The sequence below is a fragment of the Lathyrus oleraceus genome, chromosome 4, assembly GCF_024323335.1.
Source record: "Lathyrus oleraceus cultivar Zhongwan6 chromosome 4, CAAS_Psat_ZW6_1.0, whole genome shotgun sequence".
NCBI classification, from domain to species: domain Eukaryota; kingdom Viridiplantae; phylum Streptophyta; class Magnoliopsida; order Fabales; family Fabaceae; genus Lathyrus; species Lathyrus oleraceus.
Window position 1 is genome coordinate 296,547,297 of NC_066582.1, and position 72,089 is coordinate 296,619,385.

Consider the following 72,089-nt stretch of genomic DNA (forward strand, 5'->3'; position numbering starts at 1 on the left):
CCCCAAAGGTATGTATTGTCAATGTGGTCTAAGGTGGTGGATTTTTTTTATAGCAAAGTTGTAGCCAACATATATGTTATTTGATTTTGATGATGACAACATCAGACATCAAACATCTAGTGTAGTCATTATCTATTGAAGATAACTCAAGCGGTCGAAGATGCTCAAGATTTTTATTCAGATATTATTTTAAATCAAGTTATCCTTTTGAAGATGATCTTGAATATCAAGTCATCTCTTTAAAGTCAATACTGTAGTCAAACGACATTCAACAAAAGACTTTTGTTTCAAGGTTATCGGTGGTTTGCTCTGTCAATTCTTCGAAGATGGTAATCAACTTGAAGATATTTAAAGCTTCATCAAGGTAGAAGACTCGAGGTTATTATGTGATGCTAAATTCAAATATAATGATGTCAAGACTTGAAGCTTCAAAGTTGTGAAAGAGAATAAGTGTGAAAGTTCCTTTGGTCGTGTCCGTATGAGTGACTAGTGTCTTGTAAAGGCACAAGGGTACTTCTGGAAAAACTAGGACAAAATCATACACACACTAAAAACCTTTGAGAAGTTTTTCTTATTTTAGTAAATCACTTGAAAATATTTTCAAGACCTAGCTAACTGATTAGGGGATAGTCTGATCAACAAGAGAACTTTTTACAACTGAATAATCGATTAGCCATAATCATTTAATCAATTGTTTTTACTTAGTTGAGTCTAAAATCAATTGGGATAGACTCTTAATGATTGTTAACGACTAAATATTAAAACATTTCATTTGTGGCTTGAACAATCGGTTATTAAATGTCAATAATTGATTTGTCTAATCAATTATGGAATTCATTTCGCTCATGGATTGTTTTAAATTTTAAACCATAATCTGGTGTATAAATAGAGAGTTTCTCTATCATTTCATTTCATACAAAAAATGGGTATTGATCACACTTTCTCACTCTCTCTTATTTTCTATAAATATCTTGGTTTCTCACACATATTTTGTCATAATGCTTCGAGAGTGCTTTTATGTCTAAGTGAGGATTATTGTTCTAGGTGGGAGCTTAATTATAAGTTACCAAGAGTGTATCCTTTCTTGAGAAAAATATCTTTTTATAAGAAGTTGTTTGGTTGCGAGATAAACCACTAAAGGCTCTTTTTTAGGGGATTGTCTTAGGAAGTCTTTATTTGGTTCGTAAGTTTCGCCATGAAGAAAAACTTTTTTTGGTTCGTAAAGATCAGCTCCATATCGGTTCTTGAGCTCATCTTATTTAAAAGCTATGTCAGTTTGAGATTATCCTGTGTAAAATTTCATCTCAGTTTAAGGTTAGCCTATGTAAAACCCCAGTATCGGAAGATAGCCAACATAAAACGCCACCTCAATTCGAAGGATAGCCATAGTAAAAATCCATTTTGATTCTAGATTAGTCAGTGGAAAATCTCTATTTGGTTTGGAGGATAACAACTCTAAATTATGCTCGTTGTTTGGTATGAAGTTTTAAACTCCATATCCTTGTAAAAGGAAGTTCATGGGCATATCGTATTAAAAGCTCTCAAGTTAGTGGATACTCTTAAGAAGAAGTCTTGGGGACATTAGTAGGTCAATTTAGGTTGAACATGTATAAATCTCTAGTGTTTCTCTATTTCCCTTATCATTTTACTTCATTGTCTTTACGTTGGTTTTCTAATGTCTATTTACTTGTTTAGTTTTTAAAAATGTTTTCAAACTCTGAGTTTCAAATGATTTTATTTTCAACCAACATTTTTAAAACCTCCACAATTCACCCAATCCCCCTCTTAAGTATATAATGGTAAGTATCTCCAAGTAATATGGGTACTGGGTTACCAATTAAGAAGATTCGTACAACATTAACATCCATAAAGTCATCAATGTTTGGGAAGAGCACAATTCCATAAATGAGTAGAGAAAAAATGGCTTCAAAGTCATCTCTATTATCTACTTCTGCAAAGATAAAGGCTTTCTCCATCAGGAATCTGGAGGTTAGACCTAGAATCCCTCCTTTTTAATGAAGTTGGCCTTCACAACAGACGTTTCTAGGTGAAATGCTTCTGCAATAGCTGCTGGTGTAGGGGTCTTCTCTGAACCACTAAATGGTAATTTTTCAAAGACTGGCAAACCAAACCAATAAGAGTATTCTTCTAGAGTAGGCATAAGCTGGTAGTCTGGAAATGTGAAGCAATGGTAGAGCGGGTCGTAAAACTGTACCAGGGTGTTGAAAACTCCATCTTTAACCTTGGTCTTCAAGATACCCACAAGTCTTAGATACTGAGCTCTGAAATCCTTTGGACTAACTATCATAGAACCAAGCTTCTTCAACTCTATTAAGTCAGGACTTTTGAAAGTGTATTTCTTGGTATTCCTCCTTCTAAGTTCCATTTTACCTATCGATATTTGCAAAAGAAAACTATTAAGAGTCTTGATTTTTATGGATGCATGAATGCATGTTTCACAAATACGGGTTTAGGGTTTTGACATTAAGCATGGAGCCAAGGTCGAACCATCCCATAATGTATGAACTAATGGGTTTATTTTATACCTGTAGAAAAAGGTTCTAAGTGGTCCCTAGAGTCATAGATCCATCTTTCGGATATTATCAGTTTAACGACTTGCTCACAGACCAATAATATTCTCAAGAGAAACTCGTCTGAGTGTAGCATCGCGTAACAATTACCTCAGATCTTACACCTGGATAATCTCCGCACTACATCCTAAAAAGGCTTAGAGGGGTTGAAAGGGTTCTAAAGGTCCTCAGTTTCTTAGACTCCTAGGTCGAAGATAATAATGCCACTACGATTTACTCGTAACAACAAATATTACCATCAAAGGGGTCTCCACTAAGAGGGGTTATATCATATGTTAATCATGCTTAGGATTACTCCAGACATGTAACTTTGATTATACCACCATCCCATCTTATTTGTATTCTCTAATCCGGGTTAGGATTTCCTCACCACTTATGGATCTTCGTAATGAAACCTAAGAAAACATAGCAACAAATAATAATAAACACATATAAACAAGTTAGGTATCACCCATTTAATATTCTTTCCCTAATGAAGTCACCATTTCTGTCTCGGTGAAGAATAGATGACCAAGTTATTGATTAGACTTGACTCATGAATCAAAATATCACCACCGAACTTTAATTTATCCAAGGGAATGGGAAAAGATTCAAAAATAACCTAATATGTAAATACAAATCTAGAAGATTAAACTTAAGCTAAGCAAAAAAGGGGGAGATTTTAAGGCATAAGGGTGTGTTATGAAAAAGGAAGGTATTAGCACCCTAATTAATCATCTGTAGTACTCTACAGGAACCTTTTAAATATATGTGTTTGGTTTAAAATTGTTTGCTATTTGATTGGGGAGATTAGAAAAAGAACATCTTTTTATTTTTTGATGATTTGGAAAGACATTGAGTCTTATGCCTACCTACCCGTGAAGGATCAAAACCTCCTAGTTCGGGTTCAAAAGTAAGAAGGGATTTGTTGGGGTTGATTTTATGAGAAAGAGACAAATTGTCATATTAAGGAGAAAACTCACTTTTAAACCACCACAAACATGTGGAAGATAAATCTTTGCATCAAATTGAAAGAAGGACTCTCACTTGCATATAGAATCAACAAGTATGTCACATACCTCTTCGAAATGGAAAAGAATCAATATCAATCTCAACAATGTTATGGGGTGGGAGATTTAAATCTCAACAAGGGATGGCTCATGTCTAATCCTTTTATGAAAAGGTTTTAAACATTGAAGTAGTGCGAGTGGCAAAAGGGTTTAAATTAAGTTTATGTTTTTTAGATCTTATGAAAAGATCTTTGAATATGCTTAAGTGTTTGAATCATTTAATTAAGAAATAAAAGGGAAAATAATGACCCAAGTCAAAGTTTATAATGAAAGTGGTTATAAGAAGGAGATGGAGAGATAAAATCCTAAGGTTTACATTGAGGGGAACCTAAGATTGTATATAGAAGTTTTGGATTAAGGGGAAGCAAAGTTGTATAGAATGCGGATGAACACACACATGTAAAATGACAAGAATGTCATGATTTCTTTCCCTTGGATATAAACAATAACAAGTTTGAACATGCATTAACATTAAGGCACAAAATATGTCTAAATACAATGGCAATCACAAGATGAGTGAGGTATGAATGACAATACTTATCATGGTTTTTAGGCATTGAGATAAACATAAACAAGACATGACGAAGTTTCACATAACATCACAAGACACAACACATTGATGGTGAAGACAAAATCATATTTAACATGTTAAAGGAATTCATTGATAATATGGTAAACATAACATGAATCAATTTAGGTCAAACATGCATCACATTATAAGTCTTCACAAAATAAACATTAAACTTGAATCAAAGTTCATGATAAGACCAAGCTTAAGTGGAAAACCTAATCACCTCCTAACCATTCACTCAAACATGTTTTCAAGGTGAATCAATTGATACATTGTATGAAGATAATCAAGTTCAAACATGTTAAGGATAACAATCAACATTTAAAAGAGTGTACTTTAATCATACAAGCTTTCAACATCAAGAACAAACAAGACATAAGCCAAAAGAATCAATTAAGAGCCTTAAAAAAACACTTAAAGCACATGTTTCCATCTAATCAAAAGTGGTGAAATAAATAACATTTTTGGGATTTTTTGGTGTCATCATAAAATAGACATTCTCATGAGCACATGGCAAAAAGAATGAGTCAAAAATGTTAAGTGATAACGAAGTTATGAAGAAAAATGAACATTTAACAAGTGAAAATAAATAAATATTACACTGGTCAAGTTCGAATCCACGTCCTTGGGGTTCCATGCACTATTTGGAAAAATAAACATTACACTGGTGAAGGGGATAAACAATAAGTTTATGTTTTTTAGGTCTTATGAAAAGATCTTTGAATATGCTTAAGTGTTTTGAATAATTTAATTAAGAAATAAAAGAGAAAAAAATGACCTAAGTCAAAGTTTATTATGAAAGTGTTTATAAGAAGGAGAGGGAGAGATAAAATCCTAAGGTTTACATTGAGGAGAACCTAAGATTGTATCTATAAGTTTTAGATTAAGGGGAAGCAAAGTTGTATAGAATGCGGATGAACACACACATGCAAAATGACAAGAATGTCGTGATTCCCTTCCCTTGGATATAAATAATAACTAGTTCGAACATGCATTAACATTAAGGCACAAAATATGGCTAAATACAATGGCAATCACAAGGTGAGTGAGGTATGAATGACAATACTTATCATGGTTTTTAGGCATTGAGATAAACATAAACAAGACATGACGAAGTTTCACATAACATCACAAGACATAACACATTGATGGTGAAGACAAAATCATATTTGACATGGTAAAGGAATTCATTGATACATGGTAAACACGACATGAATCAATTTAGGTCAAACATGCATCACATTATAAGTCTCAACAAAATCAACATTAAACTTGAATCAAAGTTCATGATAAGACCAAACTTAAGTGGAAAATCTAATCACCTCCTAACCATTCATTCAAACATGTTTTCAAGGTGAATCAATTGATACATTGTATGAAGATAATCAAGTTCAAACATGTTAAGGATAACAATCAACATTTAAAAGAGTGTGCTTTAATCATACAAGCTTTCAACATCAAGAACAAATAAGACATAAGCCAAAAGAATCAATTAAGAGCCTTAAAAAAACACTTAAAGCACATGTTTCCATCTAATCAAAAGTGGTGAAATAAATAACATTTTTGGGATTTTTTGGTGTCATCATAAAATAGACATTCTCATGAACACATGGCAAAAAGAATGAGTCAAAAATGTTAAGTGATAACGAATGTCGCACCTCGAAAATAATGGGGATACGACTTCAAAGCGAAGCGCGATCGCACGCCCGCAATGATGGACTGAACAGAGTCGCCACCGAACTTTATTTATTCCTAAAAAGGAAAGGGGAAATATCGATAAAACCCAAGACAAATGAAAGGATAAGATATGGTCATCGCAACCAATATCAGGGTTCGGGAGTCGATTACGCAAGGGGAAGGTATTAGCACCCCTCACGTCCGTTGTACTCAACGGGAACCATTAGGTCAGTTGTGTGCGTTAATGTTAGTTAGAAATGTTAGGCTTTTCGAATTATTAGGTGGGAAAGAAAGGAAGGATGAGAAGAGATGTTTTTGGATTTTTTAACGAAGGACTAAACCTAAGTTTTTTATTAGTGGGCCTGACAAGATTTAAAAATCCTGCTCCTACGTATCTCAAAAGAGAAATCAAGGCTTACGTAGTTCTGGGTAGAAAAATGTTTGTTTGTTGGTCGATTTTAGCGAAAGCTATATTGTATTAATCGACGAAAACATCGTTTTACCCAAAACAGATGAGGAGTGAACGCATACCACACATCGAACGGATTTATAAATCTACATTCGGAAAAGCGTTATTTATCTCTACTCAACAATCGTGGCCGAAACATTGTTTTGTATCTCTTAAGACAATATATCTTTCATTTTAAAAGGTTTTTGATTAGTCGCACGACGGCGAGAAAAGAGTTTGATCGGTTGGATGTATTTTGAGTGATGGCGAGAACTTGGATGAGCGAGATATACATCTCGAATCCTAGCCTCAGGAGTGCACGGTATACACCATGTTCCATTTCCATCTTTATTGAAAAAGTATTAAGGTATGAATTAGGTATTTTGAAGTTTGAAAGACGAGTACTTGTGACCTACAAGCTCTTACAGCTTGGGTCTAATACTCGGGACTACGTCTGGACATTCCACCCAGGCAGTCTGTTTCTTTCCAATATTGCTAATGATTCGAATATTTATGAATGTTTTGGAGGGAAGACGAATATTTATGGCTTGCAAGCTCTTACAGCTTGAGCCTAATATTCGGGATTACGATTGGACATTCCATCCAGGTAATCTTTTTCTTCCAACTTTATTAAGAAAATGGTTTAGATATTCATAACTATTTTGGAGAGAAGACGAATATTTATGGCTTGCAAGCTCTTACAGCTTGAGCCTAATATTCGGGATTACGACTGGACATTCCATCCAGGTAACCTTTTTCTTCCAACTTTTATTTAGAAAATGATTTTGAATATTGGAGTGTTAAAGAGAAGACGAATATTAACGGCTTGCAAGCTCTTACAGCTTGAGCCTAATATTCGGGATTACGACTGGACATTCCATCCAGGTAACCTTTTTCTTCCAATTTTAATAAGAAAATGAATGGAATATTTGAGTGTGGAAGGGAAGACGAATATTAACGGCTTGCAAGCTCTTACAACTTGAGCCTAATATTCGGGATTACGACTGGACATTCCATCCAGGTAACCTTTTTCTTCCAATTTTAATAAGAAAATGAATGGAATATTTGAGTGTGGAAGGGAAGACGAATATTAATGGCTTGCAAGCTCTTACAACTTGAGCCTAATATTCGGGATTATGACTGGACATTCCATCCAGGTAACCTTTTTCTTCCAATTTTAATAAGAAAATGAATGGAATATTTGAGTGTTAAAGAGAAGACGAATATTAACGGCTTGCAAGCTCTTACAGCTTGAGCCTAATATTCGGGATTACGACTGGATATTACATCCAGGTAATCTTTTTCTTCACGCTTTATTAAGAAAATGTCTTGAATAATTCACTTGGTTTAAGAAAGGTCAATTGAAACCTGGCCAAGATTTAATTCAAATAAATTGAGACAAGATTTAAATTGAAATTGGAGTAGTTTAAAATGAATTGAATTTAGACATGGTTTAAATTGAAATTGAAATGGTTTTAGAATGAATTGAATTTAGAAATGATTTAAATTGAAATTGAAATGGTTTTTTTTAATGAATTGAATTTAGACATGATTTAAATTGAAATTGAAATGGTTTTAGAATGAATTGAATTTAGACATGATTTAAATTGAAATTGAAATGGTTTTTTAATGAATTGAATTTTAAATAAATCAAAATTGAAAAAAAAATGATTTAATTTTATGATCAAAATGAAACAATGACCCTAATTACTTATCTTAACGATTAGGAATTAGTCATATGAATTGAATAACCTAACTGAAACTTTTTATAAATTGGAATTTGGAATGGTTTAAAAGGTTGATTTTTAGAAATTAAAAGAAAAGATTTGATTCATCAAACTATGAAAAGGTTTCAAGCAAAACTAGATTTCAATTTGAATAATCAAACAGAAACAACATAAAAACTTGACATCCAAACCACGACACAAAACAGACTTAACAAAATTTAATATATCAAAATAGGGCAGATTCAAAAGGCTCCTTTGCAAATTAGCAGCACCCTTAGGCAAACGCCTAGCAATTTCCTTGTTAGCACTTCCAACAGCACCGCTTCCATGAATAACAATTCTGCCAATTTCAAAAGCAAAGCCACGACCCAAACACTCCAATGTGCACGCCGGCGCCGATACCAATCCTAAACTGCAACGAACCTGCATAACTGATCTGCATAGCAAGCAACATTCCCAAAACATACGTGTAACTATAAACAAGATAAAGTCTCAAAGAGTAACTCCCAGTTAACAACACCAACACCTGATGCGGAAACAAATAGAAATACAAACTTTAAGCTAAGGCAAATGCCAAAGACCACGACGAGGCCAGCACCAAAATCAGGCACAGTATCCTGAAACAAGTTATTAGTCAAATTCAAATCTTTAAGCAACTTCAAGCTAACCAATGAAACTGGGAACAACACCAGTGAAAGGGTCATCCCTTAAACTCAAAACCTCCAAATCCTTCAAAACCAGGTAAAGGACCGTTAACAGCACTAGAAGGAAAACTAAACTCAGTCAAAGAAATCATAAGCAAAACAACAAATATCAATACGAACTGAAAGGAGAAACATGCTTTACGAACTCGAAACCGACAAAACAAAGTTCAGTTGCAACAACACCAAATTAGATTACAGTGGTCATAAAGTTACGAAAACGAAATCAAACCGATATATCATGGCAACAACAACTCTACAGAACCCCAAAACAACTACAAGTCCAAATACGATTCCAATCCTAATGAGCCATGAGCAAGGAAATTCCACATTTCTAAGCCAATAACCTGCATAAATGAGACAGAGAAATCAAATAAATAAAAATAAAAAATCAGTGCTCAATCAACTTTGCTTTGCATATTGCAGCGGTGAAAGTTAATGTCGTCGCCAAGGTTGATTCTGAGCCTCTTCGTCGTTGACGGTTGGGTTCGTAGTGTCCGAGGTCCCTCCATCCGCACTTATATCTTTCTTCGTGAATCTTCGTCGGGTGTGGTTCCACCTGTAAAAACAACAGTTTCCAACAACAACAAACATTACTAATAACTAGTCATAAGCCTCTTCTTCTGTAGATCCAAGGTGAATAAGCTTCCATTCCAAATTATCATTGAGAGTGTCTAAACACTCGTCAGAAATCTTGAACTGGAACGGAATGAGAATGGAAGTTGGGTTATCGAGGATGGTGGTGTTAGTGGTGGCTGGGGCGGTGAATCCCAAATGTGTAAGGTTTGTGGATCTGTGGAGATGGTTTTGATGTCGGAGACGAGCGGTTCAATGGTGGTTCAGAGTACGAATCGTGGGTTTCAGGCGGTGTGAAGACGAAGGAGGCGGAGACGTAAGGTGAATCGTGGACGGAATGTTGTTGATATTCACGGAGGAAGAAGAAGGAGATGGGCGGAGGAGATAGTGGTGAAGACGAAGGTTTGTGAGAAGGATCAAGGGTGGCGGCGGATTAGGGTTTTTGTGGAGTGAAGAGGGTGAAGCGGCTAGGTTTTTACGAATGAAGCCAGTTGGAGAGAGTGAGCGGCTAGGGTTTTCTTGTGAGTGAAGAAGAGGAAAGGTCTTTTTTAGAGGATTCCGAGAGAAGCCCCCAGGGTCACGTGGGTTGTTCACATATTTATTTATTTTTATTTTTTTTTGTCTTTTTTTTGAAAAGTGAGGGATCTCTTAATGAGATCCTCAAGAGAGACGTTGAGAGTCCCTCTTTTGGAAGGAGAGATTTTTATTTTTTTTCTTTTTGTCCTCTTTTGAAAAGTGAGAGAGAGGAGAGAGATATCCTTCTATTCCTTTTCTTATTTTTTAATTTATTCCTATTTTTTTGATTGGTTGAAACAAAAATTACATGGATTGCAAGCATGAACCATTGATCAATTAAATCTAATGGTCAATATGAAAGCAAAGAAACACAACTAATTTAAATAATAAAAATACCCCTTCTAGATGCTCTAATTTAAAACCAAATTAAATTAATCAAAGGAAATAAAAAAATCACACCTTTAAAAATAACCATAATAAAATAAAAAAAAGACATGAACAATCCTATTTAACTTTTCTGAATCTTTTAACAAAAGGATAAAAAATGGGTTTAAAATAAATAAAAATTTGGGCGCAAAGAATGCTCGAAAAATTAAAATGAATGCACCAAAATAATCAGTGTGAAATAAATTTATTGGAAAAAATACAGCGTTTCTTTTAATTTTGAAATAAATTTTGACCGATTAAATAGGCTTGAGCTGATCAAAAAGGTGGCCAAGAAAATTAGCTGAAAAATAAATCAAGCATACTGGATTAAACTACGGGAAACGTAGATTAATAAAATTGATGTCTAGAAGCTTGATTTTAAAATTTTTCATTCACTGATTTGACGCACATCCGTTGATTAATTCAATCGGTTTGTCTGTAATTTCAAAAAAAATTATTTCGACTGATATTTTAGGCACTATGCGGTATGGAATGCATGGTATGATATGTAGGCATGCAATAGCTATGATTAATGTGTTGAATCAGCGATTCAGGGTCAAAATTGGGGTATGACAGTTGCCCCTATTTAAACATCTTCAACTAGAGAATATGAAGCAGGACACTCTTCATATGATCATAGTGGGAGATGGTTAAATACTAAGAAGACCCGGATTTTGATCCTGAATCCCCATGACATGATGTGATATAATATGACCTGATATGATATGCATGGATGCATGATTCTTTTTTTGTAATTTTTATCTGCTAGGGATATGGTGGACCCTTAACAAGAGATGCCACTAGACAGACCAATCTGTGGGGAATGCTGATGACCCACAGGGAGACAGACAAATGGTAAAAAAACAACTTTGCTGGGGAAAACAGTCCTGCTGGAGAATCAGACACACACTGGGGAGTACTCAAAGTGAAATTTGATAAACGATACTTAGAATACAAGAGATTTCGGTAGTAAGTTCATATATGACTTACTAAAACCCGAATAAGAAGAAAAATGCTACAACAGGTTCATATATGACCTGGCAATACTGGAATAAAACACAACAACAGGTTCATATATGACCTGACAATGCTGGGGAATATCAAGAAGTTCTGACAGCAAGTTCAGATATGACCTAACAAACTCAGAATAATACAAGAAGAGTGTATCAACAGGTTCATATATGACCTGGTAATACAGGAATGAAAACTCAAAAGCAGGTTCATATATGACTTGACAACACTGAAACAATCGTAGAGAAAGGCTCTTCAGAACAGGTTCATATATGACTTGACACTGGAATAAAGTTCAACAACAGGTTCATACATGACCTGAATAGCACTGAACAAACAGGTTCATACATGACCTGATAAAGGAAAAAAAAGCTCAACAACAGGTTCACATATGACCTGAATAGTTTTGAACAAAAATTGGAAAAACTCTTCAGAGCAAGTTCAAGTATGACCTGACCCCGGAATAAAAGCTCAACAACAGGTTCATATATGACCTGAATAGTATTGAACAAAAATTGGAAAAACTCTTCAGAGCAGGTTCAAGTATGACCTGACCCCGGAATAAAAGCTCAACAACAGGTTCATATATGACCTGAATAATATTGAACAAAAAGAAAGAATCTTCAGAACAGGTTCAAGTATGACCTGATACCGGAATAAGGGTTCAACAACAAGTTCATACATGACCTGAATAGTATTGAACAAACAGAGAAAAAAATCTTCAGTACAGGTTCATGTATGACCTGATACCGGAATAAGGGTTCAACAACAGGTTCATACATGACCTGAATAGTATTGAACAAACATAGGAAAAAAATCTTCAGAGCAGGTTCAAGTATGACCTGACCCCGGAATAAAAGCTCAACAACAGGTTCATATATGACCTGAATGGTATTGAACAAAAATTGGAAAAACTCTTCAGAGCAGGTTCAAGTATGACCTGACCCCGGAATGAGGGTTCAACAACAGGTTCATACATGACCTGAATAGTATTGAACAAACAGGGAAAGAATCTTCAGAACAGGTTCAAGTATGACCTGACACCGGAAAAAAGCTCAACAACAGGTTCATACATGACCTGAATAGGATTGAACAAACAGAGAAAAAAATCTTCAGTACAGGTTCATGTATGACCTGACACCGGAATAAAGCTCAACAACAGGTTCATACATGACCTGAATGGTATTGAACAAAAGGACAAACTCTTCAGAGCAGGTTCAAGTATGACCTGACCCCGGAATAAAAGCTCAACAACAGGTTCATATATGACCTGAATAGTATTGAACAAAAATTGGAAAAACTCTTCAGAGCAGGTTCAAGTATGACCTGACCCCGGAATAAAAGCTCAACAACAGGTTCATATATGACCTGAATAGTATTGAACAAAAATTGGAAAAACTCTTCAGAGCAGGTTTAAGTATGACCTGACCCCGGAATAAAAGCTCAACAACAGGTTCATATATGACCTGAATAGTATTGAACAAAACTTGGATTTGAAAATGACTGCGAAAACCGGATATGGGTTTAAGGGCACCAAATACAAACTGGAATCAAAGGTCAAAGGATCTAGGATCGACAACGAGACCTGGGTCAATGCAAAATGAGCACGGAGTACATTTTGAATATGCATGATTTGAATTTCCTTATATGCATGATATATGAATGATCATGATTATGAGAATGCTGACACTGGGCAGACTGGGAGTTTGTAAAGGCTTTTATGGAAGCTCATGATTCCTCAACACCGAGAACTCAACCGAATATTTTATGATAGATGTTGTCAAAGGAGAATTCTATCCAGTTTGATGGCCACAGCTTAGCCAATGGATCCTTTTGGAGGATTAATGAATCGTGCTAGCATAATTTTCGGGCACTCGTCTTAAACTCGATAGTTGTTGACGTATGGCAGAATTTGTTTGAGCAGTTTGAAAGCACGAAGAAAGAGGTTCTGCCCCTCTGTGGCTCATCTTGCCCCAGTTTGTTGGGTCTTTGGAAATGTTCACCTTGAAAGTGGGTTTGGAAACAAATTGCCATGAGACTACCTCGAGATGGCTTGCCCCAAGTGTTTGAAACTTGCAATGGTTTGAACTTGACTAACCAAATGTTGGAATGGTAGACTCTTGATTGATTGTCCTTTGGATAGCTGGACTCACTGAGCTCTGAGGTGGCTTGCCCCGGTCTAAGTCTTGAAGCAAATTACTCTTGGATAACTGAACCTTGGAGTGATTGGATTTACTGAGCTCTGAGGTGGCTTGCCCCAGTCTGATTCTTGAAGCAAATTACTCTTGGCTAGATGACCCTTAGGGTGACTAGCTCGAATTAACTGATGCTCAAAGTGATTTGCCCCTGACTAGACTTCTTTCACTCCATCAAGTTCCTCAACTGTGTATTGAATTTCTTTGATGCTAAGTGTTGAATCGCAAATAAGATTGTTCACTTGAAAATGGTAATTTTAATTCAATGCTTATGCAAAAATTTGAAATCAAAATTTATTGATATGAACGGGTGAAATACAGTGAGCGGGTCAATGATAAGAACACAATGATGATCTAGTCACTCACAGTACGCAAGTTGGTGCCATCAAATGATTAACAAAAATCGTTCGGAGTCAGGTTAACACAACCTTGTTGTAGTATGCTTTCAAAATAAAACCCTGCCTCAATTAGGTCTTTTAAGGGTTATAACGTGGTCTGGTTCGCGGTTTCTTGAAACAAAAGGATATAAGGCTCAAAATTTGTTTTTACCCACCCCTTCTTCTTGATGATCTCCAGTTCCTATGTTCAGTTAATTTAATACACGCATTCGACTTCCAAGAGGGTTCGAAGGTGTGATGAGGATTCAAGACGAATTTCCTTGAAATGGCAGTCACCTTATTATTATTTTTTTGTTGAGGATTTTGGTGACCTCTTTTGATTGATTTTCTTTATCCCTAATTTTGCCTGGACCGCTTCTTTGAAGCTTTTGGTCCATCGGGATGCCCTAACTTTTGCCTAAGTCATTTTGTGGTTTTTGACTTAGCGGGCTTTTTATTTTATTTTTTAAAGGTATTGACTGCCACATTATTGGTGGATAAGGATCAACCAACACTAATTTTAGCTTTTCTCAACTTCTTCGACATTTCAACATGTGTGCGAAGGATAACATGTGGTTGAACCTAATTGGAGGATGTATATATGGACGATTTTTTTTTTTTGAAAGATCGACTGCGTGATCAAACTATCTGAACATAACTACCCTGCCCCAGGTTAAGATTAAGGGTTTTAGATCCGAAATAAATACCAACTTCTAGGCTCAAAGTGGTTGTCTAGGGATTAACTCCTTATCACTCCAGTGTTTGGGGATTTGAAACAATGCCTTACATCATCGACAAGGTTTTACTCAAAAGCATACCACAACAATTTCAGGTGTTTTATTTTCATCATCCTCCTTCCAATCTTTGTTAACACAACAGTTTGATAAACAAAAGTGAATGAGAGGAGTATTTTTGTTTTTTAACATAAATGAAAAACGAGTGAATACGATGGATTAATTCAAAAGATGCATAAACATTTCATTAATCCTACCAATTCAAAGAAAACAACAATGCTTAAAAGCAATTAACAGTCAACATGCAAAGAAACTACAAAAGAAATGCTGAAACAGCCAAATGATTGCCAGCTTTAGGGAATGACTTCTTCAATCTTGATCCATTAACTTAGGGGGACACCCCTTGAGATCTTCGCACTGGTCCGGTCGATGGGTTAACATTTACCAACAAGCTTCCTTCTTGAAAGGCTATGTACCTGTTGTCAATCAGCTGCTGTACTTTGGCTTTGAAAGCGTCACAGTCTTCAGTTGAGTGCCCTTCTGATCCGGCATGATATCCACATTTCTCATTTGGGTTATACCCGGGTGGGTAAGGTTGTGGAACCGACTTAAGAGACTTGGGAACCACCAACGAGTTTTGAATCAGAGGTTGTAGGAGTTGGCTATATGTCATGAGGACTGGATGTCGAGGATCATTTCTTCTTTCCAATCCATTTTGAAACCTATGCTGATTTTGATATCTCGGGCCTTGGGCTTGTTGATTTGGATGAGGAGCAAACCAGGATTGTTGGCAATGAAGACCTGAAGGTGGTGGTTGCTGATACAACACTTTGGGCATTGCTAACTGCTCATTTTCAGCCACTTGAAGGTTGGGATCAACAAGCTTTTTGACATTGGCAGGATGATCTTCAAATTCTTTTCCTTCAGTCTCATCGTTGAACGCAACCCTCTTGGATCCACTACTCACTTCTCCTTTTCTTTCATTGGTATGGGTCGTGATATTGGAAATCCAAGGCGGTATCTCAATGCTCTTACCAGGAAATAATGATAGTTCATTAGCCACATCCCTGACATCTTCCTTGTGGTACAAAACCTTAAGGGGTCTCAAGGGTCCTTTCCCTTTCTCATTGCCTGGCCTAGAAATCAAGGTATATGTAACTGAGCCCTCCTCCTTGAGTGTTGGTGACCTTATGTCAATCAATCCTTGCAGCTTGAGCTTAAAACTCTTGCATTCCTCGATGGAGTGCCCCATTGTTCCAGTATGGTATCCGCACTTGATCTTCGGGTGATCTTCTTCGAAGACTAAACTCTTTTTGTTAATGAGTTCCCGTACCAAGGCTTTTTAGCGCTAAGCAAGAATCCAGGTCATGTCCCAATGCCCCTTTATGGAATTCACATGTTGCATTTGGATTGTACCATGGCAGGTCTGGTGACACAGGTGTGAGAGCTCGAGGGGTCACCACAGCATTTTGGATCAGTTGCGGGTAGAGCTTGCTATACGGCACCGGAATCGAGTCATTGTGATCCTTGTTCCTCTTGTTCTGATTCTGATTTTTGTTCTGAACTTGGCTTCGGTGATTTTGAGGAGGAATAGCCAGAGGATGTTGATGATGACGTCTTAAGGGAGGGTCATATGCCGGTAGATGAAGAGCTTCCACATGGAATTTCCCTGGACTTGAGGTAACACTAGATGGATGTGGAGTAGTAGCTCTCTTGGTTGCAGCAGTGTATATTGGGTGACCCTCTTTTCCCAACAGGACTTGCAGGGTTTCCAAGACCCATCTCATTTGGCTCTTCAAAAGATTAAGTTCCTCCTTCAGTGCTTCTTGGCTTTTCCTTAGCTCGTCCATCATATCTCGAGACATGGTTCTTTGTTCTAAACGCGTGTTGAGAATCACTTTGTTGATGAAGGACAAAGGATGGATGAGTTTTTTTTGTACTTTGTCTGGAAAATGACATGCGTTATGATGAGATGCAGATGCAATGAAATGTGAATGAATGCAATGCAAGCCATGCATATTTGTGTTTTTTTTTCAATACACGGGTTCAAAAGTCCGAGGTACTGATAAATTTGATTGCTTTTCCAAAACGGGTTCTCACCAGGTATGGTCTAAGGTTTTTGAAAAAGTTCCTAGAGTCATGGATCCATTAGACTGTTTGCTACCTGCGGCAACTTACTTGTCGGGCATCAACTCCATCTAAAGAATCTACTCTAAGTGAGGTTCTCGCATCGATCCAACGAGAAATACATCTCGCAGACCCACACTACGCAACCATCTTTCCTAGTTGGGCAAAGAACTAAGGTTCTACAAATGGTTCTCAGAGTCATGGATCCTAAAGAAAATATCGAAGCTTACGGCAACTTACTTGCCGAGCGACAACATCCTCTCAAGAATCTACTCTAAGTGAGGTTCTCGTACCGACCCAACGAGAAATACATCTCGCGGACCCGCACTACTCAACCTCGTCCTATCTTATGTTTTTACTCGAGACTCGGGTAAAAAGTCTTTCCCACATGGTTTGCAATCAGAGTATCCAAGTACCAAACCATAATCGAACCAATACGACATATTCATATCAATATGACAATAGAGATAGTAAAAACAATAAACAAAAGCCACATAGGTAAACACACAAAGGCACACAAACGACCTAACTAGGCTTGACTCACTTAGGGATGTTCGATCACTCCCCAGCAGAGTCGCCATCTGTCGCACCTCGAAAATAATAGGGATACGACTTCAAAGCGAAGCGCGATCGCACGCCCGCAATGATGGACTGAACAGAGTCGCCACCGAACTTTATTTATTCCTAAAAAGGAAAGGGGAAATATCGATAAAACCTAAGACAAATGAAAGGATAAGATATGGTCATCGCAACCAATATCAGGGTTCGGGAGTCGATTACGCAAGGGGAAGGTATTAGCACCCCTCACGTCCGTTGTACTCAACGGGAACCATTAGGTCAGTTGTGTGCGTTAATGTTAGTTAGAAATGTTAGGCTTTTCGAATTATTAGGTGGGAAAGAAAGGAAGGATGAGAAGAGATGTTTTTGGATTTTTTAACGAAGGACTAAACCTAAGTTTTTTATTAGTGGGCCTGACAAGATTTAAAAATCCTGCTCCTACGTATCTCAAAAGAGAAATCAAGGCTTACGTAGTTCTGGGTAGAAAAATGTTTGTTTGTTGGTCGATTTTAGCGAAAGCTATATTGTATTAATCGACGAAAACATCGTTTTACCCAAAACAGATGAGGAGTGAACGCATACCACACATCGAACGGATTTATAAATCTACATTCGGAAAAGCGTTATTTATCTCTACTCAACAATCGTGGCCGAAACATTGTTTTGTATCTCTTAAGACAATATATCTTTCATTTTAAAAGGTTTTTGATTAGTCGCACGACGGCGAGAAAAGAGTTTGATCGGTTGGATGTATTTTGAGTGATGGCGAGAACTTGGATGAGCGAGATATACATCTCGAATCCTAGCCTCAGGAGTGCACGGTATACACCATGTTCCATTTCCATCTTTATTGAAAAAGTATTAAGGTATGAATTAGGTATTTTGAAGTTTGAAAGACGAGTACTTGTGACCTACAAGCTCTTACAGCTTGGGTCTAATACTCGGGACTACGTCTGGACATTCCACCCAGGCAGTCTGTTTCTTTCCAATATTGCTAATGATTCGAATATTTATGAATGTTTTGGAGGGAAGACGAATATTTATGGCTTGCAAGCTCTTACAGCTTGAGCCTAATATTCGGGATTACGATTGGACATTCCATCCAGGTAATCTTTTTCTTCCAACTTTATTAAGAAAATGGTTTAGATATTCATAACTATTTTGGAGAGAAGACGAATATTTATGGCTTGCAAGCTCTTACAGCTTGAGCCTAATATTCGGGATTACGACTGGACATTCCATCCAGGTAACCTTTTTCTTCCAACTTTTATTTAGAAAATGATTTTGAATATTGGAGTGTTAAAGAGAAGACGAATATTAACGGCTTGCAAGCTCTTACAGCTTGAGCCTAATATTCGGGATTACGACTGGACATTCCATCCAGGTAACCTTTTTCTTCCAATTTTAATAAGAAAATGAATGGAATATTTGAGTGTGGAAGGGAAGACGAATATTAACGGCTTGCAAGCTCTTACAACTTGAGCCTAATATTCGGGATTACGACTGGACATTCCATCCAGGTAACCTTTTTCTTCCAATTTTAATAAGAAAATGAATGGAATATTTGAGTGTGGAAGGGAAGACGAATATTAACGGCTTGCAAGCTCTTACAACTTGAGCCTAATATTCGGGATTACGACTGGACATTCCATCCAGGTAACCTTTTTCTTCCAATTTTAATAAGAAAATGAATGGAATATTTGAGTGTTAAAGAGAAGACGAATATTAACGGCTTGCAAGCTCTTACAGCTTGAGCCTAATATTCGGGATTACGACTGGATATTACATCCAGGTAATCTTTTTCTTCACGCTTTATTAAGAAAATGTCTTGAATAATTCACTTGGTTTAAGAGAGGTCAATTGAAACCTGGCCAAGATTTAATTCAAATAAATTGAGACAAGATTTAAATTGAAATTGGAGTAGTTTAAAATGAATTGAATTTAGACATGGTTTAAATTGAAATTGAAATGGTTTTAGAATGAATTGAATTTAGAAATGATTTAAATTGAAATTGAAATGGTTTTTTTTTAATGAATTGAATTTAGACATGATTTAAATTGAAATTGAAATGGTTTTAGAATGAATTGAATTTAGACATGATTTAAATTGAAATTGAAATGGTTTTTTAATGAATTGAATTTTAAATAAATCAAAATTGAAAAAAAAATGATTTAATTTTATGATCAAAATGAAACAATGACCCTAATTACTTATCTTAACGATTAGGAATTAGTCATATGAATTGAATAACCTAACTGAAACTTTTTATAAATTGGAATTTGGAATGGTTTAAAAGGTTGATTTTTAGAAATTAAAAGAAAAGATTTGATTCATCAAACTATGAAAAGGTTTCAAGCAAAACTAGATTTCAATTTGAATAATCAAACAGAAACAACATAAAAACTTGACATCCAAACCACGACACAAAACAGACTTAACAAAATTTAATATATCAAAATAGGGCAGATTCAAAAGGCTCCTTTGCAAATTAGCAGCACCCTTAGGCAAACGCCTAGCAATTTCCTTGTTAGCACTTCCAACAGCACCGCTTCCATGAATAACAATTCTGCCAATTTCAAAAGCAAAGCCACGACCCAAACACTCCAATGTGCACGCCGGCGCCGATACCAATCCTAAACTGCAACGAACCTGCATAACTGATCTGCATAGCAAGCAACATTCCCAAAACATACGTGTAACTATAAACAAGATAAAGTCTCAAAGAGTAACTCCCAGTTAACAACACCAACACCTGATGCGGAAACAAATAGAAATACAAACTTTAAGCTAAGGCAAATGCCAAAGACCACGACGAGGCCAGCACCAAAATCAGGCACAGTATCCTGAAACAAGTTATTAGTCAAATTCAAATCTTTAAGCAACTTCAAGCTAACCAATGAAACTGGGAACAACACCAGTGAAAGGGTCATCCCTTAAACTCAAAACCTCCAAATCCTTCAAAACCAGGTAAAGGACCGTTAACAGCACTAGAAGGAAAACTAAACTCAGTCAAAGAAATCATAAGCAAAACAACAAATATCAATACGAACTGAAAGGAGAAACATGCTTTACGAACTCGAAACCGACAAAACAAAGTTCAGTTGCAACAACACCAAATTAGATTACAGTGGTCATAAAGTTACGAAAACGAAATCAAACCGATATATCATGGCAACAACAACTCTACAGAACCCCAAAACAACTACAAGTCCAAATACGATTCCAATCCTAATGAGCCATGAGCAAGGAAATTCCACATTTCTAAGCCAATAACCTGCATAAATGAGACAGAGAAATCAAATAAATAAAAATAAAAAATCAGTGCTCAATCAACTTTGCTTTGCATATTGCAGCGGTGAAAGTTAATGTCGTCGCCAAGGTTGATTCTGAGCCTCTTCGTCGTTGACGGTTGGGTTCGTAGTGTCCGAGGTCCCTCCATCCGCACTTATATCTTTCTTCGTGAATCTTCGTCGGGTGTGGTTCCACCTGTAAAAACAACAGTTTCCAACAACAACAAACATTACTAATAACTAGTCATAAGCCTCTTCTTCTGTAGATCCAAGGTGAATAAGCTTCCATTCCAAATTATCATTGAGAGTGTCTAAACACTCGTCAGAAATCTTGAACTGGAACGGAATGAGAATGGAAGTTGGGTTATCGAGGATGGTGGTGTTAGTGGTGGCTGGGGCGGTGAATCCCAAATGTGTAAGGTTTGTGGATCTGTGGAGATGGTTTTGATGTCGGAGACGAGCGGTTCAATGGTGGTTCAGAGTACGAATCGTGGGTTTCAGGCGGTGTGAAGACGAAGGAGGCGGAGACGTAAGGTGAATCGTGGACGGAATGTTGTTGATATTCACGGAGGAAGAAGAAGGAGATGGGCGGAGGAGATAGTGGTGAGGACGAAGGTTTGTGAGAAGGATCAAGGGTGGCGGCGGATTAGGGTTTTTGTGGAGTGAAGAGGGTGAAGCGGCTAGGTTTTTACGAATGAAGCCAGTTGGAGAGAGTGAGCGGCTAGGGTTTTCTTGTGAGTGAAGAAGAGGAAAGGTCTTTTTTAGAGGATTCCGAGAGAAGCCCCCAGGGTCACGTGGGTTGTTCACATATTTATTTTTTTTTATTTTTTTTTGTCTTTTTTTTGAAAAGTGAGGGATCTCTTAATGAGATCCTCAAGAGAGACGTTGAGAGTCCCTCTTTTGGAAGGAGAGATTTTTATTTTTTTTCTTTTTGTCCTCTTTTGAAAAGTGAGAGAGAGGAGAGAGATATCCTTCTATTCCTTTTCTTATTTTTTAATTTATTCCTATTTTTTTGATTGGTTGAAACAAAAATTACATGGATTGCAAGCATGAACCATTGATCAATTGAATCTAATGGTCAATATGAAAGCAAAGAAACACAACTAATTTAAATAATAAAAATACCCCTTCTAGATGCTCTAATTTAAAACCAAATTAAATTAATAAAAGGAAATAAAAAAATCACACCTTTAAAAATAACCATAATAAAATAAAAAAAAGACATGAACAATCCTATTTAACTTTTCTGAATCTTTTAACAAAAGGATAAAAAATGGGTTTAAAATAAATAAAAATTTGGGCGCAAAGAATGCTCGAAAAATTAAAATGAATGCACCAAAATAATCAGTGTGAAATAAATTTATTGGAAAAAATACAGCGTTTCTTTTAATTTTGAAATAAATTTTGACCGATTAAATAGGCTTGAGCTGATCAAAAAGGTGGCCAAGAAAATTAGCTGAAAAATAAATCAAGCATACTGGATTAAACTACGGGAAACGTAGATTAATAAAATTGATGTCTAGAAGCTTGATTTTAAAATTTTTCATTCACTGATTTGACGCACATCCGTTGATTAATTCAATCGGTTTGTCTGTAATTTCAAAAAAAATTATTTCGACTGATATTTTAGGCACTATGCGGTATGGAATGCATGGTATGATATGTAGGCATGCAATAGCTATGATTAATGTGTTGAATCAGCGATTCAGGGTCAAAATTGGGGTATGACAACGAAGTTATGAAGAAAAATGAACATTTAACAAGTGAAAATAAATAAATATTACACTGGTCAGGTTCGAATCCACGTCCTTGGGGTTCCATGCACTATTTGTAAAAATAAACATTACATTGGTGAGGGGGATAAACAATAAGTTTATGTCTTTTAGGTCTTATGAAAAGATCTTTGAATATGCTTAAGTGTTTTGAATCATTTAATTAAGAAATAAAAGGGAAAACAATGACCTAAGTCAAAGTGTATTATGAAAGTGGTTATAAGAAGGAGAGGGAGAGATAAAATCCTAAGGTTTACATTGAGGGGAACCTAAGATTGTATCTAGAAGTTTTAGATTAAGGGGAAGCAAAGTTGTATAGAATGCGGATGAACACACACATGCAAAATGACAAGAATGTCGTGATTCCTTTACCTTGGATATAAACAATAACTAGTTTGAACATGTATTAACATTAAAGCACAAAATATGGCTAAATACAATGGCAATCACAAGGTGAGTGAGGTATGAATGACAATACTTATCATGGTTTTTAGGCATTGAGATAAACATAAACAAGACATGACGAAGTTTCACACAACATCACAAGACACAACACATTGATGGTGAAGACAAAATCATATTTGACATGGTAAAGGAATTCATTGATACATGGTAAACACGACATGAATCAATTTAGGTCAAACATGCATCACATTATAAGTCTTCACAAAATAAACATTAAACTTGAATCAAAGTTCATGATAAGACCAAGCTTAAGTGGAAAATCTAATCACCTCCTAACCATTCATTCAAACATGTTTTCAAGGTGAATCAATTGATACATTGTATGAAGATAATCAAGTTCAAACATGTTAAGGATAACAATCAACATTTAAAAGAGTGTGCTTTAATCATACAAGCTTTCAACATCAAGAACAAACAAGACATAAGCCAAAAGAATCAATTAAGAGCCTTAAAAAAACACTTAAAGCACATGTTTCCATCTAATCAAAAGTGGTGAAATAAATAACATTTTTGGGATTTTTTGGTGTCATTGTAAAATAGACATTCTCATGAACACATGGCAAAAAGAATGAGTCAAAAATGTTAAGTGATAACGAAGTTATGAAGAAAAATAAACATTTAACAAGTAAAAAAAAAAATATTACACTGGTCAGGTTCGAATCCACGTCCTTGGGGTTCCATGCACTATTTGGAAAAATAAACATTACACTGGTGAGGGGGATTCGAACCCTAGTTTATTTTATATAGTTTTTATGATTAATTAGTAGGACTAATATTTGGATCTTATTAGGGTCAATTAGAGTTTAATTGAAAAATGATACACTACGCCAAAAATGACTTTTAACAGCGCATCTTAGACAACGCTTTTAAAAGAAAGCGCTGTCTAAGGTTAAAATTAAAATAAAACACGGAAAATGTTCCAAGAAAATAATGAAAGCGCTGTCTAAGGGGGGGTCTTAGACAGCGCTTTCTAAAAGCGCTGTCTAAGACCCCCCCCTTAGACAGCGCTTTTAGAAAGCGCTTTTAAATATAGACCTTAGTCAGCGCTTTTGATAAAGCGCTGTCTAAAGTCTTTAAATTAAAAAAAAAAATTAAAACCAAAAGCGCTGTCTAAGGGGGGGTTTAGAAAGCGCTTTTGGAAAGCGCTGTCTAAGGCATACCTTAGAAAGCGCTTTCCACAAAAGCGCTGTCTAAGGTCTAATTAAAATAAAATTTCAGACCACAAAAGCGCTTTCGTTCTCTGTTCTTTTGTTTTCCCTCTTCTTCACTCACCTCACAAACTTCCGCCATTTCCTCTTCCCCTCAATCTCCATCAGCCATAACCTTCTTCTCAACTCACACAACATCACGCAGACACTCCAAAACACGACATCCCCATATCACCCTATTTTCCTTCAACTTCCGAAAATCCTATTTTCCGCCTTCGAGGGTCCCTCCGCCGTCACCCAAACAATCGACCGCCGCACTCGCCTCTCACCTCCGAACCTCCGCCGTCACCCAAACAATCGAAGGTTGCAGCGCAAGGAGATCACTTGAATACGGTACGTTCTGCTCTAATGCTCTTCCTCTTCTTCCATCTTTTGAAGTTGAATACGGTACGTTCTGCTCTAATGCTAACATAATGCTAACTTGTTAGATGTTAGTCAATATGGTTAAATAATTAGCTTGGCTTAGAATAGAGTTAGTTTAGTTATGCTTATGATGTTATCACAGTCGATTTCCATTGTCAATTACAATAAGAAAAATTAATGAACTCAGTGGGATTTCTGTCATAGAATGAAGTTAGAATGTTGGAGTGTTCTTGGATTTGTCAATGATGCTAACTGAGCTATTGTGTTAGTTAGCTAGCTTACTAGTTATGCAATGCCACAACGCCTGCTTGTTTGACTTTGGCTTGAACTGAAATGTTGGTGTTAAAAATGTGCTTGTTTGATTGTAATGCCATGAGTTCAAATAACTTGGATTGTTACTGCAATAGTTTCTTTCTTTTATACTTGTTGCACTTGTATGTTTTGCCTATGTTAATTGCTCTGCTTGAATGGACCCGTTGTTGTTTATTATAGCCTTGTATGTGTGCAATTAGATCCATGGCTGAACGTATGTGTATGGGTTGGTGTTAGCATATGGCTGCCCTGTTTGAATCTACACTCAATGCTTGTGGTTTGTCCATTGCCCTGTTGCAATCTTGATCAAATTTTTACTATCCACCACAACTGTCATTGTTAAGATGATTAATAGGGTTGTTACTGTAGGAAATGATTGTTAGCAATGCATTCATGCCCCCTTTTGAAATGGTGTTAATGGATTGCACGTGAATTGATGTATGCTAGTTGAAAAATATGTATTGCTTGGTCTTGTTATGTAAATTTGGTCTGCAACTGTCATAGAAGTAAAAGTATGTTATGTTAATGTGCACGAAGTTTGCCATGTAATGCTATGTACTAATGCTTTGGTGTACATGTTTCTTCATTGAAATTTATAATTATGATAATTATGGTTAACTGTTTGTTGAAAATGTTATGCTAATCGGTTAGTTGCTGGTGTTACAAATGCAATGTTTAATGATAGTTGGTGATTTGGGAGTTGTTAGTTTGTGTATGTATGTATATTGAATTGTGTATGTATATGTGTATGCAATTTGATTTTCTTTATACTTGCTTGGTATGCATGATGAATTTTGAAATGCATTGCATGTTGGGGCTGTCATGACTAGGCTTGGATTTAGATGTTCAATATTGTTCAAACTTCATGTTTCCTTAGTGATTATACTTGAAGATTGAATAGGTAGTTTTTTTTCTTTTTAACTGTGAAAGTGTTGTTCATCTCACTTTCATTCTAAAGGAACAAGATTTCTCCCATAAAATGATTGAACGAACTCTAATATAGTTATAGGTATAGTTATAGGTATATTGTAATAGAAAAAGTTTATATTAACATTGGTTATGTATAGGTTTTTGAAGTTTAAAATGTCGGGAACTTTATAATTGTTAGGATATTCAAAGATACTACCTTAGTTATGTATTTTCGTCTGGATTAATTGTTTACTTTAATAAGTAGGAAAACCATGGATAAAACATGGATCTGTGCCGATCGAATGACCAAAGAGTACGAGAGTGGGGTTGCGGAATTCGTTAAGTATGCTGTTCAACACGCTGAAAACCCCAGACGAATGCATTGTCCTTGCTTGCGTTGTTGTTATATTGGTAAGGTTGACGCACATGGATTGAAATCGCATTTGCTGAGGCATGGAATTGATCAAAGTTATCAGTGTTGGATATTTCATGGTGAGAAAATTAACGAGAATGTTGAATCGAGTGGAAAAAGTAATACGACCTATGCTTCATACGACAAAGACACGGAAACATACGATTGTGATCGAGTTGAAGAGATTGTAGAAGCACTGGAAGAAGATCTTCATGATTGTCCTGAAATGTTTGAGAGGATGGTAAGCGATGCAGAGAAACCGTTGTACAAAGGTTGCACTAAATTCTCAAGACTTTCTGCTGTATTAAAGTTGTACAACTTAAAGGCGGGCAATGGATGGTCAGATAAAAGTTTCACAGAGTTGTTAGCCCTTATGAGAGAAATGCTACCGGATGATAATGTTCTTCCTAATCGAACCTATGAGGCAAAAAAAATGTTGTGCTCTATTGGCATGAGCTATGATAAGATACATGCTTGTCCTAACGATTGCATTTTGTTTCGTAACGAATATGCAATGTTAACTGAGTACCCTAAATGCGGTTTGTCTCGATATAAGAAAAGATTATCTCCCGCAAAAGTCTTATGGTATTTTCCGATAATTCCGAGATTTAGGCGCATGTTTCGTAGTGAAACCGATGCAAGACATCTTACTTGGCATGCAGATGAAAGAATTATTGATGGAAAGTATCGGCATCCGGCTGATTCACCACAGTGGTCGAAGATTGATAATGATTATCCTGAGTTTGGATCAGAAGCAAGAAACCTTCGATTGGCATTATCTACTGATGGAATGAACCCACATGGTCTTCAAAGTATCTCACATACCACATGGCCTGTGATTCTTATGATTTATAACCTACCTCTGTGGCTATGTATGAAGCGTAAGTACATGATGTTATCTATGTTAATCTCTGGGCCTAAACAACCAGGGAATGACATAGACGTATACTTGACACCTCTGATCGAAGATTTAAAGATTTTGTGGGAGAACGGTGTGGAGGTTTATGATGGATATAGGAAAGAAAGTTTCAATTTGAGGGCGATGTTGTTTGGCACAATTAATGATTTTCCAGCATACGGGAATCTATCTGGGTATAGCATTAAAGGTCAACGTACGTGTCCTGTTTGTGAAGACGGAACCGATACGATTCGATTGGAACTTTGCCAGAAGAATGTGTTTCTCGGTCATCGTAGATTCTTACATTCTAAACATCACTACCGTGGGTGGAGAAAAGCATTCAATGGAGACACCGAACATCGTAGAGCTCCACCCGCATTGTCAGGTGAACAAGTTTTTGAAAAGGTGAAAGATATGCGTACTGAGTTTGGCAAGCCTTTTGCACATAAGATTGTGAAAGGTGGGTGGAAGAAAAGGTCGATATTTTTTGAATTGCCATATTGGAAGTCTTTGTACGTGAGACATTTTCTCGATGTTATGCATATTGAAAAAAACGTATTTGAAAGTGTTATCGGTACATTACTCAATATAAAAGGCAAGTCTAAGGATGGCCTTAAAGCAAGGGAGGACATGTTAAAAATGGGAATGAGAACTGAATTAGCACCCGTGAAGAAAGGAAGACAAACATATCTACCACCTGCTGCTTTTACTTTATCTAGAAAGGAGAAAAAACATTTGTGTAAGTCTCTGAGTGAAGTTAAGGTTCCAGAAGGATACTCATCTGATATCAGAAGACTTGTTTCTATGAAAGACCTCAAGTTGAAGAATTTGAAGACACATGATTGCCATGTTATAATGGAACATTTTCTACCGATAGGTATACGTTCTATTTTGCCAGAAAAAGTAAGAAGTGCCATAACTAAATTGTGTTTTTTCTTTAGGTCAATTTGTAGTAAGGTGATCGATCCCGAGATCTTACCAACACTACAAAAAGAGATTGTAATTACCTTGTGTGAGCTTGAAATGTATTTTCCTCCGTCTTTTTTTGACATAATGGTTCATTTAGTTGTTCATCTTGTGAAAGAGACACAGTTGTGTGGACCAGCTTATATGAGATGGATGTACCCTGCTGAACGGTATATGAAAATATTAAAAGGGTACGTGAAATCCCGAAGTCGACCAGAGGGTTGTATTGTTGAACGATACATTGTTGAAGAAGCTGTTGAGTTTTGTACTGAATATTTGTCTAACGTTCAATCGATTGGACTCCCCAGAGCTCAGATTTTCGACAAAATGGAAGGTAAGAAATTAATTGGGAATAAAATTGTGACAATATCAAGGGATGAACGGGATCAAGTTCATTTGTATGTTCTGCACAATAATAATGAGGTTGAGCCATATGTTGAAATGCACAAGGATGTACTCCGAAGGTTAAATCCGAACAGAAATGAAAATTGGATAGTTATAGAGCATAATCAAAGTTTCATACAATGGTTGAAGGATCATATTTATTTGAAGCGCTCTTCAGATCCTTCTTCGGTAACAGAAATGTTGAGATGTTTGGCATATGGTCCAAGTTTGCATGTGTTTTCTCATAGCGCATATTCAATTAATGGATACACATTTTATACCAAAGAACAAGATGATAAGAGTACTATGCAAAATAGTGGTGTCACCGTGCTAGCTGAAGCAATGCATATATCAAGTATGAAGGACTTAAACCCCAAATATGCAAATTTGTCATATTTTGGAGTTATTGAGCACATTTGGGTGTTTGATTACGAGAAGTTTCAGATTCCCATCTTTGGTTGCAAGTGGGTGAATAGTAGTGGCATACGAATGGATAAGTCTGGATTTTTGCAAGTTGATCTTACTAGGGTGGGGTACAAAGATGAACCTTTTATTCTAGCATCTCAAGCTAAACAAGTGTTCTATGTGAATGACCCGAAGAGTACAAAATGGTCTATAGTGCTTTTCTCTAACAAAGTGACTGATGATAGCGGTGTCGATCAATGTGATATTGATGTTGAGAATGAGTCATGCATTAGACGGAATGAGTTGAATAGAAATGATGAAGTTGAGGATCTTATACCGGATGAGTCATATATAAGAAACGATCATAATGAGGGAATTTGGATCAATTCATCCGTACTCATTGCTAAGAAACAAGTGATTAATATTCCAACAAAGAAAAGAAAGAGATGTTAGTGATTTGAGTCATATTTTTTTTTTCAATTGTTTTGATTATAAGTTATATGTGATAATGCATGATTTCATTATATTTTTGTTTTCAATTGCTTTGATTATAAGTTATATTTGATATTTGATGGTTTCCTTGGTTTATTACAGGTTAGACATGGCTGATGACCAACATGAGGAAGTTAGTAAAAAAGTATCCGCGGAAGAAGAAATTCGAAGAGGCATCACAGTAATGAGAAGGGTGGTCCAAGGAAGATCTCGAGGCATCATACTAGATGTCTATTGGAACAACCAGGGATAACTTATAGAACCTAATGGGCATACCTTAACTAGTTTTATCGGTGCACTAGTAAGGAATGAAATTCCCATTACATGTGATGATTGGAGAAACAAAGAGCTGAATGAGTCCAAAGGAAAAATTTGGAGTGAGATAAAGGTACAATCATTTGGCCCTTAATTATACGGTATCAATTATGTTTTTTCAATTACCGATACTAACTATCAATCTGTATGTTTTTCTTAGCGATGTTTTAACATCGAAGAAGAAAGAAGAGGTTATTGTATGAAATTGGCCGAAAAGCTTCTAAGAGGGTTTCAGACATTTTTATCATCCAAGTTCCTTAAGGATGCGGATGGTAATTTTGTGGATGCGGAGCTTCCTAAAAAATATGAAAGTTTGATATCGGCTGAAGAATGGGAAGCTTTCAAATCCAAAAGACAAGACTCGGTTTTTCAAAGAATAAGTGCTACAAATCGGGAAAGAGCATCAAGTCCCGCATATCCGTACCGAAAAGGACGGGTCGGATATGGACGCTTAGAACAATCCATGGTAAGTATTTATAAATTGCGATAACAAATTTGTTCATCATATATTAGTTTTATCTGATCAAATTGTATGACTTAATGTGTAGCTGCAGAAGGAGGAAAGTTCAGAAACATCTCTTCCTGCACATGTTTTGTGGAAGGAAGCCCGTGTGGGCAAATCTGGAGTTCCTCAAGAAGAAGTTTTACACGTATACCAGAAATGTGTAAGTATAACATTTTTTCATTAATTGAATGACATTTTTATACACAAATATTTGACAAGTATACGGTATTCATCTGATTTTTCAGGAGGAGCTATCTCAGTCTTTATCTCCCGATGATACTAAGGGCATACTTAGTCGGGCATTAGATGTCCCTGAGTATTCTGGTCGGGTGAGGGGTAAGGGATTTGGAGTCACTCCGACCTCCCTGAGTGTTAAAAAAGGAAAGGCTCCTAGTAATCGGGAGCTTCATGCAAGACTGGAAGCCATGCAAGCTGAGCTTGATGCATTGAGGAGAGAAAGAGAGGCTAGCACCTCAACAGTATACAAAGATGCTTCGGACAAAAACAGTATCAACTGTACCTTTCAGCCGAACATTCCAGAGGTAATTACATATAATTGTCTTAAATTGAACTATTTGCTTAAATTATGTATTTGACATATATACACATTAACGATTTCTTGTTATTATTGGTTTTAGGGCATTTCCCATTGTCAGCTGTATTTGTCGTCACCATACTATCAGATGGTTGGCAAGGGAAAAGTGCATAACGTTAGCGGAGTATTACTCCACACTAGAGAGCTCCCTGCTGGATGTTTGAAGGTATCAGTTGATATTGCAGTTGAGCCGAATGCAGCATTACCATATCCTAGCGATGATTCGGATGCAACAACGGTGCACGAAGCAGTAGGTTCGTTTGTTGCATGGCCGACAAACCTCATATGCGTAGGATATGAGGTATGCTTAAAACTTATGTTAACTTTAATGTGTATATTCAAAGTTTAAAATTTATGCTTAAAATTTTACTTACATATTTTCCTTGGTTATGTTAAATAGACTCCCACAAAATCCAAATCAAAAGAAAATGAGGTTAGCAATGCCTCCGCACAACAAAAAAAGGAGGTTAGCAACGCCTCCGCACGGGTAAAAAGTTCTGGTGCTAAGAAGACCGTAGCTAGGAAAAAACCTACCACCAAGTATAGGTCGTGCCTCAGGACATTTCTAGAGATGACCGATATACCGACCGGAGGTGTTCGGACTGTACATATGGAGGTAGGGATTTTCGGCTTTGATCACGACCAAATGATTGGTAATGAAGACTTCATGCAAGTTTTTAGTCATGAAGAAATCGGCGTCACCGTTGTCAATACATATATTAGGTAAATCCGGTCTACTTTGTTTTATTAATTAAACAACTTATGTTAATGATGTTTACTTTATGTTAATCCGGTTTACTTTATGTTTCAAAAGAGGTGTTAATGATGTTTTTATATTAGGTTTTTGTATGACAAATTGATGCGCCCCAATGGTTTGGACGTGTCATTCGGATTCTTAGCACCCGCGACCGTCAACTTAGGTTTAATCTTAAGTAGACCGAATACCGTGACGGAGTACGTTCTTCGGATCCTCATGGACAATAAAGATGCGGAGAAGTTGTTTTTTATACCGTTTAATACCGGGTTAGCATTTCATTCTAAATTCATCTATTATAATTATTTTCCAAGTTACCATCTAACATTTGACTAATCATTACAGTGGACATTGGTTGTTGCTCGCAATCAATCCTATCCGAGAAATTGTGTATTATCTTGACTCGCTAGGAAATGATTGGACAACATACCCGGATATGAAGGTCCTAATTGACACGTAAGTGAGAATGTTCAAAAAATTTCTTAGTTTATGTGAATTGTTCTAATTGCTTCATTTTTATTTTATTAGCGTCCTACAAGCTTTTCGGGCCCAACGAGATATCCAAACCTCAAGGAGGGGCGCCAAGTCCATTACATGGATTAAAGTGGCGGTATATTTTTAATTACCACATTTTTTATTATATTAGTGATGACACTTGATAAAACTTAGGATTTATAATCCATATTTTTTTTTCATATGTAGTGTCCTCAACAACGTAATCAAATAGATTGCGGGTATTTCATGTTGAGGTTTATGCGAGATACTCTTGCTTTGGGCCGATTAATGATTCCCACCGATGTATGTATTTCTAACTTATGAGTTATTTTTATATTTACACATATCTCATATAATTAAATAGTTGGAATTAATTCAAAATATGTTATATTATTATGTAGTACTTTGAGGAATTCAAGTGTGCATTTTATACAAAGGATCAAGTGGACGAAATCAAAGAGGAATGATGTCAATTCATGATAGAGCTCAATGTTTTTTCATAAATTTGTGTAATTACTGTGTACATTTGTAGTATATGTAATGACTTGTAAATGTGTACATAAATTTGTATATATTTTGATACATTTAAGGCAAAATTGGTTTGAATTGGTATATATATATATTTGTTAGCCAAAAATTGGTAGAAAAAAGGCCAAAATGGCATATATAAAATGTGATAATTGTCTGTCAAAATCTGGTTGAAAACAGGTAGAAATTCTGGTTTATAAACCTGGAAAAAATGTGGTTTAAAACAAAAGCTTCAAAAATTTTCGTATACCTTAGACAACGCTTTTGTAAAAAGCGCTGTCTAAGGGGGGCGGGCTTAGACAGCGCTTTTTGAAAAGCGCTGTCTAAGGTATACCTAAAAAAATTAAAATAGGAGGGTCTTAGAAAACGCTTTAGGCAAAAGCGCTGTCTAAGGGGGGGGGGGCTTAGACAGCGCTTTTTCAAAAGCGCTGTCTAAGGTATACCTAAAAAATTTAAAATAAGAGGGTCTTATAAAGCGCTTTTGGCCAAAGCGCTGTCTAGGGGGGGGGGGGGGGCTTAGACAGCGCTTTTAAGATTTAAAAAAGCGTTGTCTAAACCTTTAGCAGCGGAGGTTTAGACAGCGCTTTAAAGCGCTGTCTAAGGCTAAAAAAAGCGCTGTCTAAGGTCTTGTTTGTTGTAGTGATACTAATACTCCTTTTGCTAATTGATTATGTTCAGTAAACCTCAAATAATATTAATTATATAAATAACTATATCATCTTATATAATTTTTAATTAAATTAAGAATAGTATATTTTTGCGAAATAATCAATCAAAATCAATGTCACACAGTCAAACTATAAATTCTCTACCCCTGTGCATTGAGACATTTTTTCAATTCAAACATTTCTCCGTCCCTGATGCGTTGAAAGCCTTCAATAATATAAAAACATTCAAAACAAACAAACATTTTTTAGAAGAACTATGATGCTCTGATCTTTCATCTAACATAAAGGTACGTAGGCATAGAGTCGTAATACTCTAGCGAGCACGATAACAAAAAACTTTTTTTTGGTCCTTTCGTATTAATCAAACTATTTTCTCTTCCTTGTATATAAATACCTTAAGCAAATAATAAATAACGTAAGCAAACAGTCCCTTAGAAACACACACTAACCCTAAAATTAGAGGAGGATCTCATTGAGTACAATCGAGGTGATAAGTACCTAATACCTTCCCATTGCTTAACCGACTGCCAAACCTTTAGTCTTTTCCCTTAACTTTAGATTTTATCATTATTTCCCTGTTCCTTAGGAACAAATAAAGGATGATGGCGACTCTGCAAATTTTTCAGCCGCGACAACAACAACTTTATCTAATCATGCATAACTTTTTGCACTACATGAGGCAAAAGTCGAGAATGCATTTGGTTGAGATACCTAATTCAACACATACAAGAGACCTGTTGTTTGGATTTTGAAAAAATAAATACAACAACCATATATGAATATAATAATGCATGCATTGCTCAATTGAAAGATGGTTACACTAAAGGAGATTGAACAAAACACATTTCTCCAAAGTTCTTTTTCACTCATGATCTTCAGAAGAGGGGTGATATAGACATCCAACAAATTCGTTCATGTGATAATCTTGCAGATTTTTTCACAAAGTCATTCTCTAGTGAAACTTTTAACCACCTAGTGCGAAATATCGGTCTTCATCAACGAATAAATGATCGTTCAACTGAGGGAGAGATATAAATATCTTAAAAGGCCATGTACTTTTTTTCTTCACTAGATTTTTTCCATTGAGTTTTTTCTAGTATAATTTTAACAAATGATCCTTCTATTATACTTGAAACCTTGACCTTCAATTAGAACTCTTCTTTCTTTCCTCTTTTGTCTATTTTATAACTCAAATATAATAATAATAATAATAATAATAATAATAACTATTAATTAATTATTTTATAATCAATCTCTCATCCTAAAGGATTATTTTTTATACTTCTGTTATATGTTACAAGAAATATTTATAGAACATATATATATATGCAATCTATCTAAAATTAATATGCTGAAACACTACTATATGCTCCTTTTCACCACTTTCATGCCTTCAACAAAGTAGACTTGTAACGATATTTTCTCGCACAGAATATGAAATAGCAGAAATTCAACACCACCAATCCAGCAATGATGAAATAAAAGTATTCCAATCTCCCCTTATTAATATCACTATCAAGCCAATCTGATTCACCTTGTTTCCCAGTATAAGAATGCACAATGTTAACAATAAATGTGCTAAGGTTACTACCAACTGAAAGATTCAAACATAGCAATGAATTGCTTATACTTCTCATGCTATCAGGTGATTCTTTGTTGAAAAACTCAGTGTGTCCAACTGTTCCAAAAATATGACAACCTGCTATGAGTAAAAACTGAGGAGCTAGCCACATTACCGACATAGGCGCGACTCCGTCGGGATCTCCCATCGAAATGGCTAATTCTCTTCTCTTTTTTTCAACCAACCCTGCAACTAGTACTGATAGAATTGCTGAACCATGTCCAAGACCAATTCTTTGAAGGGTTGTGAGCCCTTGTTCTTGTTTTGTGATTTTCTCAAGTAGAGGCGAAAGTACTTGATCGTAAAATGGTAGGAATATACCTATTGCTACTAATGAAATTACATTTATTGAGCCAGCATGGATTTCAAAGTTGAGGAATTCTATGTTTCTGTCCATTTTCAAAGCTTGTGAGATGGAGAATATTGATAGTTGCCCTACTGGAATGAACATTATGATGCTTGTTATCCATATTGGCATTATCTTGAGTATGCATTTTAGTTCTTCAATTTGCTTGATGCTACAAAGCTTCCATGGATCTTTGATTGATCCATCATTGTTTATTTCATCCTCCTCGACCACAAGAGCAGCTTTGTTTAAACACCTATAACAAACAAAAAGAAATCAATAGTTAAAATAATGTTTAGTCTTTGAGAGCGTGCAAAGGTTTTAAATCGTGGAAAAATATGACCTTATTTGTTTTGTCACAGATAGATCGTGGCTAACCTAGGGCCTCCGATCCGAAAATTTAAGATGACCCTTCATGAACATTATTGTAAGAGATAGTACTATACCTAAACTCTTTTGTAAGAGGCAATTTTCCTTCTGAATCATTCAACAATGGAGGATCATAAAAAGCTTCTTGTGTGTCCTTGATCACGGGAAGATGTCGGTGTCTCTTGTGTCTAGCTGCAACCAACACTTGAGCAATGCTAGATAATATGCTTCCTTCAGGTTGAACATAAGCATAAACTCTAGTACCAGCAAAGAAAACTATAATTGAAATCAACATAAAGAGAGTGAAAATTCCATAGCCAAGAGTCCAACTAACAGAATCCTCAATATAAACCACAATAGTTTGGTTTATCAACATGATTATAGTTTGTGTTGTGTAGTACAAACTATAGAAACTGCTACTTCCATGTCTTCCTTCAACAGTGGTCATATCAAATTGGTCAATTGCAAATGGAATGCTGCAAGGTCTTATTCCACCGGTGCCTATGGATAACCAGAATAGACCAAAAATTAAGATCCATAGTTGGAAATTTGTGTGGCCATTACATACACCAAGTTGTTGCTGTTCAATTGGACATGGTGCTGGATGAAGTTCTGGTATCCATGCTGTTAGCATTAGTATCATCAATCCCTATAATATAACAATTCAAATTGTTAAACAAACATTCAGTTTTAAGAATCATATTTAATACACAAAAAATAATAGAGAATGAATTATTTTAAAGTATGTACTAAATTATTGTGAGATTATATGTATTAATGAAAATTTTTAGTGAATTTAAAAATAAAAAAATTATAGATATAAATGATATTTACTTACGGTTTCCTCGACAAATCATTAAACATATTCGTTGGTATTGAAGTTAGTGTATATAAATAAATAATTTCTAAGAGTTATATTTAATCCATGAAAAATAAAAGAGAGTGAGTTATTTTAAAATATATACTAAACTATCTTAAGATAACATATATTGTATATATTAACGGAAAATTATAATGAAAATAAAAAAAAGGTAAATATAGATGATATTTATCTAAGATTTTTTTTTTACAATAGACACTTTTGTTGGTATAAAAGTTAATGTATGTAAGAAAATAATTCTAAGAGTTGTTATACAAAATATATTATGATATCATACATGTAGTTTGATTATATTCATGGATTTTGTGGTATTTTGTGGTGATTGCTTGCATGCATTATTAACTCTAAAATGATCAATTCTCGAGTAAAAAATAGACTTAAAAATGCTAAAATGATGCGTGCAATCAACGCAAAATCGAATGAAAACATACCATAAGACTAGCAAAGGAAGAAACAGCAATTGTTCGAAACTTTCCCAAGTATGCATCAGCAACCAAAGCACCAATGAGAGGAACAATATTAGAGATAGCCACCCAAGTATTCATAATATTTGCAGCAAGAACTTGATCCATGTTATACACTTTCATCAAATAGATTACAAAGTTTGTTTGCATTCCAAATGTTGCCAACCTCTCACCAGTGTCATTTCCTGCCCATTTTTTTTCAAATGTTAATCAATCATTTCTTCTAACCATAATAGAAAGATATATATATATATATATATATATATATATATATATATATATATATATATATATATATATATATATATATATATATATATATATAAAAGATATTAAGAAATTATGAATCACGACCACCCCGAACACAAAACTGACATACATAATAATTTTAAAAAATAAATAAATTAAACATAATCATAAATATCAGTATCGATGTGTGACACTGACACTAACACAGACACGTTTTTTCACATAAACATCGGTGCTTAAGAAACACACCTAAAATATAAGGCATGGCCTTCCATCCGGGCTTTCTTTGTGGAGTCTCTTGTTTTGATTCAACAAGAAGACTTTCTACATCTAACAATTTTTTCTTCAACGATGGAATTGAACACTTCTTATCCATTGTTATTTTCTTTCTTTCTTGTGTTTTAGACTCAATGAGCTTTGGCTAGCTTTTATAACACCTTATGGATAAATAATTGTATGGATACATATGGAAATATATATAGTAAATTTCAATTGGAAAAAAAAATAATACAGTCAACAGGTTTTGGTCATGCGATTCATTGAATTGCAGTCCACATGGACACTATTGGGTCAAAAAGCACTTTGGGTCAAAAAGAAAATTTTTACTATAAGAAAAAGCCTAAATAAAATAAATCTGTTCAATAATAATAATAAACAATATACAGAAAAATAATAGTAATAATTACATTGTTGAAACATCTTATTAATTATTATATTAACATATATTAAAATTTAATTATATTAGTTATTTATTAATTATGATATTTAATTGATTAATGATCAAATTAAATAATAATTTTAATTAAAATTTTATTAAATAATTGAATATATAAAAATTAATTAATATGTGTTTAATATCGGTGAATGTCAAAAAAAATTATTTAGGGTCTTAATATATCACACACAATAAATTATCTATTCTTAGTTGTTATATGTTTTAATATATCACACATTATATGTCTATCTTTCTATGTTTCATAGTTACGGAAATTGTGATCACTACACTTTATTTTTAATAACTATATTACTTAGTAGAGTTAATAAAGAAAATGAGAATTTTTTCTCTATTATCATAGATTTTCACTATACAATGGAGACTAAAAATTACATAAAAGTATGACAAATTATATCTTGCTTTTGTACTTCTTTTTGTTGATTTATATGGTATATATGGATTGCTAATTTCACATTTATTTGTGAGAAAAACTTTAAAAGAAAAAGTGGAAAAAAATTATGACTTGTTTTCTTAACATTTAAATTAAGATTTGCTTTTAAAATTTGTTTAAAAAGTAATAGTTTTAGTTGTGATATACATTTGACTAAATATCTTTGAAAGTCACATTTGTAATATGTAGTTATGATTAAAAGTTATAGTAGTATCAAGATGAGAATCTAATTTGGATTATAATTTTAAGAATTATTTCTTTTATAATCCAAGATATTTATACACTGAATAGAATTTTATTTTAAGGATTTGATTATTTTATTTTCAATTAAAAAGATTAAATTATTGATCATCTCTTTTGGCTTTATTAACTTTTTAAAATATTGTTAACATATCTTATTTGATTTCTATTTGAATAAAAAAAAAGTTTCACAAAGATTTTATATTTAAAGTTTATTTTAACTTTTTTTAGAACTATATTATTATTTAATAATTTATTTAATTTTTATCACGATTCTTTAAAAAATCCATCCGTGTATTTTCTATTAAGCAATATTTTAAAAATTTGATCGTATTGGCCTGTTCAATCAGTTGGATCGTACCGGTCGGTTCAATCAGTTGGACCAAGAACCATAACTAAATTCAGTTTAGTTACAATTATTAGTGAATCAAAATTGAAGTAAAACTAAAAAAAAATAGATTGAATCATTCAAAGAATCTTATCCGTTTTTTTTTAAATAATCAAATGATTATGAGTGATGTAATGAACTTATATATTTGACCTCACATTTGAGATAAAACATTGTAAATTTCAAATATTTCTCATTTAATTAATTTTTTTATATAATAATTATGAGTTAATGCGTATAAAAATATATAACTACTCTAGAAAAAAAATGGTCAATTAAAACGTAAATAAATTTTTTAGTTGTGATGAAGTTAGATTGTTTAAGGTGTTTGATCGGTTAATTTCATCTCGCATAAGTGATTTGCTAACAAGATTGAGTGTTAGTACTTTAGAGTGTATTTAATTTCATTTTATGAAAAATAAGAATTATTAAATCAAAGCATAAGTGTTAAACGAGGGAGCTGACTTTGTTCTTGATGATATATTTCTAGTCCCCCTCTTCCTGCAAAATATTTGATAGTACCATTGCATATAAAATCACAAACCCTTCAATAATTAGTGATATGATTTTGATGAATTAAAGGTGTTTTCCATCTAGGTCTAGGTAACTTACATAGGTGATGATATATTGATATGATCATCTTTTCGGAATGTTAATGCTCTTGGAATTACTATCTTCAATTTGTCTCAAATTTTTTGTTGGAGTAAATCATATTCTCTGTACCATATCATTCTTTAAAGGAAAATGTTAATAAATATTTTCGAATTAATGATTAAGAAATTAAAATATTAAGTTGAGTATTATTTAAGAGTTTAAATATAAAAGTTTTTTCTATATATATCAATTTTTTAAAAATATATTTAAAAACTTAAAAATAGAAGTTTTTTTTTAAAATATATATGTATTCAATAAATAATCAACTTTTTATAAAAAATATTATTATAACATATTTTCTTTATTTAAAATTCTTAACAAATATCCGAACACATTGATATGACCCATAATTTAAGATTATGAGGATCTTTCAAAGAACACACAATATTAATGAGGAGATTTTAAAAAAAAATATATAATATCCTAGTGTGGTGCAACATAGAGACGACTCTGTTATATTATCTATTAATTATTAAAGTCGTGTGCAACATATGAGGATCAATAGTGATAGTTAATATACTAAAATAAAATTAAAGTACTCCCTCAAATTTAATTTGTAAGCAAAAAAATCTTTTAATTTTTTTTTACCTTAATAAATATAAGCAAAGTTCAATAAATTTAGATGAATTTAATACCTTTATTCCAAAAATATCACCGCATTAATTATTTAATTTTGTTAGTGGAAAACAATTTAATTGAAGTTATCTCTCTCACATGAAATCAAGAAAATTAAATGCACTTCACTATATTTTTTAACAAGCATGAAAATTATTTTTTTTTTTTCTTATAAATCAGACCGGAGTAGTAATTGTCACTTATCTTAGATGCTTAATGTTAGATTAGTTGGAAGGCCAATGTCATCTTTAAGGATGAACATCAGGAGGTTTAGGACGGTTTCGGTCCCTAAACCCTCACCCGAAGAAACCGTCGGATGAAAAATACCAACCCATTTTCACCCATTTTAATCACCGGTTATGGCAAGTGGTTATTTCAACTGGTGATGGGTTATTGGGCAAGTTGAATCAGTTTAGAATCACATAAAACAAATAAAATTAAAACTAAAAATAAAATAAAATAAAATAAATAATCTCAGAGAAATATAATAATACTCTCTTCACATCTTTAGTCTTCAACATAAAAGAAACAAATTGAATATTATCTTACTTATAAAAACTAAATTAAAATCCATATCAAAATAAATTAAAATAATAAAAAACTAATAAATTGTTCTGGATCTAGGGAATAATAAAATATGGAGTTGTTGTGTCTTCTCCCTTTAGATTTTAAAAAATAATGAAATTGTTTTAGATCTATCGAGAAGTAAAAAAAAATTCATAAAGAAGAGATATAGAAGATGAAAGAAGAGAGAAGATGAACTGAGTAGTGATGTTGTGTAATCGTTTTTCTAAGATCTTGTTGAATTTTCTGTTTAGATTTTCTTTCCAAAATATCTCTGCAATGTTCTTCTAATATCCAAATGATAATAAGTATAGTTTAATTTGTAAAGAGAGAAACTCTTGGTTGTGAAAAATAATTAATTCTTATTAAATTATAATAAATATAATAATAAGATAGACATATAGGCAATTAGTCATATAGCTAGTGATACATTGATAATTTAGTGATGTCTTTCTCATAGTCTACTCACATTATAATTTAGAATTAATTAAAATTAATAGAGTGCAATGAACTTCGAGCGGGCTCGGTCACCGATGGATGAGTTTAATAAAATTGACCCGCCCGTCTAAAACCACACCAAACTAAATTAATTTAATGACTCGCGAATCTGTTCTCACCCGCCCAATTATTGTTTTTTGTGTCCAGTTTATACGGTTTCAGGCGGATATCAGGTATCTGTCCACCCCTAGTCATCTTTATATGCCATCGTAGTAGGTTTGTGGCTTTAAAGATCGCGTGGAGATTTGTGCCATTGGAAGTCAGAATCAACTTTACATTGTTAAAGGATGTGGCCAGATTTATATTTTACATTGTTAAAGGGTGTGACCAGATTTACATTTTTTATGTTGTGTTAAAATTTTCACTATAGGAGGTCGATGTCAATTTCAAATGATGTCATCGCAGGTTGGACGTCGTTGGAGGATGTGTTTCTATCATGATGTTTGGATTTATGATGATTCGTCAATCTTCTTTTTTATGGATACACTTAATTGACATACGACTTTTCTTCGTCCCTTAAGCATTTAAAAAATAATAAGCATTTATAAGTATCACATATTTATGTTTTGCAGTTACCAAATATTGTCACTGAGATTTAGGGGTGGCAATTCGATTCATTCTCAATAGACACCCACAAAATTATCATTCTATGGTAAAATAAAACCCCATAAAAATAGGTACGAACATGAGTTTGGGCAATTATCCAAAAAAATAAAGGGAGTATGGATGCGGGTATGGACACCTTGGTACCCACCATGCCCCATGCCCGCACAATATATATTCATGTATTTAAATTTTAATTTATATATTCTAATTAATATTATTATATAAAGATATATGTATATCAATTTTAAAAATTATATCAATGTTAAATCATTACATATTTAATATAATTATTTGTTTATTTCAACAATAAATTTTTTGAATTTTTTTAAAAACTTAAAATGATATGATATTTTATAATTAATCTATTTATTTTTAATAGGAATGCGGGTAACACTTACGAATATAGATACTTACATACCCGTATGACACATGTACGAATGTTAACTTTGGCGCTCAAGCGGGTATGAACTCGGGTACGGGGATTTTTTTAAATCGCGGGTATAACGATGAGTACTATAGTACCTTGCTCAAACCCGGCTAATTGCCATCCTTAATGAGATTATAAATACAGAATAAATAATACATAGAGTAGTTTTCCCTTATGTTTTTAAGTTTTTCGATCATTTTTAGTTTTTCTTGACTTGGAGCACACTCCACGCCTTTCTAATTTTAACAGTTTTATGTACATTTTTAATGTATAATTCATGTTGAGACTATGAACGATTGATCACTTAGTTTTTTGCGAACTAATGTTTTCTTTGAGAAGCAATCTCATCCATATGGTTGGCCTACTCAATATGTGGTTTGGAGTAGAACAATCCCACCTATATCCTTGGCCTACTCTATATGAAGTTCAAATTAGATAGGAGATTTGGCTTATCCTTTAGGAAGTCTTTAGGCTTCACTCAGTGGACACATTAGGTGACCCTCATATTAAGTAAATTCGTCAATGATTATGGCGGATTTTGGATTTGATATAATAGAATATTTTTATCATTAAGCATAATTATATTTGTAATTGTTTTCATTTATGTTTGTCATTATTCAGAACTTTGACTAACCTATTATATATATATATATATATATATATATATATATATATATATATATATATATATATATATATATATATATATATATATATATATATATATATATATATATATATATATATATATATATATATATATATATATATATATATATATATATATATATATATATATATATATATATATATATATATTCTATTGATTATACGAATAAGACAAGTCATTACATTACAACCTCTTTTAGGTGAAAGGGGATGTCGCGGTGGTGTTAGGAGAAGTATTATAAGGTATGACGGGGGAGAGATACATAGGGGATGGTGGTTGACTTGCAAGGTTAGGTGGTGGACTGGAATTCTCCCACTGATGGACAATATATGGATGTAACTCATCAATGAAATATTTATAGTCAAGGAGAGGTGGGGAAGATAGGTGGGCAAATGAGAACTATGTCTCGTAAAAAATTACATGGTGCAAAATGGTGATCTTTCTGTACGAAAAATTGAAACATTTATAACCTATGTGATTAAGTGGATATACCCTAAGAAAGGAAACAAGGGATAAAATTGACAACCAAAGACACAAAGATGTGTGTAGGAGGGATCACGGTGATACATGATTTGAGTAGGAGAGTGATTTGACATATTATTTCGGGGAAGGATATTAAGTTGGTATGTAGCCATTTGAAGTGCATGATTCCAAAAGGAGGGAGGAAAAAACGAATGAGTGAGAAGAGTGTGAATCATGTTATTATAATGCATATTTTACACCCGGCTTTGCCATTTTGAGAATAAGTGTGAGGACAAGAGACACGAAAAATAACACCATTATCAACACAATATTTATGAAACAATGTATTGTCATATTCACGCCCATTGTCACATCGAAAACATTTGATAGATTGAGAAAATTGTGTGTGAATTTGATTAGAAAGAGAAGTGAGTTTTTCAAAAATTTGAGATTTATTGATTATAGGAAATGTCCATAAGAAATCAAAATAATAATCCAAGAATATATATATATTCTATTGATTATACGAATAAGACAAGCCATTACATTACAACCTCTTTCAGGTGGAAGGGGATGACGCGGTGGTGTTAGGAGAAGTATTATAAGGTATGGCGGGGGAGAGATGCATAGGGGATGGTGGTTGACTTGCAAGGTTAGGTGGTGAACTAGAATTCTCCCACTGATGGACAATGTGTGGGTGTAACTCATCAATGAAATATTTATAGTCAGGGAGAGGTAGGGAAGATAGGCGGGCAAAGGGGAACTATGTCTCGTCAAAAATTACATGCTGCAAAATGGTGATCTTTCTGTACAAAAAATTGAAACATTTATAACCTATGTGATTAAGTGGATATACCCTAATAAAGGAAACAAGGGATAAAATTGACAACCAAAGACACGAAGATGTGTGTAGGAGGGATCACGGTGATACATGATTTGAGTAGGAGAGTGATTTGACATATTCTTTCGGGGAAGGATATTAAGTTGATATGTACCCATTTAAAGTGCATGATGCCAAAAGGAGGGAGGAAAAAATGAATGAGCAAAAAGAGTGTGAATCATGTTATTCATAGTGCATATTTTACATTCGGCTTTGCCATTTTGAGAATAAGTGTGAGGACAAGAGAAACGAAAAATAACACCATTATCATCACAATGTTTATGAAATAGTGTATTGTCATATTCACGCGCATTGTCACATCGAAAACATTTGATAGATTGAGAAAGTTGTGTGTAAATTTGATTAGAAAGAGAAGTGAGCTTTTCAAAAAATTGAGATTTATTAATTATAGGAAATGTCCATAAGAAATCAAAATAATAATCCAAGAATAAAACATAATATCGATGACTAGAGGAACTTAAAATTGGTGATGTCCATAAACCACTGTGTAAAATATCAAAGGAAATTAAAGTATCATTTTGGATGAATAAAAAAGAAACCTAACATGTTTTCCAAATACACAAGAGTTACAAATATTTTTAAAATTGAAATGTTCATTACTAAGGAACTTATTTTTATGAAGGGATTATAAAGTGGAGGAGCTTGGATGACCGAGACGACTATGCCAGAGACCAGAAATGATACCAGCAAAATAAGAGGGAGAGGTGTATGGATAGAGATCGCCAATGCTATCACACTCATGAGAGGAATCCCTGTCTGAAAATCAGTGACAGAAAAGCCAAATGGACAAAAGGAAACATAAACATTATTGTTAGTAGTGTGTTATCGCACAAAAATTAAAATTTTAATAATATGTGGTGTGTGTAAAACACGGTTAAGGTTTAAGGGTTTATGTTTGTGGGATGTAGGTAGGGTTGTGTGACCAAACCCCTTAAATGGAATACATTGTCCACTACCAACAATCACACAACTGCAAAATAGATCTTTCGTAACACCCATTTTACAACGACCTTCCTGTTAACCGTGGTAATACATTTTTTTGGGATATTCTTTTGGTATTTACTAAAAGACATTTCACTACAATCATAGTAAAAAATCATAGTGAAATGTACCTTGAGTGAAAGGGTTCAGTTCCTAACACCAACAATTTTTAATTTACCGTGAGATAATTGTATATCACCTCGATTCTTATAAACAATCGTGTGTGTAAGGTACAATTATTTCACCACGACTCATATTATCAACCGTGGTGAAAGGTGTTACTTATTTATTTATAAGAGAAATTATCTCTCGTATCACTATATAACAACCGTCTCTCTCAACAAAAAAAATCCTAACATCTCTTTCACTCGTCTCTCTAAAAAAAACCCTAACATCTCTGTCACTTGCCTCTCTCATATGGAAACCCCAAACTTATGCAGTGAACTCATCTTCTTAGAAGGGTTACCTTTGTTGCATCAAATATTAGAAATGGATACCTTACGAGTTCGTCTTCATAATAGTTTATGTTTCAAGATCTATTTATGTATTATTGTTTATGTTTCAATAGTTTGTTTCATAATGTTTGAACTTTCTGCTTGTTTTGACTTGTAGGTAGGGATGCTTGTTTCAATAATGAGGATGAAGCTAAAGTGAGCGCTGCAAACTTGTGTGAAAGACCCAGAATGACATCCATTCAAAATTAACACAACTTTGCAGCTCTCACTTCAGCTTCACCCTCCTTTCATTGTGGATACCATTATGGGAAACATGTACGTTTCTGAAACATTCTATGAGTTGATATGTTATTATTATTGTTATTAATAAAGGTGTTATGTTCTTTGTAGTTTATGCTATGCGTTGATGATTTTTTTGTTTTTAATAAGAGTTGTTTGTTGTATCTTGTATGATGTTTAAGGTTTGTTGTTGATGAATGTTATTGATCAATGTTTGTTTAAAGGATGAGTTTATTGTATCTTATGTGATTTAAGTGTTTTTCCAATCCCTTACCGAATATATAACTTTTCAGATTGCATTATAAAATTAGAATATGACAGATAAAGTTATATTAGAAAACAAGTACACGTTCAATTCTAGACAAGAATTCTTCAGCCCGTTATCTGCATTTCGTTCTATAATACTTATAAATTTATTTAATACTTGTAGTTTTTCAACCACCCCTTTCTCCACCTCTATTTTTGTTTGTAAAGTAAATAATATTTTGCAAAATGAACTAGAGATGAAGGATGGTGAGGTTTAAGAATTAGGAGCATTAAACAAAGTTCTAACTGTTAAAGAGAAAAATGTGGATAAGGAGTTGAAGAACTCTTGTCTAGCATTGAACGTGATCTTGTTCTTCTAGTATAACTTGATTTTTCATATTATAATATTCTAGATCAGATTGAAAGGTTATATGTTTAGTGAGCATTGACGAAATACACATTCCATATAATCTATATAATATATTAAATCTGAAGCGGCGGATTATGTCACGACACATGTAAACTATTCTAATTCATTTGTGCCACATCATCTCATTATCTTATGTGACACCTCCTTAAACTCATTTCAAAATATCAAATGCAATAGTTATTCTCTATTAGAGATCGTGAGTTCAACTCCTTGCAAAGACAAAAAAGTGCAATTTTTATTCTCTATTATAAGTAACAAGTTCAACTCTTCACAACACTCTTCAAAACAAACATTCCAAAACTTCTATTATTTATCTGAGAAAAATATGTAATATTTCATTTGTAAATCTCTTTTAATAAAAAAATTATATTATCATATTTTATGAGTCATTTTCTTTCAATAAAAAAAATAAAATTTATCAATTTTCAAACATTTTGATAAAAAAAATTATGAGAGCTTATTCAATTCCTAAAAAAAATAATTTTTTTATAATATATTAAATCTGAAGTGGTGGATTATGTCAAGACACATGTAAACTCTTCTAACTCATTTATGCCACATCATCTCATTATCTTATGTGACACCTCCCTAAACTCATTTTAAAATATCAAATGCAATAGTTATTCTCTATTAGAGATCGCGAGTTCAACTCCTTGCAAAAACAAAAAAGTGAAATTTTTATTCTCTATTAGAAGTAACAAGTTCAACTCTTCACAACACTCTTCGAAACAAACATTTCAAAACTTCTATTATTTATTTGAGAAAAATATGTAATATTTCATTTGTAAATCTCTTTTAATTAAAAAATATATTTTCATATTTTATGAGTAATTTCCTTTCAATAAATTTTTTTTTTTATCAATTTTCAAACATTTCGATAAAAAAAATTATGAGAGCTTATTCAATTCCTAAAAAATAAAATTATTCGATAAAAAAAGTAAGAAGTATTAAAAAAAATTATTGAAATTCTTTACACTTATTTCAAATTTTAAAATTAAATTGTGATGTCTTATTTGCATATCTATGATTCAAAAATATTTCTATTCACTTAAAATTTTACTCTCTTCTTTTATCATCTTTATTTAATCGTCTCAAACACATTTTTTATAATAAACAAAACCAAAATATATATTTTATAATACTATTTAAAAAATTCATCTCAGCGCTGCGCATCACGCGGGTTTGTATTTAGTTTATAATAAACTCAGTGTATATATCACAATAGTTGTTTATACCAACCATTGTTAAATGCTATGCGTTAAGAATATCACAACAGTTGTTTAAAGTAACTATTGTGATAGGTAGCGCGCTACATAGCTCATAATCACGGTCGTACGACCGTGATGGAAATCATCATACATACAACCACCCATTACCTCACAACGGTTGGTCAGACATGGTGGTATCCCTTTTCCAACCGTTTTGAAATAGCTTATATGTACTAGTGTCAATTTCTGATTTAAATGACTCAAGTTAGAAATAATATGTTGAATTTGGCTCGACGACCTTGTGATATTATATTATTCGTTGTATGTGGATTTTTCGTCATAAGAAGAAATCTAATGGTTATTTTGAGCATTACAAAGTTCGTCTTGTAGGTGATAACAAGTCTCAGATTGCAGGTGTGAATTGTGATGATACATTCATTCCTATGGTGAAACCGGCGACGATTCGCACCATTATCACAATTCCTATCTCCAAAGCCTGGCCCATTCATCAGTTGGATGTCTAGAATGGATTTCTTCATGGTGACCTTCATGAGATAGTCTACCACTACAAGAAATTTTGTCATTATACAGGGCCAAAATCTCTCTGTAATTGAAAACATGTGGGTAATTGTAACTTACTGAGGACTTATCCATGACCATGGAGCCCTCGGTAAAAGCCTCATCGGTAACATTTACAAACGACCATGAAAACCCATTGTATTAGCCTGTCAAACCCGTGAATTTTTTTGTCTGTAATCGTGACTTTGATTTTAAATTATAAATCATATTATCCACAATTAAGAGTTCAGTAGATTTACCAACGACCAAGGCTGAGGTTATAAACACATGGTCAAACCATCATTTAGTTTTCAGGTTAAAATATTAACAATGAATTTTCTAACATGATAAAAATAATCATGATAAATATCTAGTAAGCTTAACTACCCAATAAAAATAAATTTATTCCAAATTTTAGTAAGCATATCACAACAGTTGTTTAAAGTAACTATTGTGATAGGTAGCGCGCTACATAGCTCATAATCACGATCGTACAATTGTGATGGAAAGCATCATATATACAACCACCCCTTACCTCACAACGGTTGGTCAGGCATGGTGGTATCCCTTTCCAACCGTTTTGAAATAGCTTATATGTAGTAGTGTCAATTTCTGATTTAAATGACTCAAGTTAGAAATAATATGTTGAATTTGGTTCCACAACCTTGTGATATTATATTATTCGTTGTATGTGGATTTTTCGTCATAAGAAGAAATCTAATGGTTATTTTGAGCATTACAAAGCTCGTCTTGTAGGTGATAACAAGTCTCAGATTGCAGGTGTGAATTATGATGATACATTCATTCCTATGGTGAAACCGGCGATGATTCGCACCATTATCACAATTCCTATCTCCAAATCCTAGCCCATTCATCAGTTGGATGCCTAAAATGGATTTCTTCATGGTGACCTTCATGAGATAGTATACCACTACAAGAAATTTTGTCATTATACAAGACCAAAATCTCTCTTGTAATTGAAAAACATGTGGGTAATTGTAACTTACTAAGGACTTATCCATGACCATGGAGCCCTCGGTAAAAGCCTCCTCGGTAACGTTTACAAACGACCATGAAAACCCATTGTATTAGCCTGTCAAACCCGTGAATTTTTTTGTCTGTAATCATGACTTTGATTTAAATTATAAATCATATTATCCACAATTAAGAGTTCAGTAGATTTACCAACGACCAAGGCTGAGGTTATAAACACATGGTCAAACCATCATTTAGTTTTCGGGGAAAAAATATTAACAATGAATTTTCTAACATGATAAAAGTAATCATGATAAATATCTAGTAAGCTTAACTACCCAATAAAAATAAATTTATTCCAAATTTTAGTAAATATTCTCACATTTTATAATGGCTAAGATAACACAACAATCCCATAATAGAACTAAATATGACCAACCAAATAAACATATAACATATATACTTACAAGTACATATACAACCTATGATATTCAAAATATAACAGATTCAATTGCATATACCATATATACTTACAACAAAACATACTCAATACTCATTAGCTCATATACATACAATTATCGAACATGGTAAAGCAAGTAAACTGAGTTCTACACCAAAACACACCCATAACAAATTCATAACAAGGGGGAAAAAACTAGTAGAAATGTTGCCCAAAAATCCAGCAACAGTGACAAACAGTATATACTTTTCTATACTTTTCTGATTGATACTCTTTCATGTTCATTGGATTATAAATGTTAATTTTCATATTATGATCAAGTTTATAATAATTCATGATTATCTAATGGTTGAGACATTCTAGTTTTCTAGTCAATTTACTTTGTCCCATTTCCCTCTTTATTTTCATTTCCCTTTTATCTCTAATATTTTGAGTACTTTTTATTTGAACTTTTTTACTTGTGTAATTGAATTTAAAATTAAAAGAGATATTGAGTGGAAAAAGATAAGAGAATGCATTATACAAAAATTCAAATTGAGCGTAGAGACATGATGATGATAATAATAATAATAATAATAATAATAATAATAATAATAATTATTATTATTATTATTATTATTATTATTATGTGATTAACCATGCCAGACTCGATTGATAATGACAATCATCGTCTAATATAAGTTAATGGAATGTTGTTGAAAGCTCTCACAATTCAAATGAGAGAGATGACGAGAGAATAAAGAGGGGCAATAGATATAAGAATTTACCAATTAGAAAACTTACAAAATAATAATGACGAGGAGGAAAGATTAAGAAGAAGGATAAATGGAAGACCTAGAGAAAAAATATTGAATGGGATAAAAATTAAAGCTCTAACCTTTCAAAGAAAAAATTATCTAGAGCCTTATTTAGAGTGGAAGACAAAAATTGAACTAATTTTTATTTGTAACACTTATACTAATGTTCAAAAAGTTCAAATTATTGCCTTTAAAATTAAATTATATGCATTGGTGTGATGGTATCAAACTGTCGAAGAAGAAGAATATAAGAAGATATGGAATAGATGAAAAGGATTACGAGAAGAAAATTTGTGGCTTTCTATTACCATAGGGAATTTCATAATAAATAACAGAGTCTCAAACAAAGTTATAAAACCTTTGATGAATATTACAAAGAGATAGAAACTATAAAGATAAAACCAAATGTGGAGGAATATAATGAAGCAACCATGACTAGATTTCTTCATGGTCTAAATCGTGACATAGTGGAGTGGTCTCAAACTATCAAGATAGAACAACAACTTAAAAGAAAGGGCTTACTATAACACTTCATAAGTGTTTCCTATTTCTGAGTTTAAAAATTAACCTTCACTTGCATATTTTCTTGTCATTTTAGAACATACTCAAAATTATTAATTGTTAATAATTTACAATAATAATTACTAATAAATGTAAAGATAGAAAAAAGAAAAGAGATCCAGTTTGAATAAGGTTTAGAGCAAGTTCCATGAAACCAATACTCAAGTGGGTTATAGAAAATCTAGCTCTCCACTATTATTTTTTCAATAAGTACTTCATCATTGTCAGTTTTTGTCTCCTGCAATGATGAAAACTTGGTCCTCGTCTTCATCCATCTCCGGAGTCTCAACTGGATTCACAATCTTTCAAGTGGTGGAAAACTATCTCCAACCACAGCGACAGAGCTCTAATGGGGGCGACTGAGAAGTACGTTTCACATTTGACATTTTTACTTTTCTGTATTATGCTTTAAGAAATGGGATTCCATGTTTATTTGCATTCCAATATTTCTCGTTTTTAAAATCTTAAGCCACCAAGAGAATTAGGTTATTGGAAGATAGTTAACACATTGTAATTCCTTCGGTTATTCAACAACGACGGATGCTTCAAACCATTTTGATAGGCTTCTTTAGTAACAAATATTCCTTTTGTTTCCTCCTCTTGATCAATAAAAACACGTCTTACGTGCTTAAAGATAGTGTAGTTTAAATTCACTTCAATATTATTCTACAAACACCACAAGATTACTCGATGCTCCCAAGTTACGTAGTCAACAAAACCAGATTTGAGAGTAGCACAATCCTTAATAGTTTTCTGAAGAGTTATTTTTTGTTGATAAAAAGGACTCTTGAGATTAAGGTTTATATATGAAGAGAAGGTTCAAGGTATGAGAGAATGTGAAAAAGTGTGTTGTAATGGGTTAGTGCTTTATAAAAATTTCTTGAAAATATTAACTACAATAAATGAAAGTAATAATGTGGTATGGGTAAAAGATATTTTACTTATAATAGCTACATGTGTGATACATTATGAATACAAATAAATAAGATATGAGTGTTGTAGCGGCAAATTCATGACCATCAAACTATAGATAAACTTAACGTCAGTAAAACCAGAGTCGCCACCGCGCTTTTATTGTTTCCAAAGGAAAAGGGAAAAGTACGAACAAAACCCAAAGATAAGAAGTTTTCAAATCAAAACTAATAAAATGCCAGAGATTACAGGTAAGGGGGTTGGTTACACAGAGGGAAGGTGTTAGCACCCAAAGTGTCCTAGGTACTCCTAGGGAGCCCTTTTTTATGTGTGTATGTGTTTTTATATAAAAGATGTTTGCAACAAATAGAGTGTAGGGATGTGAAAATAATTCATTAATTATATTTTTTATGTTTGACAAGACCTTCGGACTTGTGCCTACGTACCAACATAAAAATGAGGGATCAAAACCTCGTAGTTTATGGTATCAATTTCAAAGTGAGTGGATTGCTTTTAATAAAAAATTAAGCTTAAAAGAGGCACAAAGGGCCCAAAGAGTTTAAATGAGTGTTAGTTCTTTTTGTCTTTTGAAATTTTAAGTCAATATGATTAGATTCATTTACACGTTTGATTTAAGAAAAAAGTTTAAAAATGCAATGGCATAAGGCCAAAGTTTCTAATTTTGCAATAAACTCTAAGTTTTGAAATCACAAGCAAATAAGATTTTTAAAAAGGGGGGAGAGATTTTGAAATTTAAGAAGTGGGAGGAGATTAAGAGACTAATCCTAAGCATAAAATTAAAAGTTAAGAGTTGAAAAGATCTGACCAATGTGATGCAATCCAACAGACAAGAATGTCGTATAGAAAACCTACTTTCCCTTTGGACTTTGAATCATGCAATAATCAGCAAGCAAATAGCAATATGAAGAGCATGGCATCAAATAAAGATGACCACATTCAAACAAGGAAATTCCACAGCTAGCAGTCTTCTTTGTCTTTTTATGTATCAGATGAAATACTCCTTCATTAACCCAGAATAAGGTATTAGACACAGGTTCAAAGTAACAGTTGCATCAAGACCATGTAGCAGATGAATTCATGTGGATCCCAATACTTGCATCAGATGAAAGCTCAAATCACAATAAATTGGTTTCAGAAATGTTGGCATTGGCCAAGTCCTTTTGCATAGGGAATGTTGCCTAATTCTAAGTCCAAAAGCTAAGATCAAATCCAACAGTCCACACAAATATTTTTTAGGGTTTTTTGTTGTTTATTAAGTATTTTAAGGTCCTAACCCCACAAACACAAACAAAGTACACAAACACATATATACAATCACAATATATGGCTCAAGTGAGCAAAGTGAAAATGACATAAACATAAACAAGTTAAATGATATGTAAATGACAAATGAAATGGTAAATGACTTGAATTTAAATTGCATAAAGTAAATGACTTGAAAATAAAAGCAAGAATAATAAAAGTTAGTCAAATGTTAGTTGATTAGATGTTAGTGGAGTTTTGCTTTTCAATTGATTAAGTCATTCTTTGGAGAACACTCAACCCTCTATTCACAAGCATGGATCCTTGAACCAAGACATCTTCCAAAGGAAGGAAAAAAAGGCCAAGTTTCCACACAATACCATGAAAGGGGGGAGACTTACAATCTCACTTACTAGAATGTTATGCCTTTGGGTCAAAATTTAGCTCTATGTTAAGCAATCGTAATTGGACTTATGTAGAAGTCATAACTATCTGAGACCGGACAATAGAAATTTTGGTGTTAATGCATGTTAGAGATATGGTATAATGAACCAATCTCCTAAAACATACCACACACAAAAAGAAAACAAGATGGAAGGATGGACTTATCTCATCCATACTTGTATTGGTTCATCTAACACAAGGTTATTGATGAACCAATTAGCCTTAGGATCTTGAGATTTCATTGGTCAATGAAAAGGGATGGGAGAGAATGGGATTGAAGATGAAAAGGGAGGGGAGATGAGAGAAACACAAATTGGTCATGGGAGGAATTTTATCAAATTAAAATCATTCATTCATTTTGGGAGATGAAATATACATTTCATCAATCCTCTAAATCCAATGATTCTAACTTAACAAAAGTCAAATCAACCTTGATCAAGGCCCAAACACATAGTCAAACATCACAAGTCAATAAAAATGGCTCAACATAATTTCTACACAATTAATCAATTAAAAAAAGAAATTAAAAATGCATTTAAATTAAATTTAGTTTGGTCAAAACCTAAAACCTATTCAAAACATCATATAAATGGCCAAGAAATTTATCCTAGGTCAAACAAGGTCAAAGGACCTTAGACAAAAAAAGTCATAATTTCTGAAAAGTCAGGAGTATTTTTAAACAATTAAAAATATGCACAAAAACAATTAATTCATGAAAAATATCAAAATTAATCCAAAAAATAATTTTAATTCAGAAAATGAAAGAGGAAAATATTTAAAGATTTTTGGTGAAAGTTCCATATTTTTTGGATTAAAAATAAAATTAATATGAGTTAATCAAAATAAATGGATTAAATGAAAAATCAAAAAATAAAAAGAAATTCAAAAAAACAAGGGCCATCAGATCTCCCTCATTAATTGCGGTGACAAATCTGATGGCCAGAAGCGTGTATTCCACAAGTACCTGAGTCAAATGCACTGCAGGCTTGGTATTAAAAAACAAAGGTTGAGATTAAAATATTTCAAATGGATCTTGTGGCTGAGATGTGTGACAACACATCACCGGAGTTAGGGCTCCTGTCTTCTTCTCCGGTGGACCTCACCAGAGTGGTCCACCATCAACCATCACCAAAATGAAAAACAAAGACATATATTTAAAGAAAAAATGCCCAGGAGCTCAAATCTGGCCTCAATTTTCTCCAATTCCAAATATATAAAAAGATACGAGGATTTGAATTTTGAGGATCATGAACTGAGTTGCTTCGATTTGACCTCAAAGCAACTCAATCTTCTTGCCTACATTGATAGGACTTCAGACAACCAAAAATCATAAAGAATGGTGAAGAATTGACGGAGAATCGAAGAGAAGAAAATTCTAAAAATTCAGCTTCAATGGAGCTTCAAACTAGCACAATCTTGATTCCAATTGTGCTTGGCCTTGCTTCAGATGCTTGTTGGAAGTGATTAGGATTAAGAAAAGGTCTGGACTCTTGGAGTTTTAATCTCAAAACAGATGGATATTTGAAACTCGATTTTCAAAGAAACCATCAAGATTATCCTTCAATGGTGAGGGTTTGGGATTGCAGGTTCAAAGCTTGAGCATGGGGTCCTTAATTCTGAGCAATGAGGGTCTTATTTATAGCCAAGGAGATTCATTTCCACACACTTCCAAATTTGGAAAAAAATGAGTAACTCTCTTTGCATGCTTGCATGGGCGTGTGATAGGTCCATTAAGTGATGTATTCATGTCAAAAAATAAGTGAGAATCATGCTGAAATCATGTTGTTAGGCCATGCAATCGTGTATGAAATGTGGAAGTGAAAATCATCCAAATGGCATCTCATATTGTACCCATGCGCAAGTCCTTCATCCTTTGTCCAAATGAGATGATCTTGGACTTTTTGGAAAGGTGAGATCAAGGGGAACAACCTTCATGTTGAACACTTTTTCATTTGAGTCTTGTATCATGACGAATTGTGAGGTGGAAGTTTGGGAAATCAAACATATTTGAAAATTTTCTAAGTCCCAAGTCAAATGTTCACTTCTTCCACCTTGAATAACTTTTTCTATGAACTTCAAATGAAAAAGGTTCCTTCATAAAAGTTGTGGATCTTTCAAAACTATTCAATTTGGTCACAAATTTGACCTCATTTGGATTTGGCATGAAGGCGTTATGCATTTTAGAAATTGAGGAAAATCACTTGTTCAATGGTATTGACCCAAAATGACCTATAATGTTTCCTCTTGGCACATGCATTTGAAATTTGACTTTGAAATTCCTATAAACATAAAAGTTTAATTAGAAATCTTGGTTTTGATCATGGAATTTGAATGGATTTCATCTCATAAGAATTGAGCAAGTGATGGTCTTGGGAATTGACCTTCAAACTAGGGTTCAGACAAAATGACCTATAATCTTCCACCATAAAAAATGACTTTTAAAGCAAAATTAGCTCTTAACCTAAACATGAAATTTGTTTGGAATGTCATTTTTAGTAACTTTTCTATTGGGATCATTTTCATATGATAAAAATTGTAGGAGATAGGGTCTAGAGAATCTCAGTTTTGACTAGTTGACTTTCTCTGCTCAACCACCATGAACCAACTTGCTAGCTTGATATTATCTTGACTTTTGGGACTCATGGAGGATCATATATGTGTAATATGATATAATTTTAAGTATCCCTTGAAATATTTGATCAATTGTGTAAGAAACTTGTTGAAAAAGTCACACAAGATACCCATATGAATTAGGGTTTCCAAGGCAAACAAACCCCAAACTCTTGATGATTTCTTGATCAAAATGATATTTGAAGGTCATGGGGCTCCATATATGATGCTTAGAGCCAATTTAAACCATTTCTTGATTGAACTCCTTGCACTGAGGGTCTCAAACCCTAGATGTGAGCTTGATAGAGCATAAGTGAGCATACACACTACCTACAAAATGGACAAAGTTATACATAGACATATTTTTGATATTTTGGTTAGTAAATAATGAAAAACAAAGTATGATATAATCAAAAGTGTCTGGTGACCTATCCCAATGCAAACCCAATGAATGAGGGGTATGGAGGATGCCAAGGTGTGATCCCAATGCTAATGCATATGATGAGATAGCATGAGGGACCTTATGGTCAAAATTTAGGGTCTTACTGTAATACCCCAAAATTTACCCTTCATTTTTCCTAGAAGCATACGCTTTACGCCTCATGCATGCATTTATTTTTAGGTCATTTAGCATTTGCATTTCATCATGGCAATCGGAATCGGATCCAAGAAGCTTGAACATCATCCAGGACACTTTGTGGGCTCTATTTAGATGACCAGTCAACACAAGGGAAAGACTTGAGTTACTTCCAACAGGGGTCTATTCGTCAGTCAAAATGTTAATCTTGAAGGAGCAAAGGTTTGTTCATGAGCTGTCATACTCGCTAGGCGAAGCCCACGTGTTTTGAAAAAAAGAAACGAAAAAAAAAACAAATAAATAAATAAATAAAAGAAAAATCTTGGACTTGGACCTCTCTCATTTGAGCCCACAGGTCCACAAAAATCAGGTTACAAATTCAGAGTTTCAGTGAAACAAATATTGATTCTATTCCTATTACCCTGTCTGGGAAAAAGTTAGTGAGAGAAGAACCTTGGGGAAAAAGATAGTGAGAGAAGAGCTGACAGAGAACTCAGAGCAGCCTCCAAACCCTGAAGGGAACTCAACTGCACAGAATCACCTTTGCCTCACATAAACCCTAAAGTTTGTTTTGTAAACCTCACGGGTGCAACTCAATTTCAATCAAGCTCTCCAATCAGGTTTGCCCTTATCCCCATTACTCTATGCCTTTAATTTGAATGCTCTTAATGTATGAGGTATTATGGGTGAATTTGATACCCTTTTGATGCATGTGTTTGACAAGAGGTTTAGGCCTCCTACCCTTGGTTGCTTTTTGTGAACTTTTTGTGAATTGAAAGGGCATGATTCATGTGGTTACATTTTGATTTGGGGGCAACTCTTGGTTACCCTATCTTGTTTCACTAACCCTTTTGTTGAGTTTTTGTGAAGGCACATGACTTTTGCAGGGATAACTTGCGTGGTTTCCCACTTTATTTGTGGGATAACCCCTGGAGGTTCATTCCGATTACCTGTACTGACCCACTTTCTTTGATGATGTTAGCTTGGAAGGATCTCAGGGTTTATCGTTCCTTTAATTGCTGTTACCTCGGATCTTCATCCGTGTGGTACTTTTACATTTTTCCCGCATTTTACTGCTTTCCTAGCTGGAAGATCTCGATAGGAGGCAATGTTTTTGTGTTTACTTTATGCAGGTTCCTTCGTCTAGGACTTTCCTTTTGCCCTTGAGCATCCCTAAAACCCAAAGCAACACGTTAACTCCTTCTACTACAGGCGAGTAAGTCTCCAAAGGTCGAGTATCCGGTAGACTGCGTAGTAACGTCGTTCGTCCAAAACCCAATCCATAACCCCGTAGTTAGCCGAACTACGACTTGCTCTGATTCTCATTCCAGATGAGATACATAGGCATAAGACGCGATGTCTTACCGAGCACACACCCCCTCAACCCATAGGTCAGGCGAGCCATGAAGACTTTGATTCTCATATTCAGATGAGATATGTATGCAGTGGATGCGACATCCGCGCGAGTCATTTTCATTTAACCCCTTTTTTAGTAAACATCACAAGATAAACTCACACCCTTTAGACAAGAACTACAAAAGTGGATCCCGTAGAGTACTGCGGATGCGTAGGGGTGCTAATACCTTCCCTTCGCATAACCGACTCCCGAACCCAAGATTTGGTTGCGAGACCTTGTCTTTTCCTTTCCTCTTTTCAGGTTTACTTCAAGCGTTTCCTTTCCCTCCTTTGGGATAAATAACACACGGTGGCGACTCTTCTGTCATTTTTCTTTCGCCGGTTGTTTTTTCGCACACTGTATTTTTCAGGTTGCGACAGTTGGTGACTCTGCTGGGGACCCTGCTGGGGACCCGGTTTCCCTAAGCGAGTCCCTCCTAGCTTTTGTAGTTTGTGTGTTTATTGGGTGTTCATGCTTTTGTACAATTATTTATTTACCTGCTTTACCTTATTGCATTGTGTACATATCATTGCTGTATCTGTTGGTTGGCTATGGCTGCTTGGTGATCTTTGTGAGATGAGTTCTATAACCGGACTCGAGAGCAATTAAGATAGGAGAATGGCATAGTCTTGTCGACTTGTGTGGAGTTATTCCTTAGCAAGTTGACTTGCAAGCCCATTCACTTGGTGGAGGTCATGTTGAGATCAATAATGTCACACAAGTAAGTTGTGGTTAGACATTACTTATTCCAATATAGACCTTAGAAGCCGAGGACCTTAGTTTACCAAACCCATCTTGGCCTATTCGTAGGACGTAGTGCGAAAGTCGTTCAAGTGTAAGATTTGATACGATTGTTACGCGATACTACACTCATAAGAGTCTCTCTTGAGAATATTTTTGGAATACGAGTAGTCGTTCCTCCGATAATATCCGAAAGATGGGATTATGACTATGGAACCTTTTGTAGAACATGTTTGGCAGGTTTAAACCTTAGTACACTCCTTTTGGGTGGTTCTTAACCTAAACTTCATGCTCGTGACTTGCAACAAACCCTTGATTCATGGTTGATCCGATCAGGTATCCTTAATATCAATGAAACTTGGGTGTTGATAAGGTGTAAGCCATAATCCACCAAAATGGGTGGTTGATATTAAGGATAACATGATCCATCCCATGACCTTTGTTGGTGTGCTCTTAATTTCTCTCCAGACAGTGCAACCTGACAGATGTTCAAGCAGATACAGCGATCCGGATTCCCATGCCACTGCATTGCATTCACATCATTTTTCATTCATATCATTTAACACATGTTTATATATTCTCAGGGGCTCATATCTTCTTCTTGATTCTAGTCGGGTTTTTTTTTCTTACACTGTTTATCAAATGTGAGACTGGAATCAAGGGGATAGAATACTTGTGGAACTGATAAACATGTCATTGCATTTGCATACACATTAACATGTCGTGCATAACAGGTACCTCCACAGTATTCTCAGTTTATTTGGTGTTCAATCAGCTGATAGCTGACCCAGGCATTCACCGGTACGGTACCCGCAGAAACCAACAAAGAATAGTGGAAAGCCTACAGGCAGAGTTCGCCGAGATGAAGATCCGCATGAACCAATTCATGGATGTGGTTCAAGGGGTGGCTCAGGGACAACAAGAGCTCAGGCAGATGATGCAGAGGAATCCCGCCACTACTTAACCAGAGACGTTGACTGATCCTCCAGCTGGAGAGGCTAACGGACCCAATGGACCGGGGCCTACCCCGATCCTACATGTCACCTCCGGTCAACCACCCGTCCATGATGATCAGGACGATCAGTTTCCCCTGCTTCAGGAAGACTTTGGTATGGATCATGGTATGGACCCCATGTTTAGAAGATTGGAAGAGAGGTTGAAGGCAGTGGAAGGACATAATCCTCTGGGAGTAGACGTTGCTGACTTGGGATTAGTCCCAGGCGTGAGAGTGCCACCGAAATTCAAGGTCCCGATATTTGACAAATACAATGGCAACTCTTGCCCGAAGACCCATGTGCAAGCCTATTTCCGTAAAATGGTTGCGTACTCTGACGATGAGAAGCTGCTCATGTACTTCTTCCAGGACAACCTAGCTGGGGCATCCCTGGAAGGGTATATGAGGCTGGACAGAGCCCACATCCGTTGCTGGAGGGATTTGGCTGAGGCTTTTGTGAAGCAGTATCAGTATAATGCAGACATGGCTCCAGACAGAACTCAACTTCAAAATCTGTCTCTTAAAAGCAATGAGTGCTTCAGAGGATACGCTCAACGCTGAAGAGAAACAGCTTCCCGTGTTCAACCTCCTATGTTGGAGAAGGAAATGGCTAACATGTTCATGAACACTCTGCCAGGACCTTATTTGGAGCACCTGGTGGGTTACAATGCCTCCAATTTTGCTGATGTAGTCTCTACCGGAGAGAGGGTGGAGAATTACCTGAGGACATACAAGACCCAGAGTGGAGATGGATCCTCATCAAGGGTGAAGAAGCCGTTCATTTAGGGACAGAAGAGGAGAGAAGGGGATGCAAGTGCCATATCTTCTTATCAGAACAGGGATAACCGGAGGAATAACTTTCAGAACTATAATCAGCAACCGTATGTTGCGGCTGTGACCATTCCAGCTGCAGCACCACTACAACAACAACCACAACGTCAACCAGCTCAGTACCAACCACAACAACCGGGTAACAGACCCGCCTATCAACCGAGGCCAAGGACGATGGGCCGACGTTTCGACACTCTTCCAATGTCGTACGCTCAGTTGCTTTCTAGTCTTCAACAACTACAACTTGTGCAGTTGCACACTCTGGCTCCTCCCGTTGGTAGGCTTCCGGTGGGTTATGATGCCAACGCTAGGTGTAGCTTCCACTCTGGGGCACCTGGCCACAATATTGAGAACTGCAAAGCTTTTAAGCACGTAGTTCAGGACCTCATTGATTCAAAAGCCGTTAACTTTGCACCAGCTCCTAATGTCGTCAACAATCCCATGCCCCAGCATGGTGGAGCCAACGGTAACATGGTTGAAGGAGAAGTCAGATTAGTCTCTGCGGTCAACAATGAAGATGGGGATAGTGATTGTGACATCGATAATTGGGTGCGTCCGAGGATCCCGGGTGAAGTTCTCAATAATTGGTCTTCTGAGGAGATTGTCCAAGCCACTTGTCTGGAGGAGTAATTTTCTTTGTTTATTCATGCATATCCAAGTCTTACGTTCCGCCAGGGCGTAATGACTCATTGTAGGGCTCATCTATGTGACACTTGCATTTTTTATCATAAATAAAGGATGTCTTTTTGCATTCAAATATTTCGTTCCCTGTCTTTCTATTTTTGCAGTTTTTCAAAAAAAATGGCAATGTTTTGTTTAGTTTCCACTTTTTTCTCACACTCATAAGCACATACCATCACTTATGCAGATGCACATCACCGGATCCTATTGATAACGGTTCTGCTATGGCTCGCTTCGACTTTGAAAATCCAATCTTTCAAGCTGAAGAAGAGGGTGATGAAGACTGTGAACTCCCTGAAGAACTTACCAGGTTATTAAAATAAGAGGAAAGGGTCATTCAACCGCATCAAGAGTCTGTTGAAGTGATTAATCTCGGCACCGAGGACGCCAAGAGAGAAATCAAGATAGGGGCTGCTTTGGAAGACAATGTGAAGAAGGGGTTGATTGAATTGCTGCAAGAGTATGTTGACATCTTCGCTTGGTCTTATCAGGACATGCCAGGGCTTGACACAGACATCGTGGTACATCGCTTGCCGCTCAAAGAAGGTTGTCCTCCGGTCAAGCAGAAGCTCAGAAGAACAAGACCAGAGATGGCTGTCAAGATAAAGGAAGAAGTGCAAAAACAGTTGGATGCAGGGTTTCTAGCAGTCACAAATTATCCGCCATGGGTTGCAAATATCGTTCCGGTACCTAAGAAGGATGGAAAGGTACGGATGTGTGTTGACTACCGGGATCTGAACAGGGCTAGTCCTAAAGATGATTTCCCCTTACCTCACATTGACGTTTTGGTGGATAACACGGCTCGGTTCTCGGTATTCTCCTTCATGGATGGATTTTCTGGCTATAATCAAATTAAGATGGCACCAGAAGACATGGAGAAGACAACATTCATAACCCCATGGGGCACCTTCTGCTACAAGGTGATGCCGTTTGGTCTGAAAAACGCCGGAGCAACATATCAATGAGCTATGGTGACTCTTTTCCATGATATGATTCATCATGAAATCGAGGTTTATGTTGACGATATGATTGCCAAATCTCAGACAGAAGAAAAACATTTGTTGAATTTGCAGAAACTGTTTGAGCGTTTGAGGAAATTCAAGTTGAGGCTTAATCCGAACAAGTGTACTTTCGGGGTGAGATCTGGGAAACTGCTGGGTTTTGTTGTTAGCGGAAAAGGGATTAAGGTGGATCCTGACAAAGTAAAAGCGATACAGGAAATGTCTGAGCCAAGAACAGAGAAACAAGTCTGTGGTTTCTTAGGGAGGTTGAACTACATTGCAAGGTTCATCTCCCACCTAACAGCCACGTGTGAGCCAATTTTCAATTGTTGAGAAAAGATCAGGCTATCAGGTGGAATGATGATTGTCAAAGGGCGTTCGAGAAGATAAAAGAGTATTTGCAGAATCCTCCTATCCTTGTGCCTCCGGTCCCAGGGAGACCGCTAATTTTGTATTTGGCAGTACTAGACAATTCCATGGGTTGTGTTCTCGGTCAACACGACGAGACAGGTAGGAAAGAGCATGCCATCTACTACCTGAGTAAGAAATTCACAGATTGCGAGTCGAGATACTCAATGCTTGAAAAAACATGTTGTGCACTTGCATGGGCTGCTAAGCGATTGAGACAATACATGCTGTCTCACACAACCTTACTGATCTCCAAAATGGATCCAGTCAAGTATATATTTGAGAAGCCAGCTCTCACCGGAAGGGTTGCTCGTTGGCAAATGGTACTGACAGAGTACGACATCCAGTATACTTCCCAGAAAGCCATCAAGGGGAGTATTCTGTCAGACTATCTTGCTCAATAGCCGGTTGAAGATTATGAGCCGATGAAGTTTGATTTTCCAGATGAAGACGTCATGTTCCTCAAGATGAAAGACTGTGAAGAACCAGTTGTTGAAGAGGGACCTGATCCAGACGAAAAGTGGACTTTAATGTTTGATGGGGCCGTCAACGCCAGAGGAAGTGGAATTGGTGCTGTCATTACAACTCCGAAAGGTGCCCACATGCCTTTCACCGCTCGTCTGACTTTCGAGTGCACCAATAATGAAGCTGAGTATGAGGCCTGTATCTTGGGTATTGAGCAAGCCATTGATTTGAGAATCAAGACTTTGGACATCTTCGGAGATTCAGCTCTGGTAATCAATCAAGTGAATGGTGATTGGAACACTCTCCAGCTTACTCTGGTCCCCTACAGAGATTACACGAGAAGACTGTTGACTTTCTTCACAACAGTAAAGCTGTACCATATACCTCGTGATGAGAACCAGATGGAAGATGCTCTTGCTACTCTATCCTCCATGATCACGGTGATCCGTTGGAACCATGCTCCCAAGATCGGAAGTTCCACAAATGCCAGATTTATGCTGATAAGGTGCATGTGCCGCCGAATCCTTTGAATGTGATGTCTTCATCGTGGCCTTTCGCTATGTGGGGCATCGATATGATTGGAAAGATTGAGCCGACCGCTTCCAATAGGCATCGCTTCATCCTTGTTGCCATCGACTATTTCACCAAGTGGGTCGAAGCAACGTCATTTGCGAAGGTCACCAGACATGTGGTTGCCCGATTCATTAAGAAAGAAATCATTTGTCGCTATGGGATTCCCGAAAGAATCATTACTGATAATGGTTCTAATCTCAACAACAAAATGATGAAGGAGTTGTGCCAGAACTTCAACATTCAGCATCACAGTTCTTCCCCTTACCGCCCTAAGATGAACGGTGTTGTTGAAGCGGCAAATAAGAACATAAAGAAGATTGTGCAGAAGATGGTCGTTACGTACAGAGATTGGCATGAGATGCTACCCTTCGCCTTGCATGGGTACCGTACTTCAGTACGTACATCGACCGGGGAAACCCCTTACTCCCTTGTGTATGGTATGGAAGCAGTCCTACCTGTTGAAGTGGAGATTCCTTCTCTAAGAGTCCTGTTGGATGTCAAGTTAGACGAAGCTGAATGGATTCGGACAAGGTTCAATGAGTTGAGTCTTATCGAAGAGAAGCGAATGGCAGCCATTTGTCATGGGCAGTTGTATCAGAGTCGGATGAAGAGAGCCTTTGATCAGAAAGTGCGTCCTCGATGTTTCCAAGTCGGAGATTTGGTGTTGAAAAGGATCCTTCCTCCTCAGACAGATCACAGGGGCAAGTGGACTCCTAACTATGATGGACCGTATATTGTCACTAAGGTTTTTAATGGTGGGGCCTTTGATGAGGCGTAATCCAAGACATAAATGATACAATGCAAAGCTTAGGAGGTTCTATGACAAGGGCACGTGCAAGAAGAGTCAATGATGCTTTAGTTCACTATCATGATAATTAGTGGCTGAAACCCTTTTGTTTTCTTAGGAGTTAACTTTTACTTATTTCATCATCTTAAGCCATTCCTATATAAAGGAGGCATGTATCTTATTTTTGAATCAATGAATTTTGGCAAGTTTACACATTGTGTAAGTGAGAGTATTTGCTCTTAGGTTCTGGATTGGACCAAAATTGATCTTATCAAGAAATCCTTTTCTTGTGGTGATCCTCATCCATAGGCTTATCATTCTCTCTTGGATTAGAAAGAGTGTGACACCCTTCTACTTAATTCCATTTCTTATTTCTCCTTTATTTCATATCAGTCTCGTTTATTTTATATGCATGTATCAAATTTTGTCATTCTTTCAATTATAAGGCAGATTACTTCCCCTGAGTCACAAAAGAACTAATATTCCAAAAGTTAACAAAGTTGTTTCAGGAATTTTGAAGGAAATGCATAAGTCTCAAAAGTTGGTGCATATCAAGTGGTAATCAGAGAATATTCCAAAAAAAAAGGGGCCGAAATGTGGTAAATTGTCTATATTCTTGTTCTTCATTATTATCCATTTACCATTATAAAAAAAAATTCGAAAAAAAAGAGGTATAAGAAAAAAAAATAAAAAAAAGGATCTCATTGTTAAAGATTGTGATTCAAAAAAAAAATTCTATTTTTTTTTCTTGCCACACTTTTAAAATTCTCCTAGTTTCCTTTGTTTTAGAGTCTTTTTTTTTTGGTTTGCTGTTTTTTTTAAGTTTTTTGTGTGTTGATTATCATCTGAAATTGATTTCTTTGTGTTGATTCATTTTGGTTTCTCTAAAGAACTAAAAGAGCAAATTGAGTGGTAAAAGGCAGAGTGTTTTTATTATTAAAAAAAAGGCAAAAAAAAAAATTGAGTAAAACACGAGTGATTGAGTGTAAACACGTGAGTAGAGTGGTAAGGTCCATTTTTAAACACTTGTTCCTAATTTCACAAATATTTCACAATTATGTCTAGTCCACCTTCACCTAGAACAACAGCTTTAACTGTTCAGATCGCAGCCATGCGTGACAATTTTGAAAGATTGTTAAGAGAACAAGGTGAACAACTTCAACAAAGAATTGATGAGTTGGAAAGGAGGCCTCAAAATTCTAATGATGGTAGTGGTGATGAGGAGGAAAGAAGACGTAGAAGGAGACAAGGGGGAGATAATTTGAGGGGCATAAAAATTAAAGTTCCAACTTTTATTGGGAAGAGTGACCCGGAGGCATATCTAGAATGGGAGACTAAACTTGAACAAATTTTTAATTGTCACAATTATTCTAATCTTGAAAAAGTGCAGGTTGCTTCTATTGAGTTCAAGGAGTATGCCTTAGTTTGGTGGGATCAATTGGCCAAAGATAGAAGGAGGTATGCAGAACGACCAATTGATACTTGGGAAGAGATGAAAAGAATCATGAGGAGAAGGTTTGTTCCTTCCTATTATCATAGGGAATTGCACAACAAATTGCAAAGGCTCACTCAAGGTTCTAAAAGTGTTGAAGAATATTTCAAGGAGATGGAAGTTCTCAAAATTAGAGCTAATGTAGAGGAGGACGATGACGTAACTATGGCTAGGTTTCTCCATGGTCTAAATCATGACATTAGTGACATAGTGGAACTTCATCACTATGTTGAAATGGATGAATTGGTACACCAAGCTATCAAAGTGGAACAACAACTCAAAAGAAAGAGCCAAGCAAGGAGAAATTCCACCACTTTCAATTCTCAAAGTTGGAAGGACAAAACAAAGAAGGAAGGTGCTTCATCATCTAAGGAAGCCACGGTTGAAAACAAAGGTAAAACTATTACATCTTCTTCTTCAAGTGTTTCAACTAACAAAAGTGTTAAGTGTTTCAAGTGTCAAGGCCAAGGACATATTGCATCTCAATGTCCAACAAAGAGAACTATGCTTATGGAAGAAAATGAAGAAATTGTTGAAGAGGAGGATGGTGATTATGATGAGGAGTTTGAAGAAGAAATACCTAGTGGAGATTTACTCATGGTGAGAAGAATGTTGGGAAGCCAAATAAAGGAGGAGGATACAAGTCAAAGAGAAAACCTTTTTCATACAAGATGCTTTGTGCAAGGAAAGGTTTGTTCTTTAATAATTGATGGAGGAAGTTGTACAAATGTTGCAAGCACGCGTCTGGTTTCTAAACTAAAATTGGAAACAAAACCTCACCCTAAGCCTTACAAACTCCAATGACTTAATGAAAGTGTAGAAATGCTTGTTAATAAACAAGTTGAGATTTGTTTTAAAATTGGAAAATATGAGGATGTAGTGTTGTATGATGTAGTACCAATGGAAGCTAGTCATTTGTTATTAGGAAGGCCTTGGCAATTTGATAGAAAAGCCAATCATGATGGGTACTCCAATAAGTACTCTTTTATGTATCATGATCAAAAGATCAATCTTGTACCGTTAAATCCTAGTGAGGTGAGAGAAGATCAAAGAAAAATGAGAGAAAAATATGATCAAGAAAGAAAAGAAAAAGAAAAAGAAAAAGAAAAAGAAAAAGAAAAAGAAAAGAATGAAAAGAAAAAGAATGATAAAAGAGAAAAGAAACAAAGTTTAATTGCAAAAAAAAGAGATGTGAAAGAAGCAATTGTGTCACACCAGCCTTTGTACTTGCTCTTTTGCAAGGAGGTGCCTTTGCTAACCACTATTTCTAATGAAAAAAATTTGCCAAATTGTGTTGAGTCTCTTTTGCAGGCATTTAAAGAATTGTTTCCGAAAGAGGTGCCAAGTGGTTTACCACCTATAAGAGGAATTGAACATCATATTGATCTCAATCCAGGAGCATCTTTGCCTAATAGGCCAGCATATAGAAGCAATCCACAACAAACTCAAGATATACAAAGGCAAGTTGCTGAATTGATAAGTAAAGGATGGGTAAGAGAAAGTTTAAGTCCTTGTGCTGTCCCTATTATTCTAGTCCCTAAAAAGGATGGTAGTTGGAGGATGTGCACTGATTGTAGGGCCATTAACAGTATTACCATTAAATATAGGCATCCTATTCCTAGACTAGATGATTTGCTTGATGAATTGTGTGGTGCATGCTTATTTTCTAAAATTGATTTGAAAAGTGGATATCACCAAATTAGAATAAGGGAAGGGGATGAATGGAAAACCGCTTTTAAAACAAAATTTGGTTTGTATGAGTGGATGGTTATGCCTTTTGGATTAACTAATGCACCTAGTACTTTCATGAGACTAATGAACCATGTGTTAAGGGAGTTCTTGGGTAAGTTTGTTGTTGTGTATTTTGATGATATTTTGATTTATAGAAAGAACTTAGATGATCATTGCATTCATTTAAGGGCTGTTTTGCAAGTGCTAAGATATGAAAATTTGTATGCCAACCTAGAAAAATGTGTCTTTTGCACCGATCATGTGATTTTCTTAGGTTTCATTGTGAGCTCTAAAGGAGTCCATGTTGATGAGGAAAAGGTGAAAGCCATTCGAGAGTGGCCTCCTCCCAAAAATGTAAGTGAGGTAAGAAGCTTTCATGGTTTGGCTAGTTTTTATAGGAGGTTTGTGAAGGACTTTAGTACCTTGGCAGCACCCCTCAATGAAATTGTTAAAAAGGATGTTGGTTTTAAATGGGTGAAAAACAAGAGCAAGCCTTTGCTGCCCTAAAGGAAAAGCTCACCCAAGCACCAATTCTTGCATTGCCTAATTTTTCTAAATCTTTTGAAATTGAATGTGATGCATCTAATGTGGGAGTTGGAGCTGTTTTGTTGCAGGAAGGTCATCCACTTGCTTATTTTAGTGAAAAGCTAAAAGGGGCTGCCCTTAATTATTCTACATATGATAAGGAATTGTATTCCTTGGTGAGAGCTCTACAAACTTGGCAACATTACTTGCTGCCCAAAGAGTTTGTCATTCATAGTGATCACGAATTCTTGAAACATTTGAAGGGACAAGGTAAGTTGGATAAGAGGCATGCCAAGTGGGTTGAGTTTCTTGAACAATTTCCTTATGTAATCAAGCATAAGAAAGGTAAATCTAATGTTGTGGCAGATGCACTCTCAAGAAGACATGTCTTGCTTTCTACTCTTGAAACAAAAGTTTTTGGTCTTGAGCATATTAAAGATTTGTATAAAAGTGACCTTGAATTTTCTTCAAAATTTTTAGCTTGTGAGCATACTGCCTTCAATGGGTATTTTAGGCACAATGGCTATTTATTTAAAGAAAAAAAACTATGTGTGCCTAAAGGTTCCATTAGAGAACTACTTGTAAAAGAGGCGCATGAGGGAGGACTAATGGGTCATTTTGGGGTTTTTAAAACTCTAGAATTCTTAAAAGAACATTTTTATTGACCTCACATGAAAATTGATGTCCAAAAGCTTTGTGAAAGATGCATTGTGTGTAAAAAGGCTAAATCAAAAGTTATGCCTCATGGTTTGTATACTCCTTTGCCTGTACCTGAATTTCCTTGGATTGACATTTCCATGGACTTTGTTTTGGGGCTGCCTAGAACAAAGAATGACAAAGATTCTATTTTTGTATTTGTGGACAGGTTTTCAAAAATGACACATTTTATTCCATGTAAAAAGGTGGATGATGCGTGTCATGTTGCTGATTTGTTCTTTAAGGAAGTGGTGCGCCTACATGGCTTACCAAGGAGCATTGCCTCTGATCGTGACTCCAAGTTCTTAAGCCATTTTTGGAGGACTTTGTGGGGAAAGGTGGGTACAAAGTTATTATTTTCCACTACTTGTCATCCCCAAACAGATGGACAAACTGAAGTAGTAAATATAACTCTTTCTACTCTTCTTAGGGCTGTTCTTAAAAAGAATTTAAAAATGTGGGAGGAATGGTTACCTCATGTAGAGTTTGCTTACAATAGGGCTGTCCATAGCACTACACAACATTCACCTTTCGAGATTGTGTATGGTTTTAATCCTTTAACACCTCTTGATTTGTTACCATTGCCTAACACATCTATTTTGAAGCATAAAGATGGGAAAGCTAAGGCTGAATTTGTGAGAAAATTGCATGAACAAGTAAAATTGCAAATTGAAAAGAAAAATAAAAGTTATGCAAAAAGTGCAAACAAAGGGCGAAAGAAAGTTATTTTTGAACCTGGGGATTGGGTTTGGATACATATGAGAAAAGAGAGATTCCCATCACAAAGGAAGTCCAAACTTCAACCTAGGGGAGATGGACCATTTCAAGTACTTTCAAGGATCAATGGCAATGCCTACAAAATAAAACTTCCAGGTGAGTATGGGGTAAGTACTACTTTTAATGTGGCTGATTTATCTCCTTTTGATGTAGGTGATGATGGTCTAAATTCGAGGTCGAATTCTTTTCAAGAAGGAGGGAATGATGAGGACGTAATCCAAGACATAAATGATACAATGCAAAGCTTAGGAGGTTCTATGACAAGGGCATGTGCAAGAAGAGTCAATGATGCTTTAGTTCACTATCATGATAATTAGTGGCTGAAACCCTTTTGTTTTCTTAGGAGTTAATTTTTACTTATTTCATCATCTTAATCCATTCCTATATAAAGGAGGCATGTATCTTCTTTTTGAATCAGTGAATTTTGGCAAGTTTACACATTGTGTAAGTGAGAGTATTTGCTCTTAGATTCTGGATTGGACCAAAATTGATCTTATCAAGAAATCCTTTTCTTGTGGTGATCCTCATCCATAGGCTTATCATTCTCTCTTGGATTAGAAAGAGTGTGGCACCCTTCTACTTAATTCCATTTCTTATTTCTCCTTTATTTCATATCAGTCTCGTTTATTTTATATGCATGTATCAAATTCTGTCATTCTTTTAATTATAAGGCAGATTACTTCCTCTTAGTCACAGAAGAACTAATATTCCAAAAGTTAACAAAGTTGTTTAAGGAATTTTGAAGGAAATGCATAAGTCTCAAAAGTTGGTGCATATCAGCCTTAATGCTTGCAACGATGGATGGTGAAAACTTCACTTCCCCGGTGAACTCAGATGCAGTTAAAAAATACTTCGCATGAAATAGACCCGCTGGACAGTAAAAAGAATAGTCCAGGCAAAAAATGGGCATCCCGGCGAACCAAGAAAATGAAAAAGGTTCGGGCAAAAATTAGGGATTAAAAGTGAAAAGATTGTACACCCGGTAAGTTGAAAACCTGAAAAGGCAACTTAGGCAAAAACGGGTATCCCGGTGGATTGAAAACCCGAAAAGGGCGATCCAGGCAAAAGTTAGGGATTAAGCGAATGACTACGTTCTGAGTAGTTCTGAATCTCATCTCGTGTCAATGACTGGAAACTTTTGAAGGATAGGAAATAGTCCAATCACTCTTTCAGAAAGCTGATTATCTGGAGGATCTTGAAGACGAGCAAGTCATAGCAGAATTGGAACCCAATAGAAATCCATTTCACATTGCCATTAGATTAATGTCTGTTTTTATCTTTTGTGCGATTACCTCTTTCCAGGGATTGCTTCCTGATGTAAATGCCTATTTAGAGGCCATTCAATCAATAAAATCATGTTATCTCTGTTTTCATTTTACTGTTTTGTTTGCAAGAATGACGTCCGAATTTTTGATAAACATTGCATCATGACACATAAGAGCTTTACAGGTACATGCTTAATAAACATTTAAAATTGCTATAAATTTTAAGTGCTTTGGATCGTCTATTCAGAACAGGTACCCTCGGGGCATTTCCTTAAAATCCCCTGCAGATGATCGTGATTGTTTTCCCACAACAAACGAATTCGGTATCTTATCCCTGCAGAGCTGATCAGAGCGTTGGATTCTTCAATCCCCAGTAGGTTCTCACCACTGTACCTCCCCCCAAGCGATGGTTTTAGATTATACACTCCCCAGTAGAGTTGACAGTGTCAGGCTATATACCCCCAGCGGAGTTGACAGTGCCAGACTGTATCTTCCCAGCAGAAGCGGCTGCTCCTTAGAGTTCGATGCCAGATCGATAATCCCAATGCCAGATCCATGGTCTCTTTCCTTGAAGCAGAATCTCGGTACCGTATCGGTGTTCGCTTCCCCTGCTAAGCCGTCTCTCTCGCAGATTATGGTTGCCAGAACCACTGTCGCTTTCCCCAACAGTAGATTTTCAGTGTCGTTCTCTCCCCAGTCAGAATCTCGGTATTTTGTCATTGCTAGAACACCGTGTGGCGGGTCATTTCCCCACAGAATTCTTTGCGCTGTGCATCTCCAGCAGCCTTGCCAGGGTCCAGAAGATGGTGATCATTTCCCGAGCAGATCC

At 35.2% G+C, this 72,089-nt stretch overlaps 1 protein-coding gene across 1 annotated transcript; it reads right to left on the bottom strand.

The window, feature by feature from the left end:
* Positions 1 to 34,235: 34,235 nt before the first annotated feature.
* LOC127135462 (protein NRT1/ PTR FAMILY 2.13) lies at positions 34,236 to 37,379 on the bottom strand. Its single transcript, XM_051062162.1, has 4 exons — positions 37,200 to 37,379; positions 36,669 to 36,886; positions 35,435 to 36,006; positions 34,236 to 35,244 (listed from the first exon to the last, which is right to left on the bottom strand). The coding sequence occupies exons 1-4, from the start codon at positions 37,324 to 37,326 to the stop codon at positions 34,407 to 34,409; spliced, it is 1,755 nt and encodes a 584-aa protein (XP_050918119.1). The 5' UTR covers positions 37,327 to 37,379; the 3' UTR covers positions 34,236 to 34,406.
* Between the last annotated feature and the right edge of the window lie 34,710 nt (positions 37,380 to 72,089).

Bases quoted from the DNA above. Each gene is read 5' to 3' on its own strand.
- LOC127135462 (XM_051062162.1), bottom strand. From the start codon at position 37,326: ATGGATAAGAAGTGTTCAATTCCATCGTTGAAGAAAAAATTGTTAGAT. The intron at 36,007-36,668 runs GTATGTTTTCAT...GTTATATTATAG, and splicing joins CTTCCTTTGCTAGTCTTATG to GGATTGATGATACTAATGCT. The intron at 35,245-35,434 runs GTATAGTACTAT...TGTTTGTTATAG, and splicing joins CCTCTTACAAAAGAGTTTAG to GTGTTTAAACAAAGCTGCTC.